Genomic DNA, 71608 nt, shown 5'->3' on the forward strand with positions numbered 1-71608 from the left:
GGCTAGCTGATTTGGATCCTGTTAGTGAAACCTTTTAGTTTTCTCACAGACGCTATGAGATTATTATTTAAAATGCTCTGATAAGTTAAGGAGTTTATGAAGCTGTGCACTTTAGAAAGATTGCAGAGGCCTTTTTAAGACATACAGGCCCAAAGCATCACAGATCCAACACCTTACCTAACAATGACCATGATGAACTTTTCCAAATATTCATTATTTATTTTCATTCACTCCCATCTGGAGCTTTTGTTCACAAAAGTCCAATCTTTGTCTTGTCAGACCAATCAAAGTCCCCCCACAGATTTATATTTGTGAGGGTGGAAGGGTTTTTTTTTCTGGTATGCTTCTTATGCTTATTATGGAAACTTGGTAATTCTTCCAGTTAGCTTCAGAAATTTTCTCTGATCTCACAATGGAAAAATAAATGTCGGCTAGAGTCTAGAGGTGTTACCAGTGGCAAATCAAAATCAAGTGCTTCTGGGAAGCACAATTTTGAAAAAAACAAAACAATTATACTAGTGTGTCTGCTCTTTCATTAAAAGATTAATTCTCTTCAGTCCTTTCAACACATATTTACCAGGTGTGCCAATAGTATGGCCAGGACTTCAGGCATATTATCTTGTCAACACAAAATGTTCTGAGTCCTGTCTGAACAGGAGAATTTTTGCCCCGTCGAAAAGATTTTGCCGTTCAAAACTCGATTTTTTTTTTTTTAAGTAAAGAAAACTCCTCAGAGAGAAAAAAAAGTGTGAATTGTAATGGAGACACACACACAAGCACTGGAAGTTGACGGAGTTCATCTCTTACCTGTGCTCCACATTGGCTACACCTTTGATCCCCCGGTCCTCTGTGACTTAATCAAATGTCCAGTCCTTGCAAGGAAAAGCTGGTGAACGTTTATAAATCCCTGCCCACCAGCAAAACTGTGTGGACCTCTACAAACGAAAGAAGAAAGCTCAAGTCCTCATGGATATTAAAGGTTTCCAGATCGGCACATGCAAACGGCAGGTATGATGGCTGTCCAAGGGGACATGTGGACATAGAGACGACATACACATAGCTTCTGTCACCTCCCATCCACCTCTCTGCATCGTACTTCCTCCCTTCATCCTCTCCCTCCCCCTCAGTGTCGACTCTGTGTGAAAACAAACCCTGTGCAGGAGATTCCAGCAGCTTATCTTAGTAGACCTTAATAGGTGAGGGCAGTTATGTCAGAAGATTGTTTAATGCAGAAGCAGGGAGGCTCCAAGGACCGGATATCAAACGTCTGTGAGGGAACGAGAAAGAAAATCGTGAGGAGATAAATAGAAAACTGAGCAGGTATGATCTGTGACAGAATCTCTAGCAGTTCGAATGTTGTAAAAATCACCCTTTTTTTATCACATGATGGACAAAATGAAAGCAAGTCTAGAGGTTCAAAAATCTTAGATCTCATGAACATGTTTGCCTCACACAAAGTTCGAAAAACAAGAATAACACGGAGAGACCTATGGAAAAATGTCGTGACACAGAGATGCAGGAATTCATAGGTGAGCGCTACCTTCCACGAGGTCCAAAACGCAGGGAGGCCTCTGACCTGACGACCAAACTCTAAACCGGCTGCTCAGCTCAGCCCTACACAGCATCACCTGTGAGAGTAAAGGAAGGCATTAAACCACCAACCCTGTGCCTTATGCTGCAGCCATGCTGTGTCTCGGCTCCTCTGCAGTCTGGGAGGCGAGGCGGTGGATGGGACTCCGGCGCACAGCTGTAAGCACATTTCAGCACTCAAAGGTCTAATGGGTAGTGTTACAGAGACTCGCTGCAGAACAGGTCATCACCATTTCTCACAGCAATAAACAGGCTTGTAAAAGCTTACACTGAAAACAGTTGAACGACTCGCTGTTTGGATTTTGTGTAAATATTTATCCTGCAGTTGTTTTAGCAGCATTTGGAAATTGCAGCTCATGCCTGACAAGTCCATTTCAGAAAGTATAAAGTTCTTTGCAAAAGCATTCATACCCCATAGATCTTTTTTACATCACGCTATAGAACCACAAACTTCAATGTATTGTGATATATTGTGAAGTGGACAAAGAAGCATCCATGTCTATAATTTGTCTTTGCAAATGAAAAGCTAAAAAAAAAAGATTTTATTTGTTTTTAGTCTTGTTGACTGTAACCAACTGCCTTTAGAAGTGGCCCAATGTATTAACAACTCAGCTCTTTGAATTGCATGCAGGTGGGATGAAGTAACTAATAAATCAATTGTTCAGACACACACACACATTTCTCCCAAAACATACAAAAGTGAACTGAAACGGCATCTTTTATTTGTCAAGCTCAAATGTATATATGTCACAAATGTTAAGGAGATATATACACAAAAACTTTACAAGCATTAAGACCTAAGAAGCAGAGTGAATTTTGTTTTCTCTGCTCTCATTGAGGCCAAAATTGAAAACATCTGTGGAGCTGTGGAGGGCAGCTTGAGCAAGATCTACACAATACTCCTTACTTTGGGAGTTAATTCTATGTTGGACTGAGCCTTGTACTGCTGGAATAATGGAAAGTGTAGATGTGCTGACGACCAGGTATATGACGTTTGACAAAATGTACAGCCATGATCTGCGGGAGCAGAGTTTTAGAGACTGGCCGTTTAGAGAGGAATGCAACTGCACACCTGAAAAGGTAGGAAGGTCTTGGTTTTTTCAGACTGATCTGGACGGGATGTCTTAATCCTCATGAAAAAACCCCCAACAATATTGGAAATATTAGTTGGTAGCTCTTTGTATTTATCTAAGAATGGAAAAAAACAGAGTTTGATGATTACTACAAGGGGACCATGTCTATGGATTTTACACACTTACAAATGGAAATTTACTTTAATTTGCAAAATATTAGCAAAAGCAGTTGCCGTCGGTACTTTTAGATGTTCAATAGACGTAGTAAATTTTGCTCGTGCAACACAGATGATCAGTGGTTTAATCCATTACCACTTGGGACAATTAAAAAGTTTAGAAAATACTCATGTGATTAAATAACATTTTAGTGAATTCATCAGATGGAAAATGTATACAGTAATCTTGTCAATAGTTTAATTCACAATTTCATGAAAGGATCATTAGACGGGTTGCAAAAGTTTAGTTTGCATCAACTCAACTGCAAACCAATCAGTGTTTACTCCACCCACTGACTTTGGGTGGAAAATAATTACAGATGCCTTAAAATGTTGAACTATGAAATAAAAAAAAAAAACATTTAACCTGGAAGTTGTGTTCATTTCCAGTACATGACTTCTAGGCTGTGTATTGGAGGTTGGATTTAAGAAAAAAAATCCTGCCAAATCCAATAATATGATGATGTCATTTACAGCATCTGATTTATAGCTCAGCAGGTGCAAGTTTCAGACGCTTCCCTTTGCCCACCCGGCTCATAGCATGATTGATGAGCTGCCGACACTTGACTTCATGAGTAATGTTCTGTCATGCAACCTCACTCGTTCAAAGGGGAATTATTGCTTTATCCCCATAAAAACTAATCCGGATTCACCTCTTATTTAGTTTAAGTTTTTTCTTAATGTTTGAATTATGATTTCAGCCTTTTTTTTTTTGTTTGTTTGTTTAGATGGCTAAAGCTGGTTTTGTCCACTGCCCCAGTGACAATGAACCAGATGTCGCCTGCTGTTTCTTCTGTCTGATTGAACTCGAGGGCTGGGAACCTGATGATGATCCATGGTGAGGAGGAAGTACATCATCCTGCAGTCTTATAAATCTACAATCCTGGCTGCAAAAGATAAGACTGACAGAACTCTTGACTTTGACATAAACTTAATTGCTGTGGTTCTGTAACTTAGTTTTAGATGAGTGATCACATTAAATGTTCCAAATGGATGTAAACTTATGAAAATTTAATCAAGCACTAAAACTTATTGCTCTTTTGTTTCAACCCATCTAAAAATGAACTATTTTATATGGAAGAACAGAGCAGGAAGCATTAGTCATGATTGGATGGCAGAAAACGGAGGTAAAGTCATCTTCTCAGATGAAGCCCCTTTCAGAATAGTCAAGACAGCTGGGGAAAATGACTCTTCAGCTACAAAATGTGATGGTTATGTTAAAGCAAAGTGACCTCAAAATATTTGGGAGGTCACTTCTTAAAGAGGGTTGGTTTACTTGCATCTTGGCCTGAAAACACTGGAATAATGAATGAGCAACTTAGCTCCTGAAGAAGAATGGTGAGGAAGTAAGTTGGGGATGAACAGCAGGGGATTTTGGGTCAAAATCAACCAAACTGAATGCAGATATTTAATTGGTTTAACTGTATACCATTTAATTACCTGACAAAATCATCCAGCAACAAAGAAGAGAGAACTTGTGAAACAAAACAAACTCTCTTTCGGTCTCTTTTGAAGCTATTCTTTAACAATCGACACATTGTTCTAAGACATTGTTTTTCTTGTCAGGTTTGAGCACACCAAACGCTCACCCGCTTGTGGATTCCTATCCATGAAGAAAGCAGACTTCACTGAGCTGACCGTGTCTGAATACTGTCAAATGGAAGGTGAAAGGCTGAAGCTCTACATTGTAAGAGGCTGTAAATGGAATATGCTTTTACCGTTACTTCTGCAGTTTTTGGTTATGAATATCAAAATGAATGTTTTTTTTTCCTTCTCTTCAGAGGAAGATTTCTCATAAGATGATGGCGTACTTGCGTGACGACATGGATAAAGTGCTTGATCGCCTAAAATCTCAGCTGGAGACAATATAATAGGTTTTAGTCATAAATATAAAGTATAAATGCCGGAAAAAAAAAGTGTTCTTATGAAAATGCATTTCAACTAATAAAGTTTCCATTTGCAGTACTGTCTCTGACCACATGGTGGGGGCTTTGAGCTTTAAGTATGAAATCAGTGTCTAACAGTGCTTCACAGAATTCTCCATAGGAAACCTCGCAAGTGTCATCTGATATGAAAGCCTACATTGAGGAGGAGTACAATGTGGGCTATATTCCCCCGTTTCCCTCAAATACTTACCATTTTCCTGAACACACCACCATCTCTACCACATCCTTTCAAACCTTGACCCTGGACAGATGGCCTGAAGCCCCTCCTTTTCAATACCAACTGTTGCCCCAGTAACATCTGTTACATATTGGGGGACAGTGCACACTAAGAGGCCTTGCCAGGACACTTATCTTGCCCTGTGAGGGAGACCCGGTTGGGAGAAGTACTGGAGAATGTTTCCGTTGCCAAGGGAAATTGCAGAAAAACTGTTTGTGCAACAAATCCTGGACTGCACTTGTACAAAGTACCACTGTTTGCTCTGGAGTTTGCAAATGAATGTAATGGATGGAGGTTCTGGATTAAATTTGTCTTTCCTTCTCCAACCTTCCACTGTTTTGGATTAATGTCTAGTGTAACACTCTGGCCACTGAGCCCAGATTGGCTGCTTAATTCTCCTTGATCCGCTCACAGCAGAGCAAATTGAAGAGTATTTTTAGACAAAAAAAAGTAAAATACCCCCTGGGTGATGTAACAGTTCTAATGAAACTGATGCACTGGACTCAGGAATCTTCCTAATAATGTTGTGAAATCCTTTTTTTCAGCATTTTTTTTTTTTTTAATGTCAAAGTTTGACTTTGCAGATCGAAAGCAGCAGTTATTCTAAAACCTTCAAACTGTTGGTGTGTGGTTTCCAAAAGGGAAGAATGCATATAAGTAAGCTTCATCAGGGGCTTATGCCCTGATGAATGTAGTGTCAGTCCATGCATTTTGTGTTCTCCAGTAAAAGAACAAAGATTACAGAGAAGCACAAATGTGATGGATGTGCCCATCTATGGGAATGGTTCCCACCAGTTTCTTTAATAGGAACATATATATATATAAAGCCAGTGGTTTTCTATCAAGCACCAACTCGGTAAATGCTGTTTCCCAAGTGCTACCATATAGTGACGACACGTTTTAAGAAAAGTGGTGAGGGAATGCACTGAATTCCAATTGTGAAAAACTGAATAGGAAGGCTCCCTAGAGTCAAAATTTGTCAGAAAAAGAGAAAATAATACTTGAAGAAACATCTTAAATTCAGCATTCAATTTTATTTAGTGAGAGTTTGCCAGTATCTGACGAGTTGGTAGCATTTTGCCATCTCTATCTTGTAGAAGTTTCTCATATCTTCTGAGAGATTTGGGAAACTTTTAGTCCAGCATTCATGTAAAACATGAGATATTCAAAAACATTGGAGAGTGCCCTCCTGCAACTCCTCTGATGATGCTGTTTAAGCTCATTGCAGTCTCTCTAAGATCCTGTCTTTTCTTTTAATTATATTTGGCTCGAGATCTATTTTTTTCTGTCTTTTCTGTATTATTTCTCCACTTATCAGTGACCTATATATTGTTCAAACTAGGAATTCTTACTCTGTGTACACTTTTGATTCCATTGTAAACGGCTTCACTTTGTGAAGCCGTTTATCTGTCCTCAGAAAAATACTTTAAAACTAGTTGGGATTTTTTGCTAAGAGTAATTAGGACACTCATTGAATACAAAGATTAGCAAATAATTTTGTGTAATGTTATTGTCTGCTTCAGTCTTGACTCTGAGGTTCTTGTACTATTTTGAAGTCCACTTCAGTTTTGAGTCATACTTATTTGAAGCAAAGGCCAAGGTGCTTGGCTTGCAGGTAATTTGTTAGTTGTAAAATGATATCTAAATCCCTTCCAAGTACCGCTGAGCTGAGCCAATGTGCTGAAATTAACTTCAGTAACTTCAAACTTATCAAATTAACTGGAGGACACACACATTTTTGCCATTCTCTATTCTAAAACTCACTGTGGAAAGGATTGCATTGAGAACCTCAAGTGCAGTTTCCTAATTACCAAGTTTCAGCAGCACAAACTGTAAACAACAAAATGTAACAGATGGACAGACAGATGTTACCAACAGAAACTTCACATGCCGAGCTTTGCATCAGGCCCCATCTGTTGCTTCTGCCACTCGGACCTCCCTCGACCCTCCTCCAGCTCTTGTCCACAATCCTCATCAGCATCCATCAGCCCCCTGCCCCTGACCCCTGTATACATTAACAAATAACATTAACATTTTAATGTCTCGAGGACCATTGTGAAAACCGATTCACATCAGAATTTGAGGTTAAATTATATCAGTGAATATGCAAACAACTCTGTATCTAGTGGTAAATTCTCCCCCAAATTATTTTTGCTCCTTGAATTTGTTCAAGTAAGTGCAACCGTGAACAGCAAGCCAACCCATTTTAAACATACAAAGGTAATGTGACACACATAAGCCAGGACTATAAAGGGGGGTAGACCAATAATTCAGACAACTTGAGCTGAACTGCATTCAAAAATACAACTAAAGTCCTGATTAAGTTTCCCCCTCACCCTCCTTCACCATTAATGTTCACCCACGTCTGCAGTTGGGCATTCTGACTGCCTGCTTTCTCAGACACCCTGACCCTCCTACCTTGCCTGTGTTTTTTCTGTTCCTTCTTCCAAAGAGACCTCCATCTGTCCCTTCACTCAGCCCTTTGTGGCATCCCTAAGCCCAGAAACTTCCACAATGCAGTGGGCGTGCAAAGGGGGGCCATGGTAAACACGACAGCATCCAGATCCCATTAGAAGCTCTTTAACTCCTATATCCTAATACGCGGAGGGAACTCTGGGAGGAGAAGGTCCGTCCCTTATCCTCATGCCCACAATGTCACACTTTACACCCACTTCCATAGGTAATGAACCTGGTAGTTGGACTTCTTCCTCCTCTTGTGAATACTGCTTTACACTTCTTCTTCCATTTATTTTCATATGTTTAAGGTTTTCTGCAGAGTTTCAGAAAGGTCTAAGAAAGACAAACATGAAAAACATGTTGAACATGACATAGTAAATGCAAACACGTTTTATGCCAAAAAGGAACAAACGCTATTTTTTTTTTAATTGCATCTCATATCTGACCAGAACAAAATGAGGTGTGAAACATATAAAATAAATATGAGACTTCAAAGACAATAAAATTGTTTTTAGTCACATATTTTTATTTTGACATTTTAGTTTAAATTTTCAGAAAAGACATTTAAAATGCAGAAAACACAGCCATTAGCTGTATGAAAACAAATCACACTGGTTTTTAGACCAGGGACATGATTAAGATGTAACTAGAAAATTTCTGACGAAATTTAAATGGGGCCTGCCAAACTGTGCCAGTTGGTTGGAACCCAGCAATCTGATGCTAAAAATTAGCATCAATGCTAAAGTAAGCTACAGTGTACTCTGTAGCATGTGGAGAGTCACAAGCATGTTGTGTAGAGGCTGAAATGAGCCAAAATGCTAATGTTAGTCTACATGTTGCCAGTGACATGTGGGCTATAACTAGCATGTTGTCTGACATTGACTTCCTCCATTCAGTGTGCTAAACATTGCTATTGAATAAACAAAATAGCTTAAAAAAAAAGCTTATTTTAGGGATAAGACGCTAATGTGGGCAGAGCACTGCCCCCCACTGCTAATGTTTGTGCTAATGTTAATGCATTGCCTTCTGATTTTAACTTGTGCAAAAGTAAAAATCAGATGTTTATTTCGTGGCACATGGTTACCAGAAAATGCGCTCAAGCCTATCAAGTCTAGAGGACTCTAAAGCACTCCACAGTGCATTCAGTCATTTACCTATTCACACACACGCTGATGGTGGCAAGCTACTAGATTGTAGTCATGGCAGCCCTGAGGCAGTCTGACAGAAGCGAGTAAGCCGTGCACCTGCACCACTAGGCCCTCTGACCACGAGCAGCAGGCAAGGCGGATGAAGGGTCTTGCCTAAGGACACAACAACAGAGACAGAGTGAGTGGGGGTTTGAACCGGCAACCCTCCTGTTACAGGACAAAGTCCTATCACCGTTGATGCTCGTTCTAATGCTGGCTATTCAACCTGACTGAGCTTGAAAGAGTTTACTAGGAAATACCCCAAAAATAGGTGAGTCAAGCTTACATAGACATACATGGGATTCAGTATTATTATTATTACTTAGCAATAGTATCAAATAGTCCTGTCACTATAATTTTTCAATGTTTACATACTTAGATTAACAAAAATGTCTGAAAAACATATATTTTTTCTTTTTTTCATTAAATATTTAGTGTAGTTTTTATTTCAAAGGGAAATCCACTTTAGAACACGTTTTCAAGGTAATATTAGAAAAAAGCGATTATATATTGGATGCATTGCATATTGTAAAATAAATCTTGCATGCCAGGTTTTGCTTTCATTATGTTTACCAAAGTTAATACCTTCTTTGATTCTGTACTCTATGTTCCTCTACTTCTTTAATTTCCCTTCATTTTGTGTTGATCCATCTCTCAACCTCTAGGTCCCCCTCACCCCATGAACCCCACATACACTACTAGTGTGTGGTGAGTGTGCATGCAGGCTGAGGCCTACAAGGAGGGTGGGGGATCATTTGTTTGCCTCAGTCTAAAGGCAGAAGGATTATCGCCACAGACACTGATTAAAGCCTTCCATCCTCCTATGGCCCCATTAATACAGTCTTAATCACAATGCTTTATCCCTCCATCCAGCTCCTATGGATCAGGAACTTTTTTATTTTAGTGTGGGCTACCCCTGTTTGCATGGCAGATTAAATGTGCTGATCACAAAACTGAAATATAAGCACAAGAGAATGAGAGCTAAGAAAAGAGTTGCCTTTACACTGCACTATTGAAAAAATGTTAAAATGTAAAGTTTGGTAAGGTTGACCAAATATGGAGTTTTTTTCTATCCCTGATCCTGTTTTGGCTCATGTTGGAAAAGCCGTCGGTCGATCCAGTGTCCCTCTCTGAGTTGCAAAAAGTCTCAAGATCTGCAACGGATGAGGCTGCTGAGCTGTATTTAAATTTTATATTAAGTCTATCAAAATCAATTTAAAGAAGTAACAATGTCACAGGAAGACATTTATACCATAAAAATATATGGATTTGGATTTTGAGTGCTTCTCCCTCTCTCACTGAAATTTAAATAGAAGCTTTCAAGCATTCTCCAAAACCCTTGAAGTGCGTGTCTGTAAAAAGTCAGTTTTGCAGTGCAACAGCAGGTAGAGAATCAACTCATGATGTTCTTGACACATCCATCTCTTTCCTATTTATCTTTTTTTCTTGACAGCCAGATATTTTGTTTCAACAATACTTTCTGCAGGTCAACCTCAGTATACTCTAATATGAGTAAACTCAGATGAGAAAGCTTTGTTGAACTTCTCACATTGCATCACTTGAGACAGACTATTTTTTTTGTTTCTAAACATTGACTCAATAGCTACAGATACAGCCTTCAATAAGCCTGCATGCTGTTCCTGCTGAGGATGTTTTAATTTTGCTGAAGTGGTAAGCTGCCATTAGCATACGAAGTCTTACTTTGCAGATAATTCAGGGTGGAAGATGGACTAATGTGATTGGAGGTCGTAGAGTAAAAATTAACCAATCTCTCTTTAAAATAACTAGTAAGTATTTATGTTGTGTTCTTCGCAGTACCTGAAGAGACAGTCTGAAGCCGTCTGATACGGGACATTTTATATTGACCCTGCAGTGGTTTCAGTTAAATTATTTCTGTAAGGAAATGTAGTTATGTCTAAGAAATATTATCCATCACCAAGAAGGATTAAATTCTCTAAAGTGTCAAAAGTGTAACTGGGCACGAATAAGGATCAAAACCAAGTTAACCGGAAGCAGGGTAAAAGTTTTTTGAATATTTGCTGAAGTTTTGCATCGCCCTAGTCCCAACTGAAAGTTGGTTGGACACTTCATTACCACATTGTACTCATCTTTGGATTACTATATTTCAGGAGCATATCTTACAATACGACAAGACTAAAATAATCTCAAATTACTTCCGTCACAGTCACTAGATCTAAGATAACAGAAAATATTTAAGGCGTACCAATTCTCTTGAAAGATGCATTGTTGTCAGGGCTACCTCAGTCACTTCAGAAAACAAATAAGGGCTCAACTCCAGTGCTAGCTAGATGTACTTAATAAAAACTCTCTGCACAAGAAGTTAAAAACTGCCCATGTAAAAAGCAGTCATGTGTCTTGTTGGGGCGTCGTTCTCACAGTCAACAGATGCACAAATACAGGTAGGAACTGAGTGTCATCAGCTACTCTCAGTCATAATCACTAAACAAAGTCCTATTTAGGACCTTAAGTCAATACATATCTGAAACACAAACCCTAAAATGTGTTTTTTCTTGATGATATAAACTCTGCGCTAATCTGTTGTGTTCAGCCAACTAAGACTTGTAAAGTATAGCTACTAATGTTACCCTGGGTTTTAAGAGAAGACAGAAAACTTATTCAGACGTAGACAATAAATCTTCCAATATTGTCTTGTTTGGCCATTATACTCTCCTCCAAGCCTCGCCCCATAACATCATCTGCCTCTGTGTTTTGTAATCTTGTACCCAAAGTCAGTTTACTGGGATTATTTCCATATCCATGTATTTGGACTCTAGGATAATTCACATTCCCTGCCCCGGCTCCTACCACTTTTGTTACAACAAAAAGCAAAGCAACAAAGAGAGAGTGCGCCGGCTAACTCTGCCGCTACTTTCTCACAGGCTGAGTGTCTGTCTGTATAGCTATGTGTCACTCCTGTGCCAAGGCTGACCCACAAGAGCAAAGAGGACAAACTTGTGAATGAGCAGCGAGGACCTCCGTCACCTCATCTGGCCTTTCTATTTGTCCAAAACAAGCTCTTCATTTTCCCTCTCTCTCGTCCTTCTCCCCTCATGCTCTCGCTCCTCTTCTCTCTTCCTCTCTCCAAAATTGTCCCAGCTGTCCGTCAGCCCCCCTGCTGCTCCCCCAGCTGTCTGCTCTCCCCGAACAAGAATCCTAACAACAATACAGGTCACAGGTCAAGAGAAAGAACAGGCTGCGTCGACAATAGACCAGTGGCGCCCACTAAAACAATCACTCCCTTTTCTTTGAAAGCCTCTTGGCACTTTTGCCAGAACTGGAAAAGACAAACATTTTGGAGAGGTAGATGAAGAGGTGGAAAGTCCTTTTGGACAACAACTTCCCATTCATGCAATTGCCCACCGTCCAGACGGGATAAACATGCATTCACACACCAGCTCCTACACTTCCTAGTCACTTTTTTTTTTTTTTTTGTACTTTGGCTTCCTGTGTTTTGTTTATTTGAAGTCTCATTGTGGTGTTTAGGGCGATGATTGAAGTCAAAACTAGTTATTTGGCCATTATTGTGTTATCAACAGCTTAGGCTGATTATGATCTCTAAATATATTTCATAAAACTGTACTCTTCCATTTTGATAAAAAAACATAAGATACAATGTTTCACTGTCAACAATTTAAATCATAATCATTTTCCGTGCCTTCTTGTTTTCCCACGCTCTGGCAAAAATATACCGATTATTTGTTTTAATTTTTTTTACATGATCTCTCGCCCCACGGTGTTTTGGCATGAACCTGATGGGAAAATGGGGCACATGTGAGAGAAAAGTGAGCGAGAGGAGCTCAGAAAAACCCCTTGTGACACGTTCACCTGTTCCCCGGAGCTGTTTTTCCCATGGCCCACGACAACAGCCTCCCGTCTGACCTGAGAGAAAGCCTGGAGCCAAGACACTGAGTGACATCATGCATAGACTGGCACACAGATGCTCACATTCAGCAACAGTTCCCTTTTATCATTGGTTTAGCAAATACTACATGATTCAAATCAAATGGAATCAGATTCCATTTTTGCACTACTTCTCCTTCTGATTACAGACCAGGTGGTTTGCTGACACAAGTCAAAAACTTCTCCTCTGCTGGTAAGAAACCAGCACATCTTGTTGTTAAAAACTAAATCCAAAAGCAGATAAATCAGTAAGCGCAGTGGATGACTTCCCTTTCAAAAGCATTTGTAGCTCAAATTTTCTGCATTTTTGAAGTGGCAAGCATAAAGTTGAATGTGTTTTCTGGAGATTGTATGCTGTTTGAATCGTCAAATAATTTACACATGGAAGACAAAAGCTAGCTCGTTTTCAAAATTCTGTATAAACAAAAGTCTAAAATATGTGTGCATATGAATGAATCTGACATTACTCTAGTAACCCTAAACAAAACCCAGTGCAACGAAGAACATGGCAGGAAAACAGTTGTGGAGAAGTTCAAAGCAGAGTAGTGTTATAAAAAACAATATTCCAACCTTTAAGCATTTCACAAAATGCAAAGTATGGCTCTCCTGCAAACGCATCAAGATTTGTCAGTCTACCTTGTCAGGCCTGGCAAGCTACAAATCTAGCATTTATAGATTAGTGGAATTTGAGAAAGTTGTCAAAAAGGAACCTAAAATAAGTCCTGTTCGTGCTTTAAAACCAGCAATCTGTAGGACAAAGCAAACATGTGAAAGAGTGTTCTGGCCAAACTAGATAAAAAATTGTGCAGTTTCTCTTGGATGCAAACAAGATTTATCATAAAGATTGGTTTTATTTATATAAAAAAATTTAAAAGTGCATCTTCCTGACCACACAATCTCACCTGTAAAACAAGGTAACCAAATATGGTGTGGATGCTTTATCATAGACAAGAAGCTGCTCAGAGTTGATTGGAAGATGGACAAATACTGGATTTGTTTATATTAAAAGATTTACGATGGTCATAAAAGTAAAAGTCTAGTTAAAAACCCATGGCAAAACTTGATCATTGATGTTCAAAGATGTTTTGCAAAAAAAAAAAAAAAAAAAAAAAAGAACAGCAAAAGGTTTTGTCTCTTGATGGTTAAAACTTTTAGAAATATACCACAAAAGACATTAAACTGTTGTTGCAGCAAAATATGACATCCAAAACGTTTCCCTCAGGGAGAGTGGAAAAAAATGCAAACCGCACCTGTCAGATTTTTATTTGTAAAACCAATTAAAACAATATATCATGTTCTGTTTTATTTACTCATTACCTTATTTGGTCTATTAATTAAAATTCTTATCAACTAAATTGAAGGTTGTGGTTGTAATGTGGGAGACTCAATAAAGTCACCTGGTGTAGAATACGTTTGCAAGAAATGTTTTCTTGCATCTCCTTTATTGGCTTTTCTGTTCAGGGCTCACCACACCAAATTGTCTCAATTTAGTTTCATCCTCTGGATCCTCTATCTTCACACCAACCAGCTTCATTTCCTCTTTCCCCACTTCCCATAAACTTTATCTCAAGAAACAGTAGTCCAACTCCCATAGGACAGCACAAGAGAAGTTCTTTATTAACCTGGGATTTGATGATCTGGTCTGGAGTTCATGTGGTCATATTTGATTTGGCTTCAGTTTTACATTGGAAGCCCTTTCTGACATAACCCCTTTGCGTTTATCAGAAGACTTGGGACCGGCACTAGGAATCAAAGGCTTACGACCCCTTATGGTTGCAATAAAAACCACAAGGGGTCACAAATGTTTTTTTTTTTTTTACACACCTACTAATAGTGAGGTACAAAAGAAAACTAATTTCTTACTTCTTTGACAAATTCAATGTGAAAAGAATAAAGCTAAGTCTGTAATGAGACAAACTCCACAGTGACATGAAGCGATGTCTTTGCCAAAAATATAAAGAGACATATTGTATTCTAAAATATAAAAAAGGCTTGTCACACAGCGTTACTAAGGAAATAGCATATAATATAAGAATATTTATTTCAATAAGTGCGAAACAGCAAAATATTAACAGTACATGTGACAAGAATGGCAACACAAATATGAACAAGTCACTTGAAAGACCTCAAAATAAATAGCTTACGTACAGCTACCAATGGATGGCAACAAACCAAGGAGACGGAGATACATAAACTGTGCAGAGAGAAGAATATAAAAAAGAGGACAAGACATTATCAAAATAAATATTAAATACATTTATAAATAGTTGCTTTCTTAAACATCAAGACCTTTGTGCACGATTTAATAAGCTGGATGACTTTTGGATCAATTTATTCTCAGAGCTCTTGAGTTCAAAACATCAGCTAGTTGCATTTTATTTCTGCATGAGCAAAGATATGTTGGTTTTGGTTAGTTTGACTCTTTCATACCTGCAGGGCAAATGTTCGGAAACAGTTAAGAGTTCAAACACCAACGCAAGATCAAACAATAAAGCAATAAATAAAAGGATAAACATGGTCGCATGTTCGCATCAGGTAGACTCAGTTGAGGTGAAAAGTCTCTCCTTCTCTGAACCCAGTGGGTTCAGCATAAACCATCTTTTTTTTCTACACAGTCAGTCCAGAAACTAGTACAGTGGCAGATTCACTTCTGTGGACAGTTTCTGACCAGTCACTTACTGGTTTCATTAGGTCTTAGATGGTGCCCATCTGAGCAGTGACCAGGTGAGAGGGAGTGAAAGACTCAAAGGCCACATCCAGGGGTAACTCGTAGCGAGAAGCTTGAAAGATCGGGTGAGACTGAGCCCCGCCTGGTAGGCTGCCAGCTGTGTTAGTGGGGAAGTGGTGGGCTGAGAGGTAGTGGGCATGTTGGCCAGGGTGGGGTGTGTAATTCCTCTCTGATTCATGTGGAGAAGGCTCCTGCTTCAGGGCAAAGTTACTGCTGATGCTGAGGGGGGGAGTGAGGGGTCCGTCGTACGGAGGCGTGCCACTGCTGCACTCGTTAGGGGAGGGGTTGTCGAACGCAGGTGCTTTGAATCCCTTCATGTGAAGGACGTGGGATGCTTCCAGGGATCCATAGGGTGGGCTGGGAAGTCCTGGGGATGGGTAGCTGAGTGGATGCCCACCCACAGAGTCGCCACCTCCCTGACCGCCACACTTGTCCTCAAGCTTGTTGAGAATCAGTGGGGTGGGACCAAGCTGCAGGCAGCCAGCCACGAGGTTACTGGTGGGCTGAGACAGTCCTTTACACAGCATCTCCACAAACCCATGACTCTCTGTGGACTGACCATTCTCCAGCACCTCAGAAAGAGCCCAGATGTAATTGCGTGCCAGCCGCAGGGTCTCGATCTTTGACAGTTTCTGGGTTTTGGAGTAGCACGGCATCACTCTGCGCAGGTTATCTAGGGCATTGTTCAGCCCGTGCATCCGAGATCGCTCCCTGGCATTGGCCTTGATCCTTCTGGCCCGGAACCTCTCCTGTCTCGCTTTGGTCATCTTCTTCTTCTTGGGGCCTCTCCTTTTGGGGCCATTATCTCCATTTGCTTCGACCTCCTCCTCGTCATCATCTTCCTCTTCTTCCTCCTCCATGTCCTCACTGCCAAATTCTCCGCAGGGCCGCATGCGACCACCCAGAGTCAGAATGTGGTGGTGGCTCCTCATCTCTGGGCTTTCGTCTCCGTCCTGGGAGCTGCCGTCCTCCTCGAGCCAGCTGAGGGAGCTCACCAGCTCACTCACATCCCCACCTTTCCCAAAGTGTTTGGTCATCATGTTGATCTGAAGAAGAACGGGCAAAAAGTTGTTACTTGCTCATCTGCAAATGTGTAAACTGTACTCTAACAATATGTTGCATATATGGACTGGAAACATTTCAATACTCAATAAAGGGGTATGGAAATGCTTCAGATTTTTATAAAATAAATCTGAAGAGAATAAGGCTTTTTTGTGATGCTATATACTACGTGTTATCATAAAGTAACTTCTGAAATTGTTTTATATCTTAGTTTTTAAGTTTACCAATGGCTCCTTATCTGTGAACCCCTTTTTCCCAAATGTCCTGGTGGCACCCTGCAGACTGAAGTTCTGTTTTCAGCACCGCTGTGTGGAAAGCTCACTCTGCTAATTAATCTTCTGCTGTTTCTGTCATTTTGAGTATTTCAAACGAAGCTCTTCTACAAATAAAAAGCCATACATGTTCATACAACAGAACATTTTCATCTTTTTAGGATTAGATCACTCTTATCGAAGAGAGCTGTCCCGCTCTCTTCAGAGATGCTGTCAATCTGGGACACATCGGGATTTACTCAGCACATAGAGCTGAAAGATTAAATAGGGAACACACAAATCAACAAAACATTCAGACATTTGGTCTTTGTAGCAATGAAAACAGTGTCGAGAACCCTCCCCTCCTTGACTACTCTTCGATGTGTTATATTTCGGGGAGAATAAACGTACACACCAAACTGTTCTTTCTCATAAATTAATCGCGTGATTATTGCTGATTTGTTGTTAATTTGAGGGAGGATTAAGGACACAAAATGTTGCTTTTGTTTTTGCTGAAAACTGCCCTAATTATTGCCCACTGACGCGCAAAAGTGGGACAGATTACTCCGCAATTTGTAAATCTAGATTACGTCAAGCATCCAACTATGACGGGATGAGATGTTGGAGTAGATTATATAATCTAAATGATATGACTGTATTTCTTTAACGATGCATTTCTGCACAAGATTTAGATCTGTTGTTTCGTAAAAAAGACTAACATTTGTGTTGAATGGGCGTATTAAAAATAAGCCAAAGTGTATTTAATTTTACAGTTTATTGTTAGGCTTTTACATGACAATTTAAATACATTTGACGTGTTAAAATGGTTTCTCTAATTAACTGAAACTGTAAAATCAGCTGATCAGATGCCATATAAGACAAGTCAACCCTCCTTTTTTTTTCTTTATAACCTTAACCTGAACAAAAAATGCAACTCACCTGTCTGGAGACAGCACTGCGCAAATGAGTAGAGAACTTTGAGAAATTCAGGCAATAAGTCCAGAGTAGCTGCGGATTTTTTTTCTTCTCCTCCACTGTCATCCGCCTCTGTGCCAAAGTCAAACAGCCATGAACGCACTCGGAACTTTCATCTCCAAATGACATGATTAGGCTGATGTGCTTTGGCTTTAGCCGGGTAAGCCCCACCCTCTTCCGCCCCACCCACCAACAAACTTATCCAAAAGCGCGTGGCGCTCTCGTGACTGGGAGGGTCGCCCTCTGAGAACGAGTTGGGGCGCGTTCCCGGAGGCACTTGTAACCCCTCATTTACAAGTCAAGGGGTCCAGAAACATTGAGAGGGTGGCAGTCCTGAGAATAGGAGTAGTCTTTGTATTTGAGTTCGGATTGAAAGTAAATGTGTTCAGATTTGTATTTCTTTCTTTCAAACCCAAACATAATTTAGTGAGTGTATTAATTTCCTCTGTACTTTTTCTCATTCATTTTTGATTGTACATACCCAAGTTTTTGTTGTTGTTATTGTTGTTGTTGTTTTTTCTTACAAATTGCCCCCCAAAATGAACTAAACTATAATTGTGCTTTCTAGGGCAAAAAATATTACATAAATCATCTGATCTGTTGCCTACCCCAACTACTGCTATATCTCAACGTATGTACACATTTGTAGTTTATTTTTATTGACATTCTCTGTGACTTTCGCATTTATTTGATAATTTCGTTAAAGAATGACAGTAAACCTTTGCAATAAAGGCAATATTATGTTTTCTAGAATTCAGAATGAAATAATTATTACCTATGTTCTATAATACTATGACTGCGTCACCCCACCCGACTATACATCTCGTCATTAGTCGGTTGGATTAGGAATTTTCCACTTAGTTAAACTCAGTGTTAAGAGACGCTCCTCCTTGCGCGCGTATTTAAATGATTATGACAGCTTGGTGCGTGATGAGCAGGTGTGTGCGTCTTTCACTCGTTCATTCGATTGTTTTCTTCCATTTTGGCGTCATATTCTGCCCTGGAAGACAATCTGATTATTTAATCGATTAACTCAGTAATGGAGTTGCAGGTACTTCATTTAGGCGGCCGATCACTGAGAATTTCTGAGTACGTACAGCTCTTAAAGTGACAGAAGTAAATCTTAGGGATTCTGCGATTATGTTCTGTTGGAGGAAATTTTAAATTGGTTGTAATTACTTCAATCTTAAGAGCAAGACTTCTTCTTAACAAAGGAGTCTGAGAATTAAAATTTAATGGGAATCATATTTAAAATTTGACCAGTTAAAATGTTGTACATTTTGACCAACTGTGGTCATTTTGACTACCAACTAGTCATTTTGATGATAGCCATCTGCCATCAAAATGATAGCTGACTACTTATTTTATTGCATAAATGCTCTTGGGATTTTTTTCCTCATTAAAATTGTTGTGTAACCTTTTTATTACAAATAGCATCTTTTGTCATTAGGGAAATGATACGCGTGATTAAGATTGTCGAAAACCTATTCACCAAGTAAACTAACTCAAAAAGGGAAGGAAAACTAAAATTGCTCAACAAAAGTTTTTGATATTACTTTACAATTAAATTAAATTAGATACAAAATCTGTTCATTTTTGTGGCTGTTTCTGCATCATTTATGAAAAATACTTAAATGCAATGAATACTAAACTGCAATGATTGAAGTACATGGGCATATGGTTTACCTCATAGTACAAAATGGTTTACAAATTGGAGAAGGGGGAAACTGACCCAGATCCCTGCCAGAATTCACATATGGCACATATATGAGAAGGAATTGGGCTCCAGATGGGATTGTCCCCTGGTTACATAATAACGCCATGTAAATTGCCTATAAGTTTCACATAGAGCAACTCTGACCCATACGCTTGCCAGTTATGTTCTGCAATTTCAAAAATGTTTCTTAGACACCCGTGTCCTAGCCAAGACCTGCATAGAGTGCCAGATTTTGCTGATATGAGTTGCAATTGATGAATCCAAGTGGGTTTCTATAGAAAAAGCCAATTGCGAGCCAAGCCTCACTCAGGAACCTAAAGAAAACCCATATGCAGGCCTTATGCACATGTCGGATGTTGTCATGAATCCAGTCCACAACACTTATTTCTTTTAATCCAAGCATATGTGTCATTTAACTGCTTGCATTGTTGTCAATTACTGTGATTTAAATTGCTGTATTCCTTTACTTAGTTATATATTTCTGTTTAAATGTTTTTATATAATCCGAAGAGCTTTTTTAACCATTGGCCCGACAAGAGACACACATTCCAAAATCAATAACAAAACAAACAAAAAAAAAAAAAACAAAAAAAAAAGAAAAACTTTTCCACCGCTTGAACTACAAGTGCCGGAGATAATACAAGCCCGCCAGTCTCGTGCATGGCGAGCCGCGGCGCAGTAGGAGTCCTTTGTCATTGGCCGCTGACAGCCTGGGTCTCCCGAGCCGCACGTGCCCCCACATTGATCCCATTGTGCGCGCTACTGCGCACAGCTGCGCTCGTGACTGAACTCAGGAGCGGAGGATACACGTCTTGTTTTTAAGCGTCCCACACGTTTCCATGGATGGGAATAAAGACGTGGACCTTTGCTTGATCGACAGCATTGACTTAACCTACAACAGAGTCTCATCCAACGATTTATTGGGCACCTTCTAACAGATGGCCGAATGGAGGAAGCGCCGGGTGGGCGGGCGTATCTGTTGCTTAGATGCGCAGGCGTCACTCTGTTCAGACTGAAGATGCCTGGTGCTGAGGCAGCATCCGTCCACCCAATGGTCCCAATAGCTCCTGGTCAGTGCACTCACTGGTCATGAAGGCATGTGGATGGAGAGAGAGGAGCCTGTTTGTGTGTGTGTATGTGTGACTAATAAGATGTGCCCAGAGCTCCCCAGGTACATGCACTCTTACCTCCAAACACGTAGCCAGCAATCCCCTTCCATCCCATGAGGGTGAGAATGGCCGCCACACACCTGCAGCCTGAATGGGGAATTGGAGCCTGCCAGTCTCCCCACAATCCCCATGGTCTCCCAAATGACTATGAGGAAGGGAAATCAGCCTACTCTCATTTAGGGTATAACACAGATAGCTAACCCAGTGGAAGAGGTCACTGTGAATGTGTGATCTGAACATACTTTTCATGAGTTTCTTTTGATTCCATTGAATGTGTTTCTCATGCATAGCAACTTATTACATTTCTTGCCAACATTTAGAAAAAAGAAAAGAAAACAGAAAAAAAAGTACATTATTGTTTGACATTTTCTTTTAAGGTGTCCAAAACAAGACCGTTATTGTTGCTCGTTTTTGGGATCACCCTTTTCCTCGACAAAGAAAAAACTGCCACAAGTGAGTTGTGTCGCACTTGTGTCCCCAGGGACTGCGAGTGGATTGGGAGGGATTCGCGCAGTATATGCTGACAGATGGGTCCTTGTTTCTGTCTTTTTTTTTTCTTCGTCTCCATCTCCCTCTGCCTCCCTTGCCAAAGCGCAGACACACTCGCACACATCAAGACAACACCAACACAATAGGAATTAAAGCCCTGGTCTACACACATGCTCTTTGGCCTGCTCCTGAAAGCTGAGCCCCTCGCAGCGATCATAAAAGGAGCCTGGATTTGTGCGAGGAGTTGGCGTGCTAAGACACGGGAGGGGTGATGTGGCACATGGGTGGTAAAGCTGCAGAGATAAACTTGTATCATTGTCCAATAAATAATTTTCCACTTGTGAACCAGATGTTTTTGGTTTTTTTGTGACATCATGTGCACACTCTGTTTTCAAGTTATGTTCTAACTTTGCCTAACGGAAGATTAAAGAAAGACTGGCAGGCCTAAGGACAATGAGTGTTTGCACACAGCAGACTTTGATTCATTAACTTTTATGTCGAAATAAAACTTTTAAAGACATAAAACATCTTTCCAATTGGTAATCCAGAACACAGCTGCACAATAAATTGAATTGTAGTCGACATTACAATATCAGTTGTGTATAATATCACAATCACAAAGGACTTTGAATTGGGCAAGCCATAGGATTGAAACTACAATTGCCAATAAGCCACCTAACTACTTGAAGTTTATTTCTTCTTTAAGTCAAGCGCCCAGCTTCTAAAATCTTAAGGGGCTTGAACATATCATGCTGTTCAATATGACAGCAACTCCGTCAGGTTCCACAACCAGACTCCAGGGCTTGTTACTGAACCACAACAGATCAAGAATTCAAGCTCTTGACTGGAGACTTTCTTCTGAACAAAACCGTTTTACTGACAATGCAGGAGAACGTGTGCAATTATCAGCCTGCACCTGAAATACATCAAGATCTTAGGTAACTAGTGGGGACATTGGGATCATAGAAAAGAAAGTGACTGTGGAGGAAAATGTTGGTATCATCATAATATTCTTTCATATTATTACAATGGCAGGTGTTCTGAAAAAGTGGAATAAGTACCACTGATGGTTTCAGTGCTTCCCTCAGAGGATATTGTGGTTGCAAATGTTGACAAGATAAACAGTAGAGCAAGACTGATCAAACCTTTAACCAGGAAAAAGTGCTTCAGTTATGCTGTGTTCCATCAACTTGTGGATTTAAAACTTGGATTTACTCAATTTAGCCATGTTTTAGATCCAGGTCCCTTGAAAAAACCTGAACTGGGAAAAATCTCTGACTTTTCTATGTTGAATTTCAACTGCTACTGAGCTTTCTTCAACATTTTCCAACTTCAGACGTAGACATTCTCACTTTTGTGTAGAAATGAAGTTCACAATCAGTGAGCTTCATTTAAGATGTGACATTGGAGATGAATATTACTTTTGTTGATGTTTGTATGCCGAACAAACGCAAAGTGAAAATTTCTTCTTGTCCTGTTATAAAATTACTTTTTAGTTTGTGGTTCTTAAAAAAATTCTCGGGGTGACATTAAAAGTTGAGAACCACTAATCTAGAGTTTATTAAATAATCTTCACAGAAACAGAAATATTTTAGTATAAATCAAAATTCTCAACACTTTTTTGTGAACAGAAGTGGAACTGTTAGGTCATTTCATAAAATCTTTATATTACATTGAGTTACATTTACATATATTTCTCCAACAGACAAGTGGTCAGTTATCTGCATCTGATATCAGATCAGAGAGAGTGTCAAGGTCCGGTCTGACTCAAGACCATCGTCTTCTCTATACACATTCTATCATGTCCATTAAACTATTGTGTCAACAGCATAATTCTAATGGACCCCACAGTGAATTTTGATAAGATCTAGCAGCATTTCATCTTGGCAATACGAGCAGATTGCTTGCCGCTTAATCTTCTCTGTTCTAGCTAAGGGTTTGGAAAACATTCCAGTCAAGCAGAAACGTGAACGTAGAATGGGAATCAGGCCCGGGGGCAATTCTCACTAAGTGGGGAGAGAGCCATTAAACAAAGGTGCCTGTGGTTTCATATTCAGGATACTTTACAACCTCCGTCCCAGGACATCAACACTGTTTTTTGGTGCGCTGCTGGAGGGGGCAGAACAAGGGGGAGGGAGGGGGATCCATCTGCCACGCTACTGGTCCTCAGGGAGACGGGGATATCCCTGGGGTGTTTTGGAGAGAGAAGGCCTGAAAGGATTACACCCAACCACTAATCAACAACGCTAATCTGAGGGCCCCCACACAACCCCCCCCCCCCACCTTCAGACTAAACCACAATTTGGGTTGGGAGGATAATATTTTACAGCTCTGCAACTTCTTGCTGATTATGTACAATCCGAAGAGGACAAATAGAAGAGGTTATCCTCACTGAGAAGAATCAACAGTAAAGTTGTGATTGGCAATGAGCCACAGTGTATCTGTGATCAGGTGCGAGCATCCCACAAGTGGCCTCATCCGAATCCCAGTGTGACCATTATGCAAATAGACCAAAGAGACAAGCCTAAAAAATAAATTTGGTTAACGGATGAAGCCTTATTCTGATTAAAAATAACAGAAAAGTGTGTTTATTCTAGAGCATTAACAAAATTATTGTGAATATATGTATATATAAAAATCAACAGATCAACCTAATTATGAAACAATAATAAAACAATGATGTTTGTAAAAAAAAAAAAAAAAGAAAAAAAAAAGAAACTATATTCCAGAAAATGAGTTTCTCTGTAATCCTGCTGCAAAGTTATCCCTGCAGAGCTGTTACCTCTGAGCCTCATCCAAATGTCTCTTCACAGGATGAATCGACTCAGGGTGCAGCTGTCTTGGCCGGTCACAGAACCCAGAGAAAGAAATGCTGGGAGTTACATTGCCATCAGTTTTGTCTTTGATGTCTTGAGGAAAGGTGGGGTCTACTTCTGGCACCGATGAATTTAAAGCACCACAGAACTATAAGAAAAGCTGCATAATGACGGTGTCAGTCCTCCAGGGCATAGTGAACTGGAGGATCACTGGCCTCCATCTCCTCTGCCTCCCGCAGAAAACCCATGGCTATCCTCCTTTAAGCTCCCTCTCCCTGTAACCTCTTTGTGTCTTGGGCCCAGCACTGTCAATATTAAGGCTGGCTAATGTGATCTAGAGGCAGCTGCAGCACCCTGATTATTACCATGACACAGTCGACTGAGGGTGTAATATCATTAAAAATAAATCAGGTGGTGTGGAGATTTGCTGATGCAGGGAGGGACTTTGAATGACATTAAGAGGGAACAGTGCAATAATTTCATTAGTCAGTTGGGGCACCTTGGAGAATCTGTTAAAGCATTTCCTTTAAATTGTAGTAATTTAATCTGCTTTCACAATCCTTATCTGGAGGAAGAAAATAGAGAAAATTGACCAATGTTCCCTTTTTTAATATTTAAATGTCTGAATCTTTGGTTTCCAAAAGCACCAGGACAAAAATAAAATATTATTATTATGTTTTAGCGCTGATAAAGAAGGACATTCTTACTCATGATCTTTTTTCTAAGATAAGTACTATAGAGGTACTGCTATATGATTAGAAATGTGGGTTTTAATAATCAAAGTAATAACGATTATGACAAGGATTTACTTTCAAATGGAGCTGGAAAGAATATGTGAAGTGCATAGTATGGTTTTCAGAAGTTAATCCATTCAGTGTTTAGTAAACAAGTCTGATTTTCCTCATATGAATCATTGGCTATTTTATAAAGTTGTCAAAAATCAAACTATTAAATGCGTACTTGGTAAAGTTCTTGAGCTTCTTAATCTGACTGAAAAGGATACCTGTACAGAGCAGTTACCTCAAAACCCAAGACAATTTGTAATGTTTACAATTAAAGGTCTGATTGTTTGGAAAATACGTTTTAGACATCAGTTTACAAACATCTGGAAAAAAGCAAGAAGATGATATTTTAATTTTTCCAGCTACTACATATAAGCATAATGGCGATAATCTTCCCCGAAGCAAATATAGCAGTGCTTACTGTTGGCCTGTTTGGGGTGGATTATTGTTGGAAATGATGAAGAAAACACGAGGCCACGCTAATCTTCTTAAACCGTTTGACAGTGAGCTGTCTGCTCGGCAGACTCATCAGCAATCAGCTGGTGAGACAATATAACGCTAGCATACAGAAATCATCAACAAATCAAAAATATGACAAATATATATGTACCGTAATATATACCTATATATTTATAAAGTGTGATATAACCGTTTTATTACACTTTGTTTTCGGCTTGTTTGGCGCACCATTAAAGCCACAGAAGCGCCGTTGGGCTCACAGCGAGGGTCTTACATCCCCATTGTTTTGATGCACGAGACGCCTAAACGGTGATTTCAAGGCCCATTGAGCGCGCGATGAATTGTGCCCAAAGTCTGAGGAAGAGGGAGCATTAGCAATTATTGGATAATCCCAAGGAGTGACGCCAAAAGTTGTAAATCTGTTTTCTAATTTGCACAGACAGACAGATAGCTAGATAGCTAGCTAGATAGCTAGATAGATAGATAGATAGATAGATAGATAGATAGATAGATAGATAGATAGATAGATAGATAGATAGATAGATAGATAGATAGATAGATAGATAGATAGATAGATAGATAGATAGATTGCTCCTAATGTGTTACTAATTCCTATGTTTAGAAGTTGCGCTGGGATCTCCGTCAGGTTACGTTTTAGCGACATCTAGCGATATCTCCATTTTCTCATCGTGTTTCTTTGTTCTGATTTTTCTTGTACAACTGCTTCAAATGTTCTTGTAGAATCGATTGAATAAATAAATTCAAATGTCTATTTCTGATCAGGCATATTTAATAGGAATTCATTCAACAACTATGTACATTCTCATGTGATTGTGTATCTTAACGTCTCAAGTTTCCACTGTGTGCATGTTGCACTTGCATTAGCAGTACTGTCATAAAAGCAAAATCATATTCACCCTTCCTAGCACACCTTTCCTCTGCTCCCCTGTGAATAAAATCCCAGTTTACATCTCTTACATATCTGACCCAAATAAAAGCATGTAGAGTCAGCACAGCCAAGCTTATTTCTAAATATATGTCACCTTTTCCACATTCCGCACTTGCTTTCATCCCACTCCTCTTACATTTTGCCTTTCATTTCTACTCATGTTGTTCCCTACATCCACCTCTTCATCATTCACCTACTTTCGTCCCTGAGCATCATCAGCATCACACCACTGCTCGCCTCCTCCTCTGCTCCATGGGACTCACCCAGCTGGCACACTTTACTTCACAGCTCTGTATTCCTTTTTGCAGCAGCCACACCAGCAGCTTTTACCGCAAACTCTCACTAAGTTCAGGTTGTCTTAGATGTCGGGAATGGCTCCTAAAAGAGAACCTTCCATTAAGAAGTCTCCTTCACCAGTGGCCGAAGCACGACTTGGTCCGCCTTTCCCCTGTTTGCCAGCAACACCTGCAGCTCCAAAACCGATTTCAGAGCAGAAGCCAAGGATGCTGCGTCCTTCTGATTCACCATTCGACCCCAGCACTATGGAGGTGAGTGATTCCTGAATATTTAGGGGACAAAGCCTGTGTGGGGCATTTATTAAGTGTGAGAATTTGCTCCCATCTTCTCAGACCTCATTTCGATCATGGCATATATACATACTCTGTCAGCTAATATTTTTTGTTTTGCGGTAGTAAAGAAGAATAACCTGCAATTACACCAAATAATTTTAAATTAACACGAATGCAATCATTTGCTAGATCGCTCTCTATTAGAGCGGATGTACTCTATTTTGACCACATTTAATTTTGATTTATAGATAATCTAAGTTGTGAAACAAAATGGGGCACTGAGTGCTGGCTGTCAGTCAGTTTGCCTCCTTGGGGAAGGAGAGCAAGTTCCCTGCTACAGTGTGAGCTATTTTCTTTTTAAAGAGATTCAGTGGCCTACTTTCTAAAGGCACTAAGCAACAGACTAGCAGAAAATGTAAAAAATAATACACTTTTAAGGTAATTTAACAATTAAAATAGTGAAGGACACCCAGAGTTAGTTCTGTAAAAAAGGAACTGATATTATTCCTTGTACAAAATATGTTTGCAGTAAAGATTTATCCTGGAGTGGCCAACCCAGAATCCAGACTTGAATCCGTATTAACATCTCTGGAGAGATCTGAAAAATGACAGTACAGACAACTCCATCCAAACTGATGGAGCTTGACAAGTACTGCAAAGAAGAATGGGTCAAACTGTCTAAAGATAAGATGCTAAGCTTGCATCATCATTTTTAAGGTAGATAAACAATGTATTAAGAAAAGGCTATAGTTACGTGAATGCGTTTTCTTGGCTTTTAAATTTGCAAAACACGCAGCAAAAAAATGTGTAGAATTTTGAAGGAAGACATTAATTTAATACAATTTGGAATAAAGCTGTGACATAGCAACAAGTGGAAAAAGCAAAGTGCTGCGAATACAATACATCAACATGCTACATGTTGATATTGTAACATCAACATGGACTAAGAAGTTGTAGACCAAGAAAGAATCACCACCTGAATCAAAGCCCGATTGATATTTACAGTTGCCCATGTGGTCAAGCCAAATGTCTTTTGAAGAAAGAATTAATAGTTAGATGAAGCCAACTTTACGCTGTTTAGCCTCAATGAAAATAAACATCTTGTGAGGTAAGGTAGAGTCTTACCTCACAAAACACAAAGAAAAGCACCCACAACAAATGAAATCACTTGGTAATCAAGTTTAAATCAACATTTCTATATAAAATGTCAGCATACATTCATATCACAAACTAATAATGCCTCATATTGGGTTTTGGTAATGTGTCTGAGTTTGCCTAACAGTATAGCTTTGCTGCCCCCCTCAGGAACTTTGTGTGTTACGTTGCATTGCATGGCTTTGTGAAGTGAATGCCTCATTTAGCATGTGACAGTACGTAAGCCATGCATGTCCACGGAGGGGTCACAGATGACTGGTAAGTGGACTGCATTGACAGGCTCTTAAGACATGCATCCTCAGTCTATGACCTCACTGACCTCAGGTACATTATTTATGCATGTCCACATATTCTCAGTGCTAATAGCCAAATCAAAGTCACTCTGGTTCTTAGTTGTGGTCAAACTCCCAACTAGAGAAAAAAACAAAATTCCAAAACTTCAATAATAAGAAGAACAACAATAATAAACTTAAACTGCCCTGAAAAGATGTGTTGTGTTTTTCAAGTCCGCTTTTCTTTATTGCTCTGTTTTTGGATGGTTTGTGCGTCTAGAATTCAAAGATAACCCTTGATTGTGTGTAGCGTATAGGCCATGCGCAGAGACTGCTCCAGAAATTGGTAATGTGCTTGAGTTGGAAGTGGGGTGTCTTCCATTCAGCCAGCACCGTGCAGCAGAGAGACATGTCTATCATAAACCAAGTGGAAATTAACAAGATGTTGTTGTTCTGAGTTTGCTCTAAATCTCTATTTTGAACCATGCAGCTTGTTTTCCTGATCTAAATTTCATAGAAAATGTTTCATAGATGTACAGCCAGCAAGGTTTTCAAAGATGGCCATCAATTCTAGGTCATTGTTGCACTCCACCACATGGTATAATATTCTTACCAGTCCACTGAAAACGCTGATGTCATGTCTAAACAAATTTCCCTTCATCCCTTTCTTAAGATTTCTAGTTCTGTTTTGAAGTTTGTTTGGCAAATATTCTTAAACTTTTGATTATCTGATTAACACTGTATGCTTATATTCAGTTTAGTTTTCAAACATTTATCCACTTGTTTTATCTTCTTGCATTTTCAAGCTCAACTTACAGCTCAGTTACGATTCAACTGCAACTCCAGTTGAAAGTTTTTAGCACTGTATTAAGATTTTCATCAGCGCTGAATAAAAAAAATATAAAAGAATCGGGACAAACAACATCATGACAGCAATAAACAATTGCTATGATTCCCAATATTGTTTTCCAAAAAACAAGTAATAAGAGACTACAGAAAATAAATAATTATTTTTTTAAAAGTCAGTGACACATTGAAAAATGTTTTCAGAAAAAAATGTTTTTGAAATAGTTTTTACATTTGCTTCTTTATTTATTATCGAACAGTGATATAAATTCCCAGACTAAGTTTAAATATGAGAAGCGGTCCAGCGAATGTTTCATTATGTAAAAATACATTTAGCATAACATATCTTAGCAGAAAATGTAAATCTATATTTTATGGGAGCTCAAAATGGAAATATATTTGAGATTCAGTATCGGTCCTTTGTGGTTTGTGTCCAGCTTTTTGTTTCTATATAAGGAGTGCTGCAGTTGTGCGGTGACGTCACCTCGTCCGTACTCTGCGTCGTGACGCAGTGAAGGCTTTTCTCTCTCTGCGCTTGTAATCGAGCCGTCACATTCTTTGGGTTTCCGTCGCCTTGGACACACCTCAGCCAGCAAAGAAATGGTGGGTTTTTGTCCATTTCACTGGACTTATTGGCTGTAATAGAGTCGGGCATCTAAATGAAAGCGTTTAATAAAGGAGAGGTTAGTTTCGCAGCGCGGTTAACATGAGTTTAAAGATGTGAACGGGTTAGCCCGTCCCAAGCGGAAGTACAACTTTTTGTTGAGCTAGCTTTAGCTTCAAATGATCAGTTATACGATTACCTCATTTTATTACTTAACTGCTTGCGTGTGTGATACATTTTCTGAATGCTATGCAAGTTGGAGGGTTTACCTTTTGAGTCTATCGCAATATCTGTTAAATATGTTCAGCAGCCAGAACGCCTTAAAACCATTTCCTCTCGCCTAATTTCTTCCTGAACAGTCTGACTTCTCGGAAGATCAAATCCTCGGTAAGTGTTTCTTTTATTTACGCATGTGAGAGTCTATCTGTGGGAACATCTCCATTTTCCTCCTGCTTGTTTGGCGCTCCTTCATTCCTGACCCTTAGCTCTTTATCACTATTGTCGATCTGCTCTATACCCGCTTGTTGCAGTAATCCTGGGTTTAGGGTTTTCTTCCTCTGTTTGCGAACTATTTCATCACTTTTTTCCCCCCCACTTGCAACTGCTTGTCCTTTCCAGATTGAATTTAACCTGGACCAGATTCATGGTAAGTGAGGGAAGAACCTCCGCCTTGCTCACAACGCAGAGGCTGTTCAGAGTGTTTAGGGTGTGATCTGCATGTCGGTCTTTGGAGCCGAACGTGTTTTGCATTGTTGTCCAGCTTCGTAATAATGAACATCATTACAATCCTTACCAGGCTTGACGTGTGTTGTACTGTTTTTGTATTCAGATGTTTTGTTTGCAAAGCCCAGACATCTTAAACTCGCTTCTCCTCCCATTGGTTTTGTTTCTTCAGGCTGCCATTAACCTCGTTTTGTCTGAAATGATCCGAGTTGCTCATCTCCAGTGTGTGTCCATGTTTGGTGTGGGAGAAAAGCGGTGGATGGGTCTTGTCCCAGCACTAGTTTGTTTAATCTTCCCTTGACATAATAGGCCATAGCTGCTCTCACTCTCCACCTACTTTTCTCCACTCCTCTCGCACCAAATATGGTGCTGGGAATTGTGCTAACAGGCCAGAGGGGAAGAGAGACATTCCTCAGAACAGGAGAAAAAAACTCCATAACAGTCCCAGGGCTTTTTTGGCGAATACTTTTCTTCAGAACAGTAGGAACACCCTTCTGCACGGATATTGTGTAATCTGACCCTGTGTCTCCCTGATGTCTGAGTCTGAGCGGCCTATGTTATCATTTTATCTTTACTGAAACTGCAGATGATAGAGTAGGACAGTGCTCTCATTTACAGTTGATAAAGACAACCAAACTCTTATTAAACCTAAATTAAATGGATTCAGTTTATTAATATGTAACTTTCCGAAAACATGTATTTTTTGGAGATTTCATTAAGTATTTTGTGGTGGTGTGGCTCTGACAATTTTTGTTTTTTTAAATGATAAAAGAAGTAAGGAAATGTGTTTGGAGCGGTGGTTCTCTGTTTTTATGCAAAAGCTGCATAGAATGTCAACTGCAGAACGACACCAATGGTAAAGACTTTTAAAAACAATGTTTTAACCTCCAACTATGTTATACATTTTTAAGTGGGCTGAATATCTTCATCTCAATCAGCTGGTATCATTCCAAAAAGAAAATGTGTTTTATTTTTCCTTTGTAAATGCTAGATGATTATTTTTAATAAGTTTTAGTGTAATTTCTCTAGCTTTCAAAAAATAAATAAATAAATAAATATATATATATATTTAACACCGATTTATAAAATCAATTTTCCTTTGGAGCCTTGGAGAAATTTAATTTTGTTGTTCCAGTGACAAAAGTGGCTCTTTAAATTGAATAAATTGCTGACCCTTTTTGACCAAAGCGTATTTGTTTTTAAAACGGTCCAGTCAAAGTCTAGACTTGAATCCAAACGAGAATCTGTGAAAGACTTGAAAATGGCTGTTCTGATGCACTGAATCCAGTCTTATGAAGACTGAGCTATTATCAGAATAAATGGTCTTACAATTATGTCTGTACATATAATTTGCTTAGTAATTTACTTATTAGAAAGCTGGCAAAGAAGAGTCTTTAAAAAAATGCATGCAACTGCAACAAAACTTAGTTCTCTTTAAAACAGGGGCTGAGTGCAAATGCAGATCATACTCTTTCTACAAACATTTTAAAACCCCATTTCCTTTTCTTCCTACTTCATAACCGTGTACTGCTTTGTGTTGAAGTGTGTCGCTCTAATATAGCAAAACAGTAAAAATTTAAGGAAGTTTGAATACTTCTGTAAGGCAAAGCGTCGATCGACTGTTTGGAAAAACCTGGTGATTTTTGACATGCATGTTTGGTAAATTTGTTCTATGGACACATGCATATTCAAAAAACAGGGAAACTCACAGAGCATGTGGTGTATTAATGTAAAAAATACATATTGGGTAGCTTCCTATTAATGAAGTTGAAATATTGAGTGCTTGTGACCAGATAACTAACGTAAATATTTTGGTGAATTGAGGAACCTACGAGGCAGTTTGCCTCGTCACCAAGCTGAGCTCAGAGAACAGGATGTTGCTTTCATCCGTTGTAATAATACATGTAACCATAGTTACAAATTTTAATCACACGGTTTTTTTTTTTCTCCAGAATCTGTAGTCTCCAGGTAAAATCCCCTTAAGATGGAATTGTTCTTATTTGTGATAATCTGACATTTTTCCAAGTCTGCTTGGGCGCCTTCTTATTCTCAGCCCGTGTTGTAATCTTTGTTGTCCACATCCTGTCTGTGCATCACTTCTCTCTATATGCATCAGCTATATTTTAATATTCAGCTCTTTGGCTAACTGGCTTCATGTCTGTGTGTGCCGCAGAGTTTAAGGAGGCGTTCCTGCTGTTCGACAGGACAGGAGATGGGAAGATCAGCTACAGCCAGTGTGGCGACGTGATGCGGGCCCTGGGACAGAACCCTGTCAACGCTGAGGTGCTTAAAGTGCTGGGCAACCCCAAGTCTGAGGGTGAGAGAAAAGTCACAAACTTGGAGGCTTAAAGGGATATAAACCCCTGTTTTGTGGGTGTTGTCAGCTCTGTCAGTGGCGCAAGGAGAAGAGTTATTAAAAGCTCATATTAGTGTTAAAATTTTGTTGTGCAGAATGTTCAGTTTTGAGATGACTGATGTATCTTGTCCTCACTGAGAGAGAAAACGGCAACATGATACCAAAGGTATATCGCAGCGTCTGTGGCCGTATAATACCTTTGACTTTATAAGCACCTGTTGTTATGTTAACATTAACTTCTCAGCTGATCCATTTAACAGGAAAAGATCACCCACACGTTCAGATCGCTCCAAATATTACGCATATTCAACCTCAAGTCTTGGCTGAGGAAAAAAATCAATTTCCTGTAATGTAAGGCTTTTAATCCCTTCAGCCTGATTTGTCTAATTTCTAGGCTTTTTCCTCATTTTGCAGAGATGAACACCAAGATGCTCGACTTTGAGCAGTTCCTGCCCATGTTCCAGGCCATCGCCAAAAACAAAGATCAGGGCTCCATGGAGGATTTTGTGGAAGGACTCCGTGTTTTTGACAAGGAGGGCAATGGCACAGTAATGGGAGCAGAACTACGTCATGTGCTCACCACGTTAGGTACGTCACGTTTTCATCTCTAGTCACACATCAGTTTGCAAACCGAAAGACGATGACAATAAAACATAAATTATTATTATTTGTCACATTAAAATGTGCATCGTTTTGGTTCATCAGGTGAGAAAATGTCAGAAGAGGAAGTGGAGACACTGCTGGCTGGACATGAAGATGCAAATGGATGCATCAATTATGAAGGTGAGAAGAAAACAGACTTGTGTCAAAAGTAACTTCTGCTTCCAATAAGTCTGAAGTAAAGCCACTTCATTTAATCCAGCTTTTTGTAATATTTAAATGTTCTTAATGCGCAGCACTGTTTGCTAGTAGGTTTCAGTTTTTAATGCTAGGTTAATTAAGTGCAAACATGTTTAGCATTAAAGTCTGCATTTCCTCTGATCCACAGAGAAAAACCCTGAGTTCTAACATGATTGAAGTGATAAAAACCAAATGCCGTTTGATCAGCACATCACATTAGAAATCAGGATTTTTTTTCCTTTGTTCATTAAAGGCATCAAAGCCAAAAAGTTATTTTGCATCAGCAAATTTCACGTTTCTTGGACTACAATCTACAGTTTATCTTATTGACTTTTGTGGTTAATGTTATTTGAAATTAGTCGAGATTGTTTATTTGATAATCTGTAGTTAGAGATGGATAGAGCCTTATTTCTATTCAAGCACTATATAAATGACCACAGAGTTGGGAGCACTGTCTGAATGTTTTATAGTGTGAAGTTTGAATTTGCCTCAAGTCTTTCTGAACAAAAAACAATTTAAAAGTGGATCACAAGAAATGCAAATGTTTTTGTTGTAGTAAATGACCAGCGATATTTAACATGCCATCTCTGGATGGTTCGTATCATTTGGTTGTGTCTTTATCCGTTTTAATCAAGCTCTTTAAGAAGCTGTGATCAGAAGTTAATTGCTGACAGTCTGTTAAATGTTCTTCCTCCACAGCATTTGTTCGTCACATCATGTCAGGCTGAGGGCCGGTACGGGCATTGTCCAAACCCGGGGGATGACACCTCCAGGCTTTCCTGCTACTTAGTTCCTAGACGCTAGTCTGTTTTTCTCATCACATAGTTCATATTGGCTAACAAACGATTGCCTGTTGAAAAGTAGACATCACTAGTAGGCTGTGCGGGAAAGCCTGGTGGTCTCTCTCCCCCTGCAGACGTGAGGCTTTAATGCATATAGCCTCCTGCTGCTCTGTTTTGCTCCTGCAGCCTTCTGCCTTGGCCCCTGGCTGCAGCATGCTCCTCTGCATGTGTCTATGGCTCCTCCACAGGTTGTATGGAGATATGGTGGACAGAATGGGAAGAGACTGGTCTCATTCAGGGAAAGCCTGGTGGTCACTTTTGACTGTGGTGATTATTAGACAGCGCTGCTAATTTCATTTGCATGTTAATGGGGCTTTTTAAACTTGGTGTTTTTTTCCCTTTTTATTGGTTTTATAGGTGTTAGATCTATCTAGCTGCTGTCCTCTTACATTTACATTACATTATGTATATCATAGCCACCAGATTCAGGAGAGTGGACCAGTCCCTTTTATATTTTTTTACTAACCAGAGAGTGTAACGGAGTTGCTCTTATGCTGACTGTTCTCTCTTATTTACTGATGGAAACTGAATTTGTAGCTGGCTGCTCTGACTGGACTGTAGCTCCCCTGATCTTCTCCTCCTTTTTCTCTGCTTCTCAGCTAGAGGAAGGCAAACAGCGAGGACGGCTTCTCTAACCAACTTTCTGTTGATCTTAGAGGACCAATAGCTTTGGCTGAATAGGAGATAGAAATAATTACCTCACCTTTTTCCCTGTCTGTCATCTTCAATTGACCCCCTTTTCCTGGCTCTAGATGAGGTGACTATGGGAGATCTGCCTCCAAATGCAGCATCTTCAAGAGGAGCAGCTCTTGGTCCTGCATGCTGTAATTGGAGCAGATCTCCAGTTTTTAGTGAGAAAACTAACTCTCTGTTTTTTTCTCCCTCTCTCTCTCTGTTTCAGAACTCGTCCGGATGGTAATGAACGGATAAAGAGCATCACAGTTGTTGTTTTTTTTTTTTGTTTGTTTTTTTTTTTTATTTCTGCAGAATCACATTCCTATATATTTCCATTTAGCTTTGCCAGCTCACCCCAACCTTTTACATGAGTTTATTTTACAGTTTTAATTTAAGAAGTGCCTTTACATTCCCTAGAAAAGACCCATGAAGCACCATTTTTAGATCTATTCACATGTATAAACCTTGTATTCATTGAGGATTATTTGTGCTTGCATAGTTTGTAACATTTCGAAATGCACCATAAGCTGTAACGATGTAACTAAAATTGGGCAAGACAATAATATATATCACATATACATATTTCTATGACTTGCTTTGGCTGTAATGTCCCAGATAGATTCATAAAAATGATCAAAAACTGTAGTTTGAAACATTACAAAGCATTCCCCATGTTATAAATTTGGCCCAAAATTTGTTGCTGCATTTAAATAAATGTGTTTTCCTGAAATGCTTTTGTGTCCAAGTGGATTTTATTTATTTTTGTATTTTTGGCTGAATATAGCTAAATACACTGTGGCCAAATGGGCGATACTTCAATTTAACAGATGTGTAACATATGTAGGAAAAAGCTCTGAATATTTTTCACATATTGTATGAATTCTCACTTATGTGTGAGAGCTCATGTAATTCTGCAGGTTAAAGGGGATCTATGTCAGTCCTAGCAAGGTGAATTTAGTATGTGAAGCAGTTGTGTGTAAAATATATTTTTTTGCAGTTTTCTCATGTCACACAAGAGGGCAGTGTTGCTACTTTGATCTAGTCTGTGTTAAAGCAAGAACCATAACATACTTCACTGTTTATATACAGTTGTGATCAGATCTGTGTTGAGATAAATATAAGACTTTGTGTGGCCATTTCTAGTCTATTGTTTGCAATAAATGCTTCAACATAAGCGTTACAGGATTTATTTATTTATTTTCATAATTTTCTTAGATACAAAGGCGTTAACATGAGCGGTAAAAGGCTGTTCAGTGGTTTCATGACCTTTTCCTGCATTTTCTTCTCAAGCAGTCACAACTATTTCCCCTCATTAGGCACCACCGCCGTCAAACAGTGGAGATTGTGTGTGAGGTTGTGGGGTGCTTCAGGTTCGGGAGGGTGTCATAGTCCACCACTGAATAGGTTCTCTACTAATTACTCTGTGTGTGTGTGTGTGTGTGTGTGTGTGTGTGTGTGTGTGTGTGTGTGGTCGATAGAAGTCAAGGCTATTGATTATTTTAATCCTCCTATTTGTGAATCTGTGATCCTCGTGGCTCTGCATTCGACAGGGGAATCACTAATGGGCCTCGGCGCAGCCCGTCTCAGACCTCTCCCCGTCCAATTAACTTTCAACTGGAATCTGCCAGGAGAGAAAGCCGTGGGCTGGGCCCAGGCTTGGTGTGCCTTCATCCTTCTTCGTTTTCTTTTTTTTTTTCCCTGCTCGGAAGCAACGGATTCTCCAAATCCTTCACTTCAGGAATGACACCAACTCTACTCTAATTAGATTTTTTTTATATATATATATATATATATATATATATATAAAATTCCTTTATGATGGAGAGGATATTTGAGCATTCTGCCTGATTTTAAGAGGATGATGTGGGTTCATTTCTCTATAAACATACAGATAAATCTGTGAGGCATTGTGGGATTTGACTCAGTTATTTGATGACAGGTGTGATTTAAATTTCATCACATTGTTTAAACTTTTTTTAAAAATATAAAGGAATTTATTTCAGCAATACACAGAATCAGTGCAAGACTACTGAATGATGTATTACTCATAATTATCTGATGTTTCTTTTCCCTATTAGTTAAGATTGTGAACTAATTTAACTAAATATGTCTTTAGAAATGTAATATTTTCTTTTAACTTGTTTTGTATCGTTTTTCTTTTATTACAATAATAACCAAACTAGCCAATCAAAAACTCACTCTTGGCTACAATAAATTAGTTAATATAAAAATAATTTAAAAAAAAAAGCTTGTGGTTTTAGCTGGCAGGTTAACAACCAAATAGAAAATAATGTCAACTTGAATATTTCAGAGACTTCTTATTTTTTGAGGCAGTTAAAAATGTCACCGAAATAGTTACAAATACATTGTTATTTTTTCCTGCATTACTTATGATTTTTTTTCAACGCATGCAGGGCTTAATCATACAGTGAATATGCTGAAGAAGAGATTTGGTGCTTGTGTACAAAAGAGAGTGAGACAAACATACAACGTTTATAAATTAAATACAAAATTGTCAATGAACAAACCTGACAAAATATTTGTACAAATATTGAACCCACTCCATGGTCTTATTCCTCCTGTGTTTTTTTTTTTTTCCTTTCTTTCTCTTTTTACAGTAATTCCAATAAATTTCCGGGCTTATCGAACACTGAACCAATTTGTTTGTAAAATTGATCTCTGTATAGTGTTACCTTTAAAAAGTATCAATGGTCTGGACTTTGTTGATCCGGGGTGCATGATAAGCTGAGGCCTATGAAGCTGTGCTGATGTTTGGGTCAGATTGTGTCCTGAGACATATTGAAAATCCATTTTGCAGCAGGCAGAGGCTTGTGGTCAGCTTCGATCTTTGCCCTGGGTTCACACAACTGTCCCGATCGACGGTCGCCTCGAATAAAACTGAGCGTGAGGACATGTTGAATGTGCATGTCGGTGTTCTACGCTGATCTTTGCCAGGTTGAAAAATAACACGCAGAAACAGACAGGTAGAGTTGGTACGGGTGTTTTAATAGTAATTGGTCACTCAACCTTCTAAATCCAGACTGCCCATCCCGAAGTTGGTGTGTTTACATGTAATGGAAGTAAAACATTGCAAATATCTGTAATGCCTGATACACTATTTAAAACACCGAACATGTGACTTTTATTCACTCATACAAATACTCTCACTCACAAAATGTACTCAGCAAACAAAACAAAAAAAGAAAGAAAAAAAAAGATATTTACACAATACATGATATGTTCTTGGGGTTTTCCTTTTTAGTGCCACTCTAAAGCTTTTGACACTCCTGACAAAGATGTAGCTATAGCAAAAAATATTAATAATAAATCATGTTTTGGCTCAGGTAGGATTAACACATTTATACTGACTTGATAAGAACCCAAGTACAGTTAAGTTTTTTTTTGTTTTTTTTCACTTTCTTGAAATTCAGAAGTTTGGCACTTTCATCCTGACAGAACTGAATCTGGTTTGAAGGCCCTCTAACACCTTGTCAGCTTCATACACAAATCTTCTGTGTGTCTCAGATAAGTGCCACTTCATAATTACTCTGGTGATTTGCACAGGATTATAGTACATTTCAAGATACCTGTTTGGATTCAGACTTAAATGTCTGGAGACATTGTTTCAATATTTTTTTTTTAACCTAAAATTGTTTCTATTTTATATTGTCTCTCACAAGTTCCTCCTGTCGTAAAACACAATGTGATGTTAAAACCCCTATAGGATGTTCTCTCTCTTTTTTTTTTTTTTTTTTTTGTCCAAAGCATAAAGCAATGTTTGTTTTTATTTCATCAGACCGCAGGACATAGGTCTAAAAATATTGACCTCTTTGACCCAACATGTAGACAAATAGAAATCAAACTGTTTACATTGATTTTGGATTTATGACTTCTTCTTTTCTGAAGGGCTTTTCAGAGCAACAGGCTCATTTTACACATGATCCGTCTCCTTTTTGAACTGTATCTTGACTCGATATTTGCACACTGTTTATACATGCTCATAACTCGTGTGGAGGTACGTAGATATTTTCCGAATATCTTGCGAGATATGTTTTTGATTTTTTTTTTTTCCCTTTATGTCACAGAGGTAGTGTTTCAAAAACATATCCACAGGTTTGCTCGCATTTCATCTAGAGGTTTCCAATTAGCCTTGTTGATGCTTTCAGAGCAGTAACCTTTTCAGCTTTCTGAAAATGTTTAAATGCATAGTAATTTTACTATAAACTTCTGAATTAGAAGGAAGTGATAATGAAGCCTCTGAAAATCATTTCTCTAATCATTATGACATTCATTAAATAGACATTTCTGTGGTAATCCTAACTGAGCTAAAACATAAATGGCTTAGTCTGATTTAGACACTAGGAAAATTAGAGCTATGTGTCTTTCGACACACTGCTGTATGCAAATGCATGATTTAAATGACATAAAAGGTTATTTTATTTTACTTTATTGCAGAAGCATAATTTCACACAGCCTTCTTTGTTCCAGTCTCAGTTGTTTTAAAGCTTTAATTATGTTTGGCAACTGAGTAGAAGCCATTTCTTGAATTTTCTGATTTATGAAGACGTTTTCTTTTCTTTCCTGTTTGGAGAAAAAAGGTAAGAAGAAAAAAGGTATGCAAAGTGTTATGTTGATATACTTGGGCAAACAAGACTGTTTATGGATTACTAATAGAAGATCCTTTGCGGTTTGAGAAATTGAAGTGTAAAATACACATTAAATAAATACTTCATAAACATTTAATTTATAGAAATTGTGGCTCCAGTGATTATCAAATGAGGAAGCATTTTTTTCCCCGCGCTAAATAAATTGAATCATTTTTTTAATGTATGAATGTATTGCTTCTGCAGTAAAAATGAATTGACTTTCAAGCGTTTTGTACATCTTTACCAGCAGTGGAGGCAAATGTGAAGGGAGGGGCGCTGTTTGTTGCTACATGTATGATTATGACAACATTTTTCTGTCAGTTTTGTCTCATCTCAGATCCAATCTCAAAGCGATCTAATTTATTACAACAGAAGTGTGAGTCCTTCTGGGTATGCTTTGCTCCGAAGCAGATGCCGAACCATGAAATCAGAAATTCTTGAAATCAGAGATGGCTAAATATGCATTCACCTCAAAATGTCATTTTATCAACACCATTATTGCATTTCAACTATCCAACTTGTGGTGTTTATTGTGTCATCGTTCTCACCATGTAGGTTAATAATAGATTATATTACAATACTTTAGATATTTCTGAGCCTCGTTGTTAAATAGTTATTTTAAGCTGTCCTGTATATCCTGATGTCTATATTTGCACAAAAAGGGTTCCAATAAATAAACGCTGTTGCTGATGATCGTTGGCTCAGTATCTCACCACTGGATTTAATTGTCACTCTGTCAGATTTGCCGCGTTGCAATCCATTGTAATCTCACAACACGTCTATGTAGGTGTGTGCACGTGTGCTGGCTTACATGCATGTGTGTGGATATTGTTGTATGTGCATTTATTTGCATCCATACTGTACATGTCCATGTCAACCTCTTCTACGGTTCAGTTTTTTTTGTTTTGTTTGTTTTTTTGGGTTTTTTTTTTTTTTCTTCCTCTGGATGTAAATTTAGCTTCAGTCTGGGTAGATAAGGAAGCCAGAGAAAGTGCTGTACTTGTTCTGGTTTCCTCCGTGAACCTTCCCTCCGTCCAGCTGCACGCAAATCTCGTCCCCGACGTCCAGATGCAGGATCACGCTGTTCGAGGCGTAGTCGTAATTCTGGTCAGCGTCTTGAGCGATGGCGCTTGCTCTTACCTGGCGGGGGACATGCACACACAGGCAGTTAGAGCAAAGCGAACACTTGTAGCTGTTCTAGCGCTTCCAGGCTGCCTTTAAACCTACTACTGCAACCTTCAAACGAGAGCCTGACGAGTCCGACATCGCTTTCACTAACGACAGCGATGCGGCTTGATGGGACTGTGACCTGTGACCTGACAGATGAGCACAGATCCTCAATTGCGTATTGATTTCATCTGGATGGGATAAGACCTGTGGATGGACATGTGATTGGGTTCTGAGACAAGGTTGCTTGCAGGGGGACAACAGGTTGTCTGTTGGGAAACAGCCTAAGCCAATAAACAGCATCGCTATCCACATCAACTATTGACCTGTTGCTTATGATGCTGGACCGGCTCGATGGGCGCGATATTGAATGGGGTGGACAGTTTCACATTTGCATGCTCCGCAGGTTGGATCTTATTGACCAAGCAGCAGTGGATCTTTACTTGTTTGTTAGCACATTTAATTGGGTTTACTCAGTGCAGAGACGCGAGAGCTTAAAGTAAGTTTCCGTTTAACAACAAACACGTTTTGAATATGTTATTTTATGCATATTTTCTAAAAAAAAAAAAAAAAATCAAGTCAGACATGCTGTGCTGTTGTTAGGTGTCATATTTTTAAATGTTTATGTAAATAATAGGCCGTTGCTCGACTCATAGAGAACTAACAAAACAAACATTTATCATAGTTTTACTTAAATAGTATGATTTAAGCAACATTGCAGTTTCCAAATGAATTTTGTCTGTACTAAGGGAAAAAGGATACCAAGGTTAGTAGTAAGCACTAACCTTGTTAATTCATAAATTAACTCTGATTAACCAAATGATTCTCAAAATCTGAGTTCAGTTTCAAAAGCCAAACTCAGGGCTGCGAGCCTGAAGCTGTCTGACAACTTAAAATATGCTAGAATATCTCAAATGCAACACAGACACAGGAACTGAAGGGCAGAAAAAAGCCATTGATAGTCTGGTTACCAACGCATTTCTAATGTGAGATTCCAGCACAGCACAGCTGGGTCAAATATCCACAAATTAAGAAAACATGGAACAGTGCTGAACCTTCTCTCAGGTGTGGAGAGACTGTCAAATCTGGACTTAAGCAGGTCAGTGTAACAGGGTGGAAGCAGCGGTAAAATAAAAAAAGAACTGCATTTCGTTAATGTAAATTTAGCACAATTTTTTATATTTCTGGTTTTATAACACTGTCTTGTGTGCTATGTGTGATGCTTCAGTCTTTCTGCATTCCCTTATTTTTTTTATTTTTTTCCTCAAGTGACCAGACACTTTTAAAGTGGATCTTTAGACTCTTGCTTGTTAATTGTGGTAATTTTTTTTTTTTTTTTTTTTTGCTGAAATTCACACATGAAACTTGACTGGGCTTCAGTAAAATATGTCTGACCAACACTGATCCATGAGTAGAATTTAATCTTAAAATTGTAAGTGTTTTGCTTCACTGTGCTTCTAGGTTCTGATGTAAATACGGAGAGAGGACTCGTGTCTTGAATGGCTGTTCTCTTGACTTTTCCATTTAATAAGTGAGAGTTTGAAAAATGAACCCTTGTTTTGTGCCACATATGCTGATTAACTCTTTAAAAAAAAAAAGCTAAAGCATGAATTTAAAAATACACAGGGCGCATTTTACCCGAAGGAAGTGTTAGGAGTGTCGTAACCCCGGAGAAACAATGTGTCATTTCAGTTTAAAATATTTGCTTTGACAGTAACGTATTTCATTCGGTTTGATTAGATTTAATCCTTGAAATTTACAAGACATATAGTCACCCTCCTAAAAATCAGGAAATATCAATAACTTTGTTGTTGCAACTCCAATCATCAGACATATGTCAGCCATCAGTGGCCTTGTGTCTGGCTTTTTGTCCATTCTGGACAGGGAGCACTCAATCTATGCCAGCCGCCAGACGAGCTACGCACATCTCCATGACAGCCACAGAGTATGATCTGCCATTCAACTACCGCCATGTCAGCCCCGTCACAGGGACTCTCCAACGAGTACATATCAATTTGAAAATAGTCAGTCACAGAGCAGCAACGCCTGAATTACTGTATCTAAAAAATAAATGTGCTCCTTCCCCACTGCAGCAATTCATTTTTGTCCCTGTCTGGACGAGCTGCTCACCATTTATCAATCCTACAGTTGTGCTTTATTGGCTGAATATAATCTGGGATCATTATGAGATATAAAATGAGATATGAGCTATGGATGCTTCGTCCAACGTACGGCGTGATGTTGACTGGTTCCCCTCCATTTTAAATCATTTTTAAAAAATGGAATCCCAGAAGTAACTCGTTAAATAAACACCTGGCTTCCCAAGTTTATGCTTCTCTCCACGAAAGCAGAATAGATCATTTTTATTTTTTTTTTTTTTCAGAACTGATGTTGTTTGGTGTGTAACGTAAAACTAAAGCTTGCTGTTCTTTTTTTTTTTTTATTATCATTTACCTTTGATATCAATTAGGCATCAAATTGAAGAGCCCAAATTATAAAATGAATGGATCACGATTTAGTCCTGAACACTGTCAGGTAACTGAACTGGTTTCACCACTTTTCATCTGAGCTTCATCCTGTCTGCTGGAGTGTGAAGGTCGGTGCTGACGTTTAGGGACACTCGGCCGTCACACATTCTGGCAGTCAGTGGTAGTTCTTCAATATTGCCCAGGGCAAGAAACTCCTTCCACTACTGACGGACAGAACATAACGCCGTAAAACAACTTTTTTTATTATGCAAGATACTTATCAGAAGCACTATAGTCAATCAAAGTACATATTAGGAATCTCTGATAGAATATCTAGTTGAAGTATGAACAGTCCAAGCGTGTCCCTTTGTAAGCTAGAGATGGTCCAGACTCTTTCAAAACAAAAAATAAAAAAACAATAAAGTATCCCTTTAATTCAACACTAAATCATAGCCTATGACTCAGATACCAACTTCAAAATTATTTACCACCTATGAACATGAGCCTACCAAGGGCCAGTGGTAGTGTTGCTACATGCAAAAGTCAATAAAAGTGCACTTTTTTTCTACCTTTGCTTCTGCTTTACGGTGCTCCCAAGGAAATGTTGCCATGGGCGGAAAGCAACATTGTCTACATCACACATTGCCCAGTGGGCAGTTAAATGGTTCCTGCCACACATAACTCTCTTGGTGTCTTCATTGTGTATAAATCAAGTTGAGTTAGTCCTGGAGGCTGAGGATAACTGGTGGCCTGACATCTATCATCATGAAACATCTTCACTGTCGCGCTTGTTTGTGCGAGAGGTATGTTTGGATCGGGCAATTATTTACGTAAAAAATGATGATTATCGATGCAGGAAGTAGAGGCCGCATGCTGTGCATCACCAATGAAATTCCCGTGTGAAACACGTCTTGAGAACAAAATATTTCTAGGGTTTCCAGTCAGAGGAACTACATCACTGAAAAGTAACACTCAGCAGCGTACGAGTTCATTTTGCGCCACTTCCTCGACAATGTTCATGAAAAACACAGTTTTTGTAGTTTTTTCAGGTTAAAACTAAGAAGGCTCTTGCACGTTTACCTTATTAAAGTGGAAGAATGCAATGTCCTACATTTCTTTGTCTTTTTTTATTATTATTTTCTTGGTGTAGAAATAATTTTTTGTCAATTGTGAACTACAACATGAGGTTATGAGTCACTCTTTCTTTGAAAAGGTTTTCTGTATTCAGTCAAGACTAATGAATGGGTGTGCCCAAGTTTGCTTTTGAATAAAAGCTGCTGGATGTTGTCATGATATTTAAACCTTAAAATCAAATACAAAGCAAAGAGCACAGTTATTTGCATTTGTCACTTTACAGTTTTATGAAAATCTTCACCTTAAAAAATGTCAAACTGTCCATCTGCATCAGCCGCATGCGCTGTTGCATGGCCTGCGATTCGGACAACCGTGACTTATGGTTTTTATAGAAAGAACCATCAGGGAATAGGTGGACGTTTGTTACTGCTGCGAGATTTGTGTTTCCATGAGACCATCCCCCAAACAACAACAACGCAGATACATATTCATCTGTAAAGGTTAAGTTGTTCTGCTTGACACACGTAGTGACAGCCAATATCACATTTGCATCTCTGGCTGCTTCTGACAGCGATCCGCTTGTTGTGACTTTTTATCGACAGCACGCGTCACCATGCTCATTATTTTTGGCCCAACTCAAAGTAGATGTGCGAAGAGCTTCGGCCCCACTTGGGCTTTTGGATTTTAATGATCTAAAAGTTGCTTTTTTATTATTATTATTATTATTACAACGATCGATATTAGACGAGTTGGTGTTGCAGCTGACTGTTCGTGTGTGTCAAAGGACCAACGCTGACCGTCAATTAATGCAGCTGCCAGACAGAGAGTCGTGTGGGAGATGTGCTGGGATTAGGACGGGAAGCCGACAGAGGAGACGGATACGGCTGGAAGACAGACTGATCCATGTGAACCAGGCAACACACGGCGCTGATCCTGGAGCTGGAAGGGCTGTGAGCCATGAGGCAGGGGCCCCCGGGGCTTGCCTGTGGCTGTCTTTGTCTCCTCCTAGCCCTTTCATTACCGGGCCTCCTGTAAACACGCCTGGGAGGAGACGGCCACAGACGAAAGGCAGGAGAAAAGCAAGAGCGGGTGGAGGAGCGAGGAGCAGCTGCCGTGTTGTTTCCTCCACAAGCAGAGTCACTGCGCAAAACACAGGCAGGGATAATAGACAAAAGTGAAGTGGTGGAGGAAGGCGGAGGGAAGAAATACGCGCCAGAAAGTTGATAAAGGGGGGCCTGGAGTAACAGACTGATCAAGCGAGGCTGTTTTTGTGAGACCAGGGAGATGCGGGGGTGTATGAAGTCTTGTTGTTATCCGTGGTGCTGGGCTCCACTGGTAATAAAACTGACAGGGTTCATTCGCAGTGATATACTGACCTCTTAAAGTGGAGACAATAGAAAAGTAGCCGTTAAACTTACCTAAGGGACCCGAGCACATAGCAGGAGGTTTGGGAAGAGGCTGCGGTGAGGTTGTGGAAATAGAATATTTATTAAATAGGCTTTGCCTCTCCACTGGGAGCCCTGGGATTACAAGGTGACAAGCGATTTAGGCACTGAACCGTGCCTGGGACTGCTATTACCTGCCATTCGGTAACATATTGGGCTGCGGCTTTTATCTCACTATTATCTTATAAGAACAAATCTCCCTTACTTTTCATAATACTTGTGCATTTCAGTAAATTCAAATATCTTTATAAAGTAAATTAATTTCACCCATTTCATGAAGAAAAAAAAAAGTTGTATTATTCTGAGTCAGATGTTTAGCTTTGTCAGTTTTGATGACTAAGCCTTCTACCTGATGGAAACCCAACTTTCAGCTTTTCAGAGCAATTTGTACCATAATAGCAATAAAATGAATCTTAATACAGAAATTTTGGCCTATACTGTTAGGTATGTCCCTGCACTTTCCATAATATGTGCCTAAAACTTGGGCAGGGATCCTTTTGTATCAATTATTGTATCAGTGTATGGTGGTACAGAGGTGACCAGGCTCACTGGCTCTGCTGGGTTGCTTCTGAAGCCCTGGATGCTTTCATAGAAACCTTCAGCTTATCTACATGGCTGCATCTGATGCCCTTCATCTTCTTTCTGATGATAGTTCATAGATTCTCAGCGGAGTTTAGCTCAGTGAAGTTCCCTGGCCAATTAAGCACACTGATAACATAGTCACTGAGACAGGAACTTGTACTTTTGACAGTGTGAGCAGGTAGTAAGTCCTGCTGGAAAATGAAATCAGCATCTTTAAAGGAGAATAAAGTGCTGTAATAATTTGCCTGGTGGACATCTTCACCGACTTATAATACACAGTCAGAGAACAGCAGCTGGTGATGTAGCACCTCAAGCCTTCCTTGACTGTTATTCTTACAACACTGGACTTCAAGCAACTTGGTTTCTGACCCTCTCCAGTCTTCCTCCATAATCTGAGCCATAATTTTCAAATAACTGCAATGTTTTTTCTCCTTGCCTTTCACCCTTCATAAGATCCTTCTGGCTTTTCAGGAAAACTTTAGGTTAAGGAATGAAAAAGTTTGATGTCTTTGATGTGTCTGTGTGTGTTGTGGCTCTTAAAGCTTCACTCAAAAACAATTCATGCCTCATAAATCTCTTTCTGACTCTCAAATGAGATTTAATTCACCATCATCTCAAAGCAAAAGTTATCCCTCTTACTTGTGTGCTGTTTCCTACCACAGTTTGTCCTTCCACTTAATTTTTCCATCAACATGTTCGGACACAGCCCTTTCTTGTCAGGCTTTTCTATGTTTAAATCCGACATTGCAATATTGTTGATATTAGTATCTTATTAATCCGTATTGCTCGCCTTCACCCTAGTTTGTTCTCCCTCTGCTCTCTCTCTCTCTCCCATCATCCGAACCTCAGCAGCAGACAACTTTATTAGTTGTGCGTATAGACACTTAAAATCCACCCAAGGGGCCACATATCTGTAATTAAAAATATATGTTCATAATGCCTTGGACAATGACATCCAAGCAGTCTTTTGAGATTGTGACATTGCAAACACTGATAGTGCAATGACAGATGATGTAGTTGTTAGTTTTAATTGGTCAGAAGCCACAATCATAAAAGTAACTAAAACAGACCACTGAAATACATCACTCTGTATGTAACGAATTTACTTATAGTTTACTTTTTGAAATGAATTGCTAAAATATTTTTACTTTATTAAGCTGCACCTGCATGTGAACTAAAAAGACGGCGTTTGTCTTGTCACATTTCTTCTCTGCATCTCACACTCTGTCTGTTTTGAGTCTAATTATATTCCACCTGCAGCCTAACTATGTCTCCTTACTGGGGGGAAAAGTTAATCCAGGTACCGGTCATTACAGCAAGTGATGACATTTTAACATTACCGTGTGAAATAACTTGACCTTTACCGGGGCTATTAAAAGAGACCTGTGACAGCTGAAAAAAACATGGGCGAGATTAAATGAGAGCGGAGCCAGTGTCTATTTGTCTACATAGCATCTTGCCTTGAGAGTGTTTAACATAGACATTCAGAGGTGAGTTTTATTATTATAAATAACCGGATTAGCAGCTCGGCTAATGAGGAGCGTGTGGGATGTGCGGTTGAGAAGGTACACATGACGTATTATCGTCTCCTCGTGCCTCGAGAAGCATGCCAACGCGATCACACACTGTCCTAATAACATCTGGTACTAACCTGGAATATTTAGTCATTTACAAGCCATACATCAAGACAGGATATTAGGAGCAGAGTAATTAAACACATTTATATCATCAGTTGAGGCAATGAGAAATATTTAGGGCTATTCATTTGGAGAAAGATGAAATCCATATTGAGCCATTAGGTGTCCTAATGAAACACACCCATCTATCATCTTCGGCCTCTTTGTCTACAGCTGAGCAGAGGACATACAGGCTTGTTAATGCGCCCGACGAGAACAGGATGTTTCTGTCAATCAGACGCTCACAGGTCAATTACAAACATGGAAGCGGTTGAAGATTTCCCCCTTCGATCAGAAATCCCCTGGCCCTGAAGCAATGCTGTGGTGCAGTGATTTGTGGAGGTTACATCGAGCAGGTTGGTCTTACATGGTGGGGGGGCAACTTGATACTGGATCTATAGGGAACCAAAAGGAAGAAGCAAGCGCAACGGTTCCTAACAGTACAAGTACAAAACCACAACTTAAATGTCATGAGCCTGTGATGTGGTCAACAGGGGGTTGGCACAGGTAGTAGCAGTGTTTTATGTATGTCATATGGCTCTCTGCACAGGGCGCCACACGGTGTGGGGCACCACAACGTACATAGAAAACCTTTATTATGTCTGTTATGCAAAAAATCGGTTTCCTAAAGCTGATTTGATTATCCAGAGTTCAAATGAATAAAAAATACTCCAGTCTATCAAGTGTGTGTGGTTATACTAATGTAGGAATTTAGTGCTGGACTTAAAGTGCATTTGTTTTTCGTTTTATTATTCTGGGATACATTTGACATACTGTAGTCATATTTTGACTTGTCAGACTTCAGCTAGATTATTTCATAATGAATAAAGATTTGCTTAAACAGAATGTAAGAATTATTAAATCTATGCTGCATAGGTGAGAAGACATACATTTGTATTTTCATTGCTTCCTTAGCATTAAGATCACATCAAATTATGACAAGCATCAAGAATCACGACATATCGACCAGTCTAACCTGAACTGGTTTATTCCAACGGATCCACCAGATCCGCCAGGCTGCTACACATCTAACAGTGTTAAGCTCTTAAGATGATGAAATATGTGAATACTTTTTCTTATCAGTTTTAGCTTTTTATCTATTTGAATTTTCTGTTATTCATCAATTGAATAATTTTTACACTAATATCTGATGTCAGACAAAAACTGTTATGTTTTTCTGTCTCAGGATTCAGGCAAATAATTTTGGTTTGATTTGAATGTGATTTAAATTAATTTTCAGAAGAGACTAAGAAACACTGAGCTACTCCTCTCACACATGTAGAGACTTTAGAAAATAACTTTCTTCTCCCCTCGCCTCTTTATTTATTTTTTTTCTTTGGTCAACCTTGATCACTTGTCAAGCCGCTACGTGTTGAGTGGGTGTTCATCGGTCATCCTGCCTGATCTCATCCTGGCCTTCAACACACGCCTCCCAAATGCCTCGTCTACCAGCCCACTGTCTCCAGACCTCCATTAAGTCATCTATCGTCCTCCGCCCCACCCATGGTCACCGGCCCACGTCGTCCTCATTGTGGCAGAGTATATATTCAGGATAAACTTGGGAACTCAACGGAGCACTGAATAAAAATGACCCAACCTGTTAAACGTGCAAATATTTAACAACACAGGTAGAAAATGCAAATAGCCAAATTGTGCCGTGGGTGATCCTTTGAAAGGCACAGCAAGAGACAATATCCAATAAAGCTGGAGCACCTACGGCAATGGTTAAAACAAGTCTCTTTGATTCCGTGGTCAGGAATGTAACCTGTCAAACACGCCCCCCCCCCCCCCCAATTTACTAAGCCCAAGCCACCGACTGGCCTCAGGCATCGCACCCCGACTGCCTGTGGGCTTTAAGCATGGTCATGCATTCTGCAGAATTTCATCCGCACTCCATTTTCATCCAGCTGCAGTTCTGCTTGGGTCTGTCCCCGTTAAGAGTGTACTCTATTTAGCAGAAGTGTTTAAAGAAGCCACCCGACTGTTGTCACTAGGACCTGGGTAAGGTTAAATAATTGAGCTGAGCGAAAGATAATTAATGGAGGATCAATGAACAAGACGGGATGAGGTTAGGAAAGGAAGGTACAGCTGCCGTTTGAAGGAGGGGGGTGTCTAATCCAAGATGAATGAATTATTTAGCAGACTAAAATGACTTGAATGACAATGCGGAGTATTAGATGGGAAGCCCTTAAATGCACCTTCGTGTCTGTGGTCAAATAAACTTCCACAATCAAGAACCGAGGGTTGCTCTTGCACATTTTAGTTGGTGATGCCCATTGCAACTCGTGTCTGCAAAGTAAGGTCTGAGCAGAAATGATTTACATTTAGAGTCCTTGATGGATGAATGAATGTACAAAGCAACATGATCAGGAAGAATGTTTCTTGAATCTGGACTTCTCCGATGAAATCCCTGTGATCTCCACTCCTCTCCTTCCCAGCACCACCTCTGTATTTAATTAGTGTCTGGGGAACGAGGCAGTGGATGAGTGGACTGTCGATATTAAATTCATTATTTCCCCAGCCGAGGTGCAAACTCGACTGTCCACATTCTGACAGACATGTCTCCTGTGCTCTTTTGCACTTGTGTTTAGGTGATAATCAAGCTTCTGTGTGGGATTCTCACTAATTAGACTGTTATTTTTTGCCTGCATTCTGCCACTTGTCATTTAGCCAAGGCACATGTGGGAATGCAAATATGTGCAGGCTGAGATTTTAAGGCCGTATAGCATGTCCTCCCCCTTAATGAGGAGAAGGGTTGCCGTTTCATTCTTTGCTTGTCATGTTGCCACTTGCTAAGTGGAATGTGCTCTGAATCTGAAAAGCCCAATGTTGCAGAGGTGAATATGAGACAGGATATCAACAGTGAAAAAAAAGATATCTGCGGTGTGTTCCTGTGTGGCATTTACATACAGACTAAGCCTCTGGCTTAACACACACAAGCTCACGCATACACACGCACACACACACACTTTTACTAACCAGTCCATTCTTCTTCAGGTCTGCCCACATGCTAGTCCCATCACCACCTCTCATTAGTACATGGTAGGTGAAAAAATAGATGCCAGGCAGAGGGCAGGTGAACTTGCCGGTGCTGGGCTCATAGTAGTTGCCCACATTGGTCACCACATCATCAAACTTTAGTATTTCAGTGCCCTCGTGCTGCTTGCGTAGCCCTGCGTAAAAGGCGATTTTAGGGGTGTAGATTGAGGGAGAATACCCCCCAGGACCAGGACCGGGGGGTCCCTGCGGCCCCGGTTTCCCCGGCTCCCCCGGGGGTCCGCGCTCCCCGGGAGGTCCCGGATTCCCAGGAGGCCCTCGAAGTCCAGACCTAATCTTCTTTCCAGAGTATTCCTGTGGGGGTGGAGACACAGCTATGAGCTCCTGACCAGGCTGAGAGGTAGCGTATGGATCACACACCATCCTGCAGCTCCCAAGCATTTCATATCGGCTCCCGGTGGCCCCAGCACTGCCACCTTTGGTCGTGTGAACGAGCAGAGGAATGGCCACCAACAGTATCAGAACCATGGCCACGCCAACAGCGGCTACGATCACACGTTTCCTGCGGCTGAGCCGAGAAGCGGCCAGTGTGAGGAAGTCCTCCTCCCCCTTGGCTGGAATAGTGCCGGCCAGGATGAAATCTCTCCAGAAACCAGTTTGGAATGAAAAGGTGTGAAAAGATGTTAGGGGGGGGATAAAGGTCGGGGTTATTAGAGCATTGGTTGGCCAAGTATTAGAGAAAACCTATAATGGCACACGGCCAGGAAGAATAAAAAATACATCTGGGAAGATCCAATTAGAGTTAAAAATAAAAATGTCCAGTAGTCTCACATCAAGACCTTTCTAGCAAATTAATCCCAAAAGGTTCTTAAGGTTTACGACGACGCACTAGTAAATCTCACAATTTGTCTTGTTGTCCCACACTTTTACAAAACACGGGATTGTTCGAGAAGATTCACAGAAGCAACAGTTTGTCCCCGAAAGTCCACTCAACAAAAGGGAAGCAACAAAATGATTGGTTGTGTCAGATGAAGAACAACTGACCAGTTTTTTTTCTCCAAACACAGATGTCCTTTGAGGTTTCTCTTAAAAGACACCACAGCGCTTCATGTAGATGTCTTACTTAATGCCATAGCTGAGACGGAAAAAGGTCACCAGATATTTCTCCAGGCACGATCATCTGTGGACAGTCCACTGTTTTCTCTCTGAAATTATTTCATTTGGTTTTCTTGATTCAACAGATTGTGGTGAAGTAGATTCTTCTTCTGTCTATGTCTGGATCTGAAAAGAATTATATATATATATATATATATAAAAGAAATAAAACACTTATTGATTTGATTGTTTTCAGACAAATTCACAGGTGATATAAATTCTATAAATCAATTGTTACTCGAAAAGATGTATTGAGCACTTAAACGTGTCTATTATTATTTTTATAGCTTAAACTTATTAAAGTGTCTGATTTTCAATCGGCATGCTGCTACAGTTACATCTGCGAAAGAAAGCATATACTTCAGCTAATTAAACTTTAAGGCAAATATCGAATGAGTTTTTCTCACCTGTCTCGCCAAACGCGCAGGAGTTTCCCGGTAAGTGACGCCAGTTTCCAAATCAGAGCGCAATTTTTCCTTTCTTTTTTTTTTTTTTTTTTCCTTCGCAAACAAATTAGAAAGTCCAAAGACCCGGTGACTTCTGAGGCAGTTCAGCAGACAAAATGCCCGTGGGAACACTTTGCGACGCGTTTCCAAGTGGGGAGCGCACGGCCGCCTGACGCTCCAGTCCACGCTGCGTCCGTCCACTGTATCGCTGTTCGAGGCGTTTGGTCCAGCAGCAGTCCTGGTCTACACCTGTTAGATCTCTCCTCCTCACCCCTCCCCTGTCTCTGTCTCTCTCTATTATATCAGCATCCAGATTTACCCCTTTCTAGTCCGAGTCAGATTTTTCAAAAATAAAAAATATAAAAGTAAAAAACTTTATATAAAGCTTCAGGTATGTATTTTCTGTTCCTCTATTATTTTTCATCAGATTATTTTTGAGCCAATTTGTCTGTCAACTAATTATTCAAACTGTGAACTGATGCTGTGTTTGCCCGATTTTTTTTTCTTCTTTATTTTATTATACCTGTCAGAGGGAAACTTCTCTACGAGCAAAAAATGTTTGATACTGTGCTGCCAAACGAAGGCGGATGTTTTCATCTTTTCTGCACCGGGCAAAGGGAGGACATGGGATGGTGGCTGAGTAAAAGCTGCCTCTGCGTGATGTGTGAGGAATGGAGAGGAGACGCTAAATGGTCCCCAGACTATTGTCTGTGTGTGTGACTCGCATCCCACAGCTATACAGCCTCATTAGTGAGACACCCTGCCCCAGACAATATGCCCCCCCTTACACCCAAAATCTTAAACTGGTGGTGCCTGCACACTGAAGTAAACAAACAGACGTGCACACAGACTGGTGTGGACTGAACGGACAAAAGAGTTTGAACACCATTAGCTGTCAAAGATCATGTTTTGGTTTCATATGGAATGTTTCCCTGCAGTTAGAGCAACATTTCATAATGAGAGAACAAACGAAAAAAAAAAAAAAAAAAAAAGCTTCACTGATGCAAACTATTAACATGCACTTAGAGCACATTATTCTGCAACTAACAGCAGCTTTATGTGGTTAATTCATCATAATATTTTATTAACAGGGACTCTATGACAGATGAATTAACACAATTATGCTCAATGAATTTTAATTACCTTAAAATGTATATTTAGGAATAATTAGCTTTTTCTACTGTTTTTAGTTTCAGCCAATCATAAGGAAAATTTTGTTTTAAGCCTAACGATATGTCTAAAATGGGGCTTGCTTTCCATCCATCCATCCATCCATCCATCCATCCATCCATCCATCCATCCATCCATCCATCCATCCATCCTTTTCTGTCCCAAATTAGAGAAATTCAGGTTTACAAGCAATAAATTATAGTACAATACTGTTTTATTTAGTGTATTTAGTGTACACTAAATACACTAATTTAGTGTATGTAGTGTAAAATTTTTGTATTTTACACTAAAATACTGAAAGTATTTCTTACTTTTACACAAAAAGTAAGAAATATGATAACAGACAAATCAGAATAAGAGATTTCGCAGAAAAAGCAAATGTACAAAAAATTTAAATAATTGTGCAGATATTAAAAATAGCATACTCTGTTTAGTTGTGAGGCGTTCTGCTGGTGCTCGTCTGCTGCTTTATCAACTTTCATGCATATTTGCAAAGATTTCTGGGTAGAAAATTGGTAAGTTTAATAGCAATGAGATAGTAAAATGAGATATTTAATTTGTGATGAATTTGGATGATAATTTCAGTCAAATTTAATTAATTACTCAAAAAAATAACTTAGGTTTATTCATTTGTTTGTTTATTTTAGATCCCCATAAGAGATTGATGCAGCAATGGCCACTCTTCCGGTCCACATAATGGAAAAAAATATATATATTACCAAAACAGTTACACACACTTAACATATTATAAACATAACATATGAATTCATAAACGTACAATTATAACACCCAATATAAAAAACTATTTTTTATTAGAAACATTAAGCATTTTTACTACTATAACACTAATAAAATAATTAAGCAGGGCAAACAAAGGGACAAACGCTCTGCAAAAACAAGAGTTCACAAACACCAGCCTAGTAGCATGTATTCACAAAAACAATTTAGGACAAACTTTCTTGTAACACATTTAAAACCTACAAATTTGACCAATTACCAATTAATTAGGGTATGGTGCACAGATGCATGAACAGTGATCATTTTGAGAATTAATGTTCTGTAATGTTGTCCATTTTATGACTGATTTGTAGCAGTCATAATCTCCAGATCTCCCAGAACAGCCCTCAGAACTGAACCAGCCTTCGGCTCTGATGCTGCTACCTCAGCAGGGGACAGTTCACTCTCCACCACAAACTTATAGAAGCCTTGTAGCATCTTGCTGCAAACAATGAAGGACCTAATCGTGTAGCGTCAATTCAAATTAAAGCTTCCTAATTATGTCATTTGCTATCAACTACCTTGAAGAAGCATGTCACAGGTGAACATCAGACCAAATATTTCATAACCTCTAAATTGTAACCATGTTAAAAGGTCATAATAGGTCTCAGATTCATCTTGCAGACATCCTGTTTTCGTAGGATTTGGTCAGAGAATGTGCATGAGTGGTTGCTTATCCTGTGTGTTTCTGGTGACTTGTCCAGGGTGAACCCTGCCTCTCAGCCAATGACGGTAGAGACAGGCATCAGCGCCACTCGCAAGCCGCCAAAAAGAAATAAAAAATAACCGGGTATAGAAATTGGATAGATGGATATTGCCCAGAAAACAAATCATTGTGATAAAATCCATCATGACTGAACATCAGGACATTATGACACTGTGTAGATTCATTTATGCATCACTCCCCCTGGAGCCTTGCATTAGTTAAGCATTGCTCACATCAGTGATTTATTTATTTATTTATTTTTCTATTTTTTGGTCACCGGTGATCGCAATTCATGTCAGAAAACATCTATAGGCATCAGTTTTTATAAATATTATCATTCACTTAGAGCAATTTGTCACCTGTCTGACAGGCAGAAAATTTAATTGCCGACATGGTGATAGCAGTAGGAAGAGGTTTCCATACAGTATTGATGAATCCTTTTTCATCAATCACCTCCTCCTCGACCCTCTCTCCCAGCCACCGGTCTGGTAATGTGGGGATCACGCAACCTTATCCTCCCAGTCAGGAAGAGGTCAGCAATAAACACATTTCAAGCTGGTTACTAAAAGGATGTCTTGGATTTCGTGGGGAATCAAAGAGGGCTTAGGGTTTGGGAAGAGATACTTTTTTTTTTCTTTTGAGGTAAAAGTTTCCGAGCGGCATTGTTAGGGGTGAAGTTGCAATTAAGTTCGTTTTGGTCACTAAAACAGCCCTCAGAAGCCCTGAGCAGCGCGGTGCGGATAATCATTGCCAACAGTCAGAAGCAATATGCTCAGGATTGGATTTTTAGAGCCTGTTAAAATATTACTGAGGTGATTAATATTGAAATATGCGTATGTCTTTCAGCTGTCTGTCTCCCTCTCTTTTTCTCTCTGTCCTGTTCCTGATTTGTTCCCCGTAGTACGCTCGCCTAACTTTCAGTGTCTTGCATTAAAGTGAAGAAATGTATTTCTTCCCTACACAATGCTCCATCATGTCTGCCTTCACAGTGACTCCACTGTTAACACAGCAAGTGGGCTGAATCGGTTTTAGTTTTTGTTTTTTTGAGTTATTAGTTTGCTTAATAATTAATTTCATGAATTATGACATGCAGAGAATAAATCTCTTTGTTTTGTGCACACGCAGGCAAGATTTAAACTCTAGTATTTCTCCCCTGTCTCCTTTGTATAAACAAGAAAGAGAAGGAGAACTTATTTATGGCCACATTACTCATTGGATGTATCTGTAATGCTTTGGATGTTTGTTTTTTTTTGTTTTTTTTTTGCCTGCACGGTTGATTAAAGTCACACTAGTTCGACTTAGTCATCCATAGCAGCATTCAGCTTAACTTTCAAACAGGCCAAATCTTAGGAGAGGCGGTGAATCAGTTGTTGTGTATAATATTTTGAAGTAAAGGAATTATCGACGTAAGGTTGTCCAAAAGAGGGCCAAGCCGATTCCTGTCATCTAAAAACGCCTCTGGTCTCGAAAACGTCAAAAGAATCAATTAAAAGATTATTTGAAATACTTTTAGAGCATTGTCACATTTGTACTGGGTGATTATTTTCACTAAACCTGATGATTATTTACATTTAAACCAGAGGGCAGAAGGGCAGTGCACCACCAAAGATCTTCTTTGCTTTCAGAGACCAGAAAGAATAATTCCCTGAAACCAAAGCGTGGAAGTGAAAAGCACAAAGCTGGCATTGTGTTGTAAGTGAACACAACAGTAGATGTTTGTAGCCTTTTACAGAACCTAACCTGAAAAATCTTGAACTATCTCTGAGATGCATGAACTGTGGCAAAGGGCATCTCATCATTTACAGTTTAAGCAACACACAGAGGGCAGCAGTTCTAAAAAAGAACAAGTTGCTGCTGGTGGGCTGTCACTCCCTGAGGGACTCCTTTTCATGTTTCCTCACAGACAACACTGGCAAGACTCCTGCCATCACTTGCCAGCTATGTTGTGAATCAGCTCAGCTGGTCATTATACATGTTGGCTTTTAAGGATTTTTTTTTTTTAAACAGTCATTTGCACTGCATCTATGTAGATCACTAAAACCCGATATTACAGCATTCAAGTTTCATTCGAGTTTCAGGGATGCAGCCTTACGTGTTTGAGGCAGAATTTGATGCAACTGAGCCCCAAACAATGACGGATGGAAAAGGTAAAGCAATCTGTTTGACTCCCCAGCTTTCAGAATATTTTTATATTCCAGCATTCATTTTTAAGTATGATTGCATTCATTTCTAATTTGCCACCTGTAGTCTAGTTTTACGTCCTTAAAACGTTACACGAGTTGCCATTACAGTCACACTCTAAGCAGTCTGAACTAAAACTATTTTAGCTTAACTGAACATCTTCTTTCTGACCAGCAGTTAACGGATCTGATTTCCTTCCTGTGGTTTTAAGTGGAATAATGATAATGACATAGACTTGGCTCAGTTTTTCTTCCAGGTGTATCAACCAGACTACTGGATCCTCAAAAACAAGGGCGTCACAGACGGGGGGGAGGAGGGGAAACACCAAGTAAAACTCTGATTTCTGATGTCGCCAGAGGCAGGTTTGCGAGATGCGTGTGCATTTTTTTTTCTTGATTATTTAAGGAGCCACAAAAAATAGCGAAGCATTAAAAAAAGGGGAAAAAAATGGCTATGACAGGTTTTTAAAAACAAACAAAAAAAATTGTAGAAAGTCTGGGTGGTAGCTTTAAATAGTATTTATTTGTCGTTTTATATTTACTGTTCAGTAAACATGCCCTCACACTTCCCTGAGTCTGCGCGCTCCTTGCCGACATGTTAAGAATACATGGTGCTGGAGGGATGTGTCTACATCCTGGTGCAGTGCTGTTTCATTAGGCTCTGATTATGGGGCCTGATGCAGAATGACAGCGTGCAGATTGAGTTGCACAGCCGCTCTAATTCTCTCTATTAATAACAACCCTCCACACTCCTGTCCTGAACCACATTTATTAATCACAATTTGTCATCTGTCCAACGCCTCGCCCTCTCCCTCTCCCATATTCTCACCCCTCCCTGTGTTGTTTCTCTTTTTTCTTTTTCGTCTCCTTCTTTTCACTACTCTCTTGCTCTCTCCCAACAGGACCAGTTATCCCCTGCACCTCTCCACCTCCGCCTCCCCTTCCTCCCGCCCTCAACACAGGCCCGCTCGCCTTCAGCCCAGAGACATGGACCGGCATACAGAGATGTTCTCGCTCTCCACACTCGCACGCTCACCCCACTCACTTTAAACTGCACCATGCGAGAAGTCTGATTAATCAGAAGCTCTGCAGCTTTAATTGGCAAAAATAACTGTTAAGGGCTTGGATTGTGTTGACTGCTTTGGTAACAATGTGACGATTATAATAAATAGCTGTAAAACAAACCTCAACTTGCAATTACAGAACAGTGGCGAAGCGTTGTCCGGTGTAATGCATCATAATAGGCATGCACAGCCACTCACTGAGATAGCATTCAATGGCCTTTTGGAGCCCATTGATTCCTTCCACTATTAATCCCAGTCATTTGGAATTTCGATGTGCACAAATGCTGGCATTTAATCAATATGAACGTTGGGTTATGCACAATGTATCGTTGCATCGGTGAGAACATATCCCCATAAGTAAGATCAAATTTCTGCTCGTGTCTCATTCAAGTACCCTTTGACCCCACCAGGAAAGATGATTTATGAGACATCTCCTACGCTTGATTTTACTCAGCTACAGCCCAATTTCCAAACTATATGTATATCTAAAATAGCTCAAAATTATTCATACCCCTGGTGGAGTAACATTGCAAGTAATTTTCACTTAGTCAAGAATTTTGTTTCTGACAGGCAGTGAGAAAAGCATCGACCAAAAGTTAGTAAAACATTGTCAAAGGTTTATCTGTTTAAAAAAAAAAAAGGCACGTCAAAACTTAGATTATGAAAAACTCTCCAAGTTGTCCCAGCAAAGTCCAAAGTGTAATGTCTGACATAAACACTTCATCAAATCCATGGCATCTGTGTACCTTAAACTCTACATTACTGTAGTTTAGGAATCTAAACCTGTATTGTTTATCCTGAGGCCTAAATTTTCACACGGACATTTAATAATTATTTTCATTTATAATTTTAATAACTGCTAAAGGCTGCTATTACTGGAAAATGGTCAAATGTAATATTTACTCCCTTTCTAAATATAAATAGGTATTTATGGAAAGTTAACACCCCGTCCCTGTCTTCAAAGTGTCCACTCATCTGCTATGCATCGACGCCCAAGTTTGCCGTCTCAGACATAATATCCCTAATTAGCTGCATTTCGTTTTACATAGCACTCCACTTTGAACATAAAAATTAACAGAACTGTTGTGAGTTACATGCAGAACAAAGCTGAAAAGTGAAAGTTATTATATGAAAGCTGTTTGTGTAAAAAAAAAAAAACAGTCTGCTTTGTATGAGTAAGGAAAAAGACATGCCTCCGCTGACGCCCAATCAGCCTCTACCAAACGGCGTCACGCATAACTCGACTCTCTCCACTGTTTTCTTTGAGCAGAACTGGTGTTTGGGGGAAAACGGAGGCGATTTTCATGTGCAAATGTCAGTCAGTCCGCTTGCAGCAATCACAGGCCCCGTCTTCTCCAGAGATTGGGGCTCGAGACACAGCCTGAATAATTTAGCAGCGCTGTGCCACCGTGCTTTGGGGTCACAACCTTCTAAAGTGATGACAGAGAGACGTCGGCTGACTTCCCCCTCCCGTCCGCTCCCCATTACCACTTATTTACCGTTCATGATTCCACGCAGACAAAGCAGAAGGCCGCACTGGGGAGGGGGAAATCATTGGCTCTGGATAAACTGTGTCATAAACCAGAGCACAGCCAAACAATGACATTTTCAGAGTATCTCCAGGTCAGAGGCGGTGCCCACCTGTGGTACGCTGTGAAGGAGCCGCATGCGGCGCACATGACCACTCAAACCCACAGCCGCAGACAAAAGACGCGGGGACACTCAGGGAGACAAAAGGTCGAGCAGAGAGAGACGCAGTGGGGACAGATGTCAGACTGAAATCCTTACCAATGTAAAGGTGTGGATTAAGATTCAGATAGTGATCGCAAGAACCCACCCGACTCTACCTCCTTCCAGAGGAGTTGAAAATTAGAGGTTGCATTTACTGGTGTGAATATTCAGAACACTGTGGTGAGTCGGTCAGAACTCCAAAGAACGCAGAGTCGTACGCCAGGTGATTCAACTCGTACTTGCCGTTTATTTAGGTAATTGTGTGTGGTTCTAGAAAATAAACAACAGTACAGAGTCAGTGTCTGAATAAACTGACTGAAGTAACATCAGACATATTGCATAACTGCACTATCAATGATTATAAACATCACATTTCTACATATATACACGACGCAATATCCACCGTGTATAACTCTTAAGTGTGCACGTGAACAGAGCATGCTCTTAATTAAGGGTAAAACTAAAATACTCTGCTAAATAAACAATATTATTAATATCTACCATCACTTACTTGTATTTCCACGCACACACATCAAGGAAGGTAACAATAAACGGCAAACGGCAAGTTAAATAAACAAAATGCGAACATAAACTATACTCGTTTACACTCTACCCCTTTTTTTTTCTCTCTTTCTTCGTCTGCATGCTGCAGCTGCTCTAAGCCCCGCCCCTTAAAGGCTCAGCATGGCAGTTTGTTATACAGCCTTTTCCACAGCCGCCCCCGTATTCACCTGTGAATACGAATATCAAGAAAAGGCTGAATAAAAAGAGGTGATTAATCATCATTAGGCAGGGCAGGTAGGCTGACAAGCCTTGCCACGGGTCGAATATAGGTTCGTCCCTTTACAGTCACTTCAGCAGATCTGATCCGGGTGTCTGGTCCAGGAAAAACTTGAGAGACTTTACCCACAGGCCAGAGGGCTCGCGGAAGCTGGTTGTCCACAATCATGACCACATCTCCTACTTGTAGATTTGCTGATTCAGTCTGCCACTTCTGGCGGGCTTGGAGTCCTGGCAGGTAGTACTTCAGAAAGTTCTGCCAGAAATGGTCAGCTAGAATCTGGCTGTGCCTCCATCTTCTCCGCCCAAGAATCTCCGGGCTGTCGTAGATGACTTGCGGCAGCGAAGCATCTCGCCGTCCAATGAGGAGATAGTTAGGGGTCACCGGGTCAGGATCTGCTACTTCAGATGAGATGTAACCTAGGGGTTTTGAATTAAGCATCCCCTCAATTTCAATCAGAACGGTGTGCAGCACCTCTTCAGTGACGATTTGGGCTCCAATGATGACCTGAAGAGCAGTCTTTAGCGAGCGAATTTCACGCTCCCAGCAACCTCCAAAGTGCGGGGAACCAGGAGGATTGAAAATGAACTTGATTTGCTGGCAGGCTAGTTGCTCTTTGAGGTCAGGGTGAAGAGCTTGAAATGCTTCCTGCAGCTCCCGTTCTCCTCCTCTGAAGTTTGTCCCCTGGTCACAGAGGATCTCCTTGGGTTTCCCACGCCTGGCCACAAAGCGTCTCAGAACCATTAAAAAGGCATCTGTGTCCATACTGGGGATCAAATCAAGATGCACTGCTCTTGTAGTCAGACATTTAAACAGGATTCCCCACCTTTTCTCATGACTGCGTCGGATCTTGATGGTGTATGGCCCAAAACAATCCACTCCCGTGGAATAAAATGCCGGTTTGAATAGACGCAGTCTGGCTGGAGGGAGATCCGCCATCCGGGGTGGGTTAGGTTGACCTTTCCACCTCTTGCACTCAGTGCAGGATCTCTGATGGCGGCGTACTGCTTCACGTCCACGTAGCACCCAATATCTCCTTCTGATCTCAGCGAACACCCTTTCTGGCCCAGGATGTTGTAGCTTCCTATCATAATCTTGTATGATAAGTTGGGTCAGAGCGTGTCGGGGGTCCAGAACAATGGGGTGAACTTCATCTACAGCCAGGTCAGGATTCCGGCGTAGACGGCCTCCTACTCTGATGAGCCCTGTTTTTTCATCAAACTCAGGTGCCAGTAAAAGAAGACGACTACATTTGGCAATAGGTTTACCAGCCGTTAACAGGGTGATATCCTCCAAGAATGATTCCTTTTGGGCTTGTTGTAGAGCTGCCATTTCAGCAGCAGCATAGGAATCAGCAGTGATAGGGTGGTTGGGGTCAGCCGCCCCGTGAAGGTGATGTACGATGGCCTCCAAGTAGCTGTCCCAAGTTTGGTGCTGGCGTGGATCTGGAACACTAGAGCTGGACACAGTTAGACAAACAGCTTGTCGTTTCAGCTCACCTTCAGGATTACTCTGGGGTGGAGGTGAGAGGTCAGGCCAGTAATCTGGAGCTAGTTTCAGGAATTCAGGTCCATCTGTCCATCTACTGCCTTTGCAGATGTCTTGGATAGTGAGGCCACGAGTAATATCATCTGCGGGGTTGTCTCTTGAGGGCACATATCTCCATGTGGAAGCTTCCGACATATCTTGTATTTCTGCCACACGAGTGCCCACAAAAACCTTGTATCGGCAGGAGTCTGAACCCAACCAGGTTAGGACTGTGGCTGAGTCAGACCACAAGGTGCAGCTTCGTATGGGAAGAGTTAACTCAGAGCTGACAACTTTGCAGAGCTGAGCACCTGTTAGAGCGGCACACAACTCTAACCGAGGAACAGATTGTTGCTTCTTTGGAGCAACACGAGATCGGGCTGCAAGGAAGGCAACCTCAACTTCTCCTTCTGGACTCTCTGTTCTGAGATAAGCCACTGATCCATATGCCTGTTCGGAGGCATCACAGAAAACATGGATATCTCTCATACAGTTGGGCTGGTCTAGTTTGTGGCTGGTGTAGCACCTAGGCAGTGTAATCTTGTGCAACTGTTCCAGCTCTGCTTCCCATGCATGCCACTTCTGCAGCAGCTCCTCAGGGAGTTGTGGGTCATCCCAACCCCTCTTTTTCTCCCACAGATGGCGTACAATAACTTTGGCTCGGGTGGTATAAGGCACTATGTAGCCAAGAGGATCATACTGGCTAGCTAAAACTCTATAGATGTTCCTCATAGTAGCCACTGAGCAATCAATTCGTCTGTGTTTGTAAGTGAGGGTGTCAGACTTACAGTTCCAGTGTAGTCCAAGGGCTGGCTCTTGGATGTCGGACTGACCTTGACTGAGCCACAGCTCACAACTGGATGACCTGATGTCTGGAGGAAGATGGCAGATGACATCTGGATTGTTACTGGCCCACTGCCTCAACTCGAATCCCCCATCGGCCAGAAGGCGGCGCAGTTTGTTAATGAGTGTCTTGGCGGTTATTGGACATGGGAGACTCTGTAAGCAGTTGTCCACGTAGAAGGACTTGTTGATAGCAACACGAACATCTTCTTCTGGTTGGCTGTGGTCGGTGACGTGTTTCTGCAACGCGAACGTTGCGCAACAAGGGCTGCAAGTAGTTCCAAATGGAAGTACTTGCCACTCGTAGACATCAGGGGGCTTGTCTCGGTTCATGTCCCTCCACAGAAACCGAAGCAGGGGTCGATCCGCCGGTAGGAGCCTCACTTGGTGGAACATGCCACGAATATCACTGCTGAAGGCCACAGCATGTTCCCTGAAACGTAGGAGCACCGCTAACAAGGCAGGGCCGAGAGTGGGACCTGGTAAGAGGAGTTGATTTAGGTTGTAGCCTTGGTGTTGGAATGAACAGTTGAACACCACCCGGTTCTTCCCATTATGTTGAACCATGTGATGGGGTATATACCAAGCTTCACCTGGGGTCTCAGATTGATGGTCCACCAACTTCACTACATAGCCAGATTCTACAAGCTTCTCAATCTCTATCTGGTAAGCAGCAGCTTGTTCTGGGGACTTAGCTAGGCGCTTCTCTGTGCTTCTCAGGAGAGGCAACACTGCTTCTGGTGTGGAGTTCAGTAGAGGCATGTTCTTGATTCGAAGAAGGGGTGTGGCGTATCGCTCAACACCACTGACATTAACTCTCACCGTCTGTTCTTGCAGGAGCCCGACTGCTTCGTGATCTTGTCGTGACCTAACTGCTAACTTCTCACTGCGGTAAGGGAGCACATCCATCTGCCATAACTTCTCTACACAGGAGAACAGCTCTGTGGGTGATGATGTAGATGCGAAGAGACAGTGACTCACATTCGTGATGGAGTCCATGGCTTGTGCTGGTCCCTGTAGTGTCCAACCGAGGAGAGTCTTCACTGCTGCCGGCCCACCAGGTGGTCCTAGTCTGACTGGCTCCACAGGTGTTATGAGGTGTGTGTAATCGGCGCCAATCAGCAACATGGGGCGGACTCTGTTTAAAGGAGGGAGAGGCAAACCTGACAAATGTTTATACTTCTCTTGGAGTGAGACAACTGGATGGGAATGCTCTGCTAAACTCAGTTGCTCGGCTGTAAAGGCATTCTGAATGCTGTACACTTTGTCAGGGTTGGCTGCTGGGGAAATTGTGAAAGACACAGCCGCCCCGTGGAGCTTCTCCACTTCTTGTCTGACTGTACGAAGAGCTAACACCTCTTTGCTTCCTTTAAGGCCCAACTGTTTGGCAGCAGACTGAAGCAGGATTGTCCGCTCAGAGCCATCGTCTAAGATGGCATACGTCTCAAGGGACTTGTCACCATTTCTCAGGACTACCTTACTGATCTTCAGTAGCACTTTGCAGTTGTAAACTGGTCGGTCAACGTACATGACTTTATTGGCAGTGTTAACAAGGCAATTTTCTGCTGAAGATGAAACTGATGCTGGTTCCTCCTCTGCTCTCTCATTCACCTCATGCAGCACTAGCAGATGTCTCCTACCACAGGTTTTGCAGGGAGCTTTAAGTGTACACTTCGCCGCTTGGTGATTACGTCCACAACGCCAACACTTATTATTCGTTTTGATCCATGCCACCTTCTGTTCTTTGCTCAAAGTCTTAAAGTTAGAACAGTTGTTCAGGAAGTGCTTGTCGTTGTCACAATAGGGACAGTAGGCCGTAACCTTCTCTATTCCCTTTGACTTGTTGACAACATGTCCAGGTGTAGGTGGTGCTGCTACACTATTTGATCCAGATACCTTCTCAGTACCCAGGAGGATAGTAGCAGTCTTACTTGAGAGTTTGGAAGTGCGCTTGGTATCAGGCTTCTTGTTAAACGACTCCTCTCTCCTCGGGGGATTCATGCTGTCTTCCTGAACTTCCAGCTCATATTCTAGCCAATCAGCAAAGTCAATGAGGGTAGGAATGGCTACTCTCAGGGGATGGATAAATCTCTTAAAGCTGGCATTGAGGTCATAGGGAAGTTTACTTAAAAGTCTTGAAACATGAGAGCCACAGACTAACTCGATTTGACCTCTTTGCCCCAGTTGTTCCAACATGCCTACTAGTGACCGCACGTTGAGGGCAAACAGACGAAAGCTCTTCACATCACCACAGCGTATATTTGGACCATCCATTAACTCTGCAATCCGTTGCACTGCAAGCTTGTGGGGCTGTCCATACATCTTCGTGAGAGCCAACATTGTATCAGTGTAAGGTTGCCTTGAGTTGCAGTAGGAGTCTGCTACAAGTGAAGCTTCTTCGCACTGGAGATGATCAGTGAGGATCTGGTACTTGTATCTTTCCGTAGCATCGCCTGGTAATAGATTCTCTAAGGCAATCTTCATGCGTGCAAACTCTCTGGGATCTGGTGATGTAAATCTGGGGATAGTGGGCTTCGGCCCCCTGTATGTGGTCTCTCTCTGTGGCTCATTAAACCTGGGAACTTGGACAAATGAAGAATCTCTATGTGAATAGGAAGGTGCGCTCTGCTGTGGTGTGTCTGCGTAATACAAGCTCTGATGCAGACCACCAGATGTTTGGGAAACTCTAGGATTAGTGAAATCTAATCGCAGGTTTCTTCGGGAGCTGAATGTTGGATATTGTAGCTGCTGGTATGCTAGAGAATTGGCAGGGGGTTGGTGAGGTCCATAACCACCGCTGTACACACTTTGAGGTGAAGGAGGTGGGAACAGAGGCTGATGGGCTGCTGGCTGGGACTGTAAAGCAACCATCAGGCTCTGAAACTGTTTACGAAGCTCAGCGTTTTCTTGGCGCATCTCTTCGAGAGCAACACTAAACTCTGGAACTTGGCTGGTTTGCTGCTCCCTGGTTACTTGCTCCATTGATCGACAAAGCTCTTGTTCTTGCTCCATATCATCCCTCAAATCCATCATGTCGAAGCTCTGGCTAATGGGTGGTGATGGAGATCTGGCAGTTGGACGCACTAGTCCGCTTTGCTCCTCTGACGATTCCCCTGCAGCTGCTGTCCGGGATCTACTCTGAGCTCCAGGTCCACTTAGGTCATAATCTGACAGGTAGGAAGGAACTGACATTCTTCGTTTGGGTCGAGTGTCCAATGCCTTTGACTCTGAATTCTGCATCTTCAAACAGTAGTCTGCTCTCCGGCTCGAAGGACCATTGAAAATTAGAGGTTGCATTTACTGGTGTGAATATTCAGAACACTGTGGTGAGTCGGTCAGAACTCCAAAGAACGCAGAGTCGTACGCCAGGTGATTCAACTCGTACTTGCCGTTTATTTAGGTAATTGTGTGTGGTTCTAGAAAATAAACAACAGTACAGAGTCAGTGTCTGAATAAACTGACTGAAGTAACATCAGACATATTGCATAACTGCACTATCAATGATTATAAACATCACATTTCTACATATATACACGACGCAATATCCACCGTGTATAACTCTTAAGTGTGCACGTGAACAGAGCATGCTCTTAATTAAGGGTAAAACTAAAATACTCTGCTAAATAAACAATATTATTAATATCTACCATCACTTACTTGTATTTCCACGCACACACATCAAGGAAGGTAACAATAAACGGCAAACGGCAAGTTAAATAAACAAAATGCGAACATAAACTATACTCGTTTACACTCTACCCCTTTTTTTTCTCTCTTTCTTCGTCTGCATGCTGCAGCTGCTCTAAGCCCCGCCCCTTAAAGGCTCAGCATGGCAGTTTGTTATACAGCCTTTTCCACAGGAGTAGAGATTACAGTGATTTTCACGCCATGACAAGGGAACGAACAGAGACGAAGAGGACAGAGTGAGAGAAATTGATCCGATCTTCCGTACATTTCCATCATTCGGAGAGAGACGGACTGCTTTCGGTCTGACAAGGGGGGGATCATCACTCGTCTGCGGTGGGGGTTCTGACAGCAACATGACGAGGATGAATGGACTGTCTGCCCATCCTAACCAAAACACATGCTGCTGGAGAAATTATACATTTATCTGCCTCGTGTTTTCTTTCTGTCATTGCAATCCCTTCTCATCCTGATTTCAGTTAAGCTTCAGGTTTTCCTTTTTCTTTTATTCATTGCGATTGTTTTGCTCAGCATTCTACAAGTTAATGTTTATGTTCCTTAAAGCACCTTGGAATCGTGTTTAAATTATGTTTTTTTTTCCTCATTACAACCACAAGCTTCAACATATTTTATTGTGATTTTAAATAGCAAAAAAAAACTGTGCTTAGTAGTATAATGTGAGGAAATAAAGTCAGCTGTTTTTTATGTTTTATGAATGAAAATCTAAAAAGTGCATTTGGCATTTATAGTCACCTCCCTTTATTCTGATGCTCTTAATTGACATCTAATAGTAAAAACTGTCTTCAGAAGTCACCTAAGTGGTCAATAGAGTCCATCTGATTGTCTCAGTTTGAATCCAGTTTTTCTGTGAAGGCCTCAAATAAGTTGCTAGAAAAGATCAGTGAAGAAACAGCATCCCAAAGGCCACTGAGCATGACAGACAAGTCACCAATAAAGACCTATAATCTGCAAACCTACCAAGACAACGCCGTCCACCCGAGCTGATGTGAGATATGAGCTCAGACGTTGTGACTGTAGAAAACCTGCAGAAATTCACTGTTCAAATGGAAGAATCAATTGACAGAATTGGCACGGGCAAATATGATAAATCTACATAATCAAATGTTTGTTTTATAAACTGGATTATAACAAAAACAACAACAGGCGACTTCTTCTTAAAGTAAAGGAAGTGCGAAGGCCTGATGGGTGTGGAACCAGCAGCAGCGAATCTGTGATGCAGGAGGATGTTCCCATGGCGATGTTCGCTGTGATAGCGTATTAAACAGGGAGGGATTATTAGCGGTATCCTCGCTGTCTTTTGACTCAACCTCCTGTTTAATTTGTAGTCACTGACCGCAGCGATAGACTCAGTCAAGTTGAATGAGTTCTGATTTAAACTGGGTTCGTGTGAAAACCTGAGTTTTTCCCTGGGGTTTCAGCTTGACCTCATGTCTTGGAAACGCCTTTCAAGGGCAAGCAGATTGGATGGGAGGACACGAGAGATCTCTTTTGAATTATGGTGAGTGATCATTTGGTGAATGATGGCTGGTTGCTGTTGGGCAGCAAGTGATGAATTGTGCAGTGCAAGAATTACACTTTCTCATTCCTCTGCACTCTATTTATCTGCCTTTCTCTGTGTCACCAACCACTTTTTTAATAATTACTATTCCTGCCTCCTTTTCCATCCGTACGCCAAGATGTTTTCAAATTCACTTTCAAGCAATGCCCTCAAATGCTCCGTTGTAAAGCTACTGAACAACTGTGGTGTTTAGTTAAGAGGCAGTTAAATTTTTATAGCCAGGCTAAAAGTAGGACTGCACATTTAGAAGTTTTCCCCTTTCCTTCACTTAGACTTACTCAGTATTTTATTTTTATTTTATGGCCTGTTGCTGACTAGAGTGAGCATTAGGACCCAGGCTGAAGCTGAACTTTGTTGCTACAACGTGGTTGTTGAGCTTTTTTGCATTTGACTCAACAAAGGTGTGTTGAGCAGAGGGAAAATTTACAGTGAACGATGTAAATTTGACGTTCCTGGTCCTGATCTAAACAATCGGAACCACTGAGATTAATGATTTCAGCCTGCAGTGAGCTGCAGAACAGTATAATTAACAAAATACTTGAGTGAAAAATGTTTGTGTTTCTCCTCAGAACCAAACTCAATATTATCTAAAATATATAAAAGCATTTGTGAAAATTCTCCTCACTTACTAGACTTACTATTGTACTTTTATTTTGTTAACAGTCAGGCGTGATTCTTTTTGCTTATCCAATTCTGTCTTTAAAGGAATTGGATTTTCCAACCCGACCACAATTCTACAGCTAAGTTACTCATGACCTTTAAATTGTGCTGAAGTATGAAGATGGGATATATATTTTTATATCTGTGAATTTACGAGCACAGCCAGTATTTTCCCAGAACTTAGGTTTTGTTCCTGGAACTAAGCAGTGGCTCCCTTGGAAGCTTCGAGGCGTTTTTATGGAACTTTCCAGAAAGTTTGAAGGAACGTTCGTGAAAAGTGTCGTGCTATTGGGAATTTCCTGACAGTCACAGAAGGTATGTTCGATGAACGCACCATCTGTGATTCAGGAAAACTTATCTGCAAAGACGACAGCTAAATTTGAACATATTTTTTTTAAAAAGCATTCCCTGATTTGATTTACATGGCTATCAAACTTAACAATGCTGGTTACTTAGTGGTTTGAGGTAAAAACCTACATAAATAAGTAGTTGAGAAAATGTCTCGTCTATTGAAGCATGAAAATGCTTAATCCAAGCATTTCATAAATGATCTTGTTCATATAATGTAAATATTATCTTGTTAAAGCATGAAACGTTTTTGTTTTGATATGTATTTTGAAGTAACGTGTGATTATACTGCTCAAATGAGAAGAGTATATTGTAACAACTCAATAGTACATTGTGCAAAGATAAACATATGTTACTAGAACAATAAAATTTCACATTGTATGACGAGGTTTTATTTTCTGTTACCTGTGTGACGGCTCTACTTATCCACAGTGAGCTGCACAAGAATCAACACAGAGAGTTTTAAACAGTTTGTGATCCAGCACTGATGGAGTCTCATCCATGGGACCCCTGTTTGCCTCACAAACAGACCACCATCCAGTACAAGCAACTGACCCAACGCTTTAGGTCTGACCAATAAAAATGCCAGATCAAAACCACCCTATCTAAAAAAAAAAAAAAAAACAATAAAGGGGTATTGGAAGGAAAATAAACTTCTACTAAAATACGTTAGTTTGAAAGTCATGCTGGATGTCATGCAAAAAAAAAAAATGTACCATTGAAATAAAAGGATTTTCATCCCATGAATATTTCATAATTTCTCATGCCTGGATATGGAGATGTAAAGAGTTTTTTTTTTTTTTTTTTTCAGTGAAAGAAGATGGGCTGTCACTGACAAGAAAGGGAAGCTTCCTTCTTGAAGCTCATGTGGGAGAGGCAGAGTGACCGTGGAAGGATGACCAGGGGAAGGGCCGGGGTGACCGGGGAGTACGCCATAGCCTTGAGGCAGGATCGAGTTTGGAGTTTGTTTTTTTTTAACCAGCTGCCAGGGTTGTAATTTAACAGCAAGTTGCCCGCGGCACCCTGTGAGAGAACTACAGAATCAAAGAGAAAACAAGGAACAGCAGCTGCCACACCTTTCTGATCAATTAAAAGGTGAAGCGAGAAGTGTTTTGATGGAAAAACTAGATGTACACGGGAAATAACCTGGGCTACTGTTGAAACTCAGAAAACATGTTGCTCTACACATGCTAACCGAACAATTAATTTTTTTAAGAACATGTCAGAGTCCTAATTTGACAATAAGGGCATTTTGCATCTCTTTGAAAGTCTCTGTTTCCTTTATCACGGCGAACATACCAGGAGACCAATTTTCCCCGTTTCTAATTGGCATTCCCTGTTGCATAATGTTTCTAACTGACTGATCAGGTATCAGAGATGGACTTCTTTGTGTAAATGCAGTTTGAATAATTCATACTTGGCTGTCAGAGCGGGAGAGAAGGGGGCATTTTAGAAATCAGCTTGCTAGGGCCCTGACCATGAATAATTGATCCAAACTGATTAAAGTTTGCCATGATTACCCCTCACCTCCCCAACAGATGAAGAGCCACACCTGTGTTTGCTGTCTCTTTAGTAAATCTCCTCATTCTCCGTCAGACCTTTTTCGTTTACCCACCACATTGTGTGTGAAGGAATGTACTACATTTTAGCACAGCTGCCTCTATTCTTTCAAGAACACAAGCTTAATTATTTGCAAAGAAACCAACACTGGGTTAGATTTTCTCCAGCTTCCTGATGCAAAAAGGTGCAATTAATCAATTCTAACTGCCATCTCTTAATTTAATACATTTCTGCTCCTGCAGTACAGAAAGAAAAGACATATTTCTCCTCCTTTCCCCCTTCAGGCTTTGAATCTTTCGCCTCAAAGCGAGCGCTAATTGCTATTGGCATCTTATACATTGTAACAATTATGGATACGGCGCTCCAAGCAGATCTGCACTAATCAACCCGACCGCATTTGAAACAACTTCGACACGGAGAAAGAGAGAGAGAGCTGTTTCTCACTTTTCTTAACCTT

The 71608-nt window shown here is 40.4% G+C and overlaps 4 protein-coding genes and 2 long non-coding RNA genes across 6 annotated transcripts; 2 read left to right on the forward strand and 4 right to left on the reverse strand.

Annotated features, from left to right (window-relative positions):
• Window positions 1-2363: 2363 nt before the first annotated feature.
• birc5b (baculoviral IAP repeat containing 5b) lies at window positions 2364-4840 on the forward strand. The gene is made up of 4 exons (XM_014992101.2): window positions 2364-2670; window positions 3607-3716; window positions 4445-4565; window positions 4660-4840. The coding sequence occupies exons 1-4, from the start codon at window positions 2545-2547 to the stop codon at window positions 4747-4749; spliced, it is 447 nt and encodes a 148-aa protein (XP_014847587.2). The 5' UTR covers window positions 2364-2544; the 3' UTR covers window positions 4750-4840.
• A 10420-nt stretch (window positions 4841-15260) lies between these two features.
• Window positions 15261-16374, reverse strand: neurod4 (neuronal differentiation 4). The gene has a single exon (XM_014992102.2). It carries the CDS (start codon window positions 16372-16374, stop codon window positions 15301-15303), a length of 1074 nt encoding a protein of 357 aa, XP_014847588.2. The 3' UTR covers window positions 15261-15300.
• Window positions 16375-26374: 10000 nt separating this feature from the next.
• zgc:153867 (myosin light polypeptide 6) lies at window positions 26375-35615 on the forward strand. The gene is made up of 6 exons (XM_014992107.2): window positions 26375-26551; window positions 29809-29836; window positions 32346-32489; window positions 32943-33116; window positions 33234-33311; window positions 35112-35615. The coding sequence occupies exons 1-6, from the start codon at window positions 26375-26377 to the stop codon at window positions 35138-35140; spliced, it is 630 nt and encodes a 209-aa protein (XP_014847593.2). The 3' UTR covers window positions 35141-35615.
• A 3874-nt stretch (window positions 35616-39489) lies between these two features.
• Window positions 39490-51560, reverse strand: c1ql4a (complement C1q like 4a). The gene is made up of 2 exons (XM_088007378.1): window positions 50923-51560; window positions 39490-40671 (listed from the first exon to the last, which is right to left on the reverse strand). The coding sequence occupies exons 1-2, from the start codon at window positions 51466-51468 to the stop codon at window positions 40492-40494; spliced, it is 726 nt and encodes a 241-aa protein (XP_087863504.1). The 5' UTR covers window positions 51469-51560; the 3' UTR covers window positions 39490-40491.
• An 8836-nt stretch (window positions 51561-60396) lies between these two features.
• LOC148158456 (uncharacterized) lies at window positions 60397-61330 on the reverse strand. The gene is made up of 2 exons (XR_015763833.1): window positions 60681-61330; window positions 60397-60439 (listed from the first exon to the last, which is right to left on the reverse strand). It is a non-coding gene; the product is annotated as an uncharacterized LOC148158456 (long non-coding RNA).
• A 5363-nt stretch (window positions 61331-66693) lies between these two features.
• LOC148158457 (uncharacterized) lies at window positions 66694-67172 on the reverse strand. The gene is made up of 2 exons (XR_015763868.1): window positions 66978-67172; window positions 66694-66736 (listed from the first exon to the last, which is right to left on the reverse strand). It is a non-coding gene; the product is annotated as an uncharacterized LOC148158457 (long non-coding RNA).
• Between the last annotated feature and the right edge of the window lie 4436 nt (window positions 67173-71608).

This window comes from Poecilia mexicana, unplaced genomic scaffold (assembly GCF_051168715.1).
Source record: "Poecilia mexicana isolate PSO_F unplaced genomic scaffold, ASM5116871v1 scaffold_7, whole genome shotgun sequence".
NCBI classification, from domain to species: Eukaryota; Metazoa; Chordata; class Actinopteri; order Cyprinodontiformes; family Poeciliidae; genus Poecilia; species Poecilia mexicana.

Bases quoted from the DNA above. Each gene is read 5' to 3' on its own strand.
- c1ql4a (XM_088007378.1), bottom strand. From the start codon at position 51,468: ATGGTTCTGATACTGTTGGTGGCCATTCCTCTGCTCGTTCACACGACC. The intron at 40,672-50,922 runs GTTAGTAAAAGT...GTCCCCCGCCAG, and splicing joins ACCTGAAGAAGAATGGACTG to GTAAGAGCAAGCGCCATCGC.
- neurod4 (XM_014992102.2), bottom strand. From the start codon at position 16,374: ATGATGACCAAACACTTTGGGAAAGGTGGGGATGTGAGTGAGCTGGTG.
- zgc:153867 (XM_014992107.2), top strand. From the start codon at position 26,375: ATGGCTCCTAAAAGAGAACCTTCCATTAAGAAGTCTCCTTCACCAGTG. The intron at 29,837-32,345 runs GTAAGTGTTTCT...TGTGTGCCGCAG, and splicing joins CTCGGAAGATCAAATCCTCG to AGTTTAAGGAGGCGTTCCTG. The intron at 33,312-35,111 runs GTGAGAAGAAAA...TCTCTGTTTCAG, and splicing joins TGGATGCATCAATTATGAAG to AACTCGTCCGGATGGTAATG.
- birc5b (XM_014992101.2), top strand. From the start codon at position 2,545: ATGGAAAGTGTAGATGTGCTGACGACCAGGTATATGACGTTTGACAAA. The intron at 3,717-4,444 runs GTGAGGAGGAAG...TTTTCTTGTCAG, and splicing joins GAACCTGATGATGATCCATG to GTTTGAGCACACCAAACGCT. The intron at 4,566-4,659 runs GTAAGAGGCTGT...CCTTCTCTTCAG, and splicing joins AAAGGCTGAAGCTCTACATT to AGGAAGATTTCTCATAAGAT.